Source organism: Gastrolobium bilobum, unplaced genomic scaffold, assembly GCF_033153095.1.
Source record: "Gastrolobium bilobum isolate Gb01-03AN ecotype WA unplaced genomic scaffold, APGP_CSIRO_Gbil_v1 utg73972, whole genome shotgun sequence".
Lineage (NCBI taxonomy): Eukaryota > Viridiplantae > Streptophyta > Magnoliopsida > Fabales > Fabaceae > Gastrolobium > Gastrolobium bilobum.
In genome coordinates, this window is record NW_026895437.1 from 85,643 (window position 1) to 157,731 (window position 72,089).

General features: G+C 39.0%; 2 protein-coding genes and 1 non-coding gene across 4 annotated transcripts; 1 reads left to right on the forward strand and 2 right to left on the reverse strand.

The window, feature by feature from the left end:
* Positions 1-7,956: 7,956 nt before the first annotated feature.
* On the forward strand, positions 7,957-10,757 carry LOC133311225 (pentatricopeptide repeat-containing protein At1g74600, chloroplastic). Its single transcript, XM_061512240.1, has one exon. The coding sequence runs from the start codon at positions 8,032-8,034 to the stop codon at positions 10,744-10,746; it is 2,715 nt and encodes a 904-aa protein (XP_061368224.1). The 5' UTR covers positions 7,957-8,031; the 3' UTR covers positions 10,747-10,757.
* A 14,006-nt stretch (positions 10,758-24,763) lies between these two features.
* Positions 24,764-40,769, reverse strand: LOC133311172 (adenylylsulfatase HINT3). 2 transcript variants are annotated; one of them, XM_061512188.1, is made up of 7 exons: positions 40,445-40,769; positions 34,384-34,439; positions 33,819-33,876; positions 25,959-26,025; positions 25,502-25,557; positions 25,335-25,388; positions 24,764-25,239 (listed from the first exon to the last, which is right to left on the reverse strand). In XM_061512188.1, the coding sequence occupies exons 1-7, from the start codon at positions 40,655-40,657 to the stop codon at positions 25,105-25,107; spliced, it is 639 nt and encodes a 212-aa protein (XP_061368172.1). In that variant the 5' UTR covers positions 40,658-40,769; the 3' UTR covers positions 24,764-25,104. The 2 variants fall into 2 exon arrangements, with proteins under 2 accessions (XP_061368172.1, XP_061368175.1); XM_061512191.1 differs by lacking the exons at positions 24,764-25,239; positions 25,335-25,388; positions 25,502-25,557 and adding an exon at positions 25,566-25,576.
* A 15,901-nt stretch (positions 40,770-56,670) lies between these two features.
* LOC133311233 (small nucleolar RNA R71) lies at positions 56,671-56,776 on the reverse strand. Its single transcript, XR_009751532.1, has one exon. It is a non-coding gene; the product is annotated as a small nucleolar RNA R71 (small nucleolar RNA).
* Between the last annotated feature and the right edge of the window lie 15,313 nt (positions 56,777-72,089).

Consider the following 72,089-nt stretch of genomic DNA (forward strand, 5'->3'; position numbering starts at 1 on the left):
GACACACTTTTTAATACATTTTCTGATATATGTCCCAATCGAAGGTGCCAGAGTAAGGGACTATTTTTATTACATTGAAAAGAAGTCCTAGACTTATTCAGCTGGAACTCTTCAGTAGAGGCAGCATTTATGATGAACAAACCACCGCTCCTCTCAGCTGTACCAATCGTCTTCGATGTAATTCTCTGCTTGATTAAACAACAGGAAGCATTAAACATCAAATAGCAATCCAAGTTATCTAATAGCTTTGTCACAAAGATCAAGTTAACCTTGAATTCTGGTACAAACAACACATTCCTTAGTGTGAGAGAAGGATTGATATTGACAGTACCAGAATGAGAAGCAATCACAGTAGAACCATTTGGCAACACAATTGATATGGGCTTTATCTTGTGAATTGAAGAAAAGGTAGAACGTATATGTGTGATATGGTCTGTAGCTCCAGTGTCTAAAAACCACTGAATAAAATTGTTACCTGCAGGAAGTGCAGTCTTGTCCTCTGTCACGATTGCTTGTGCCATGTTAGTGGCATGTGCTGGTTGTGATTGCTCCATGTAGTTCAAGAATTCTGCATACTTCTCTTTCGGAACTGACATGTGCGAATCAGAAACTTCCCTGCAGTCAAGAAATGAATCTTCTTGCTCCTGAACTGCATTATTTGCATTGTGTTCTTGATATTGATTTCTGGTACGGTAACCTTGAGGAAATCCATGCTTGAAATAGCTTGTCTCAATAGTATGATTTGTCTTCTTACAGTGTGTACAATATTTAGATCCTGATCCTGATCCTTGTTCTCTCCTAAAGTTAGAACGTCCACGGCCTCTGTATGGAACTCCACGTCCTCGATAACCTTCAGAGGAACTAGCAAAATTTTTGCTCTCAAGCATATTGTTATGATTTTCATTCAGAAACTGCCTTTCTTGCTGGACAATTAAAGAAAAGGCCTTGTTGATATTTGGAAAAGGACTCATCAACATAATTTGTGAACGAACATGGCTATATTGTTCATTGAGGCCTCTCAGGAATCGTATCACTCGATCGTTTTCTCTGTATTCACGCATCTGAACCAACATACCACATGTACAAGCTGGTAATGGCCTCAGGTTGTTCAGTTCATCCCAAACTGACTTCAGATTTGTAAAGTAATCAGTTACTGACCTGTTTCTTGATTCAATTGATACGCATCTTCTTGCAAATCAGAGATGCGAAACATGTCAGATTGGGAGAATCGATCACGAAGATCATTCCAGATTTCATATGCTTTATCAATCCAAAGAATGGATTGCACAATCGAATCTTCTATGGATCTGTGAAGCCAAGCAGAAACCATCATATTACACCTTTCCCAAGCAGGATATGTTGGATTATTTTGCGCCGGAGCCATAATGTTGCCATTTACAAATGACATTTTGTTCTTGGAAGTCAGTGCAACAGTCATCGCACGAGACCATGCATGATAATTCTTTCCGTTCATCAATGGCGAAACAAGAATTAGAGAAGGAGACTGACTCGGATGAAGAAAAAATGGATCTGAAAGCTGATTTTGGTTATGTTCAGCCATAGTTTCAAAAAAAAACTCAATGAGAATCTTGAATGGCGGAAGGTGAATGGACCAGAGCTCTCAATAAAGCTCTGATACCATCTTGTAATTCTTGGAAGAGAAAAATTTCATTATTGAAAAACTATCAATTACAGGGTATCAACCAATATATATATATACATCAGAAGAAAAAAGGGAAGATAACTAAATAACTACTGCAACTGAATAACTAACTAATTCAGTTTTGGAGTCTCTGCAACTGAATAACGAATTCAGTTTTGGAGTCTCTGCTGACGTGGCTTTATCTCCATGATTAGCAGAATCATTGGGGTATATTAACATAGTGTTGTAATTTACGTGCTCACATGTCATTGGAAATGCAGTTCCACTCATCGTGAAAAATAAAAACATTGATAATTTTGTATTAATTTTGTTAAAAAAAAAGTAGAAATGTAATTCATGACAAGATAGAGGAGTGTTATTAATCCAACTTGAGCAAAATTGGATTAAAATCAGAGCATGTGTTCGATTCTCCCTATTATCATCTCTGAGAGGAATTAAAAGCCTTACTACCGGTATCCATCCCGAATCGGATTAGTCACGAAACGATGAACCGATTGAAATATCTCGAAAAAAAAAGAGAAATGTGTTATTAACAAGAGATTAATTTCCAATGGCATTGAAGTGTTGAACATTTCTGGTCAGATCACTTTTACGAACTATTACTGAACTATGACCTTATATGTTAACCCCCTTAGGCTCTAACGCAACATACTTACTTATCAAGTTAAACTCTTCCCCTTTTCCCAAACAAAAGCAAAAATAATGCTATTTTAGTACGGTCATTGTTGGCTCATCCTATAATTTTAATCTTTAGAAACTTTGTCTTACAATCCATAAATACAAATAAACTTGTGTATTTTTTTATTTCTTTTCCTTTTTGTATGTATAAGGGATGTGTTCCATATATACAAAATACATGGACACGCAGATGATAAAAGAAAGAACAGCAGTTGAGACTTCAAGAAAACTTCATATTACTTGATTGGTGTTGATATAGTACATAATGATATTCTTTATAAGCGTGTCTAGAACTCTGATTTTATAAGATATCATCTAAACTATTAATAATCTAACCAATCACTTTTTAACAGAATCAAACAAATTTTGTTTGAAGCTAATTTCTCCAACTAATTTTGGAACTTCTACAATTATGTTTGTAGTTGTAACCTCACCCGCCCCTACAAAAAGGACATTGTCCTCAAGATCCAAAGGAGCGAAAATTTTGTTAACCGTATCAAATGAGCTTCTAGACTCGTCTGAAATCTCTATAGGATGGGACACATCGCTTAGACCCTTTGCATTGGGCTCTTGAGAAGAGGAACCCAGCACTAACAACACCCTCCTCACATATGGACACCCTTATGTAACTAATAGGGATTAAGTCTCATAACCACATACAGAAAGTTAAACAATAATGTTGAGATATATAGTCCCACATTGATTGGATGGGCAACTAATATGGCCTTTATAAGGCCTTGGGCACTCCCACCCCTTGAGCTAGCTTTTGGGGTGGTGTATCCTAAGGTTCTTTACATGGTATCAGAGCCTCACCGTCCCCCACTTTAAAGTGGAATTAAAAATAAAATAAAAAAGCACAAAAAGGTAAACCGAAAATGGGCCTGTGCAATTTCCACGCTTCTAGCCTAAAGGGCTCTTGCGTGAGGGGGCGTGTTGAGATATATAGTCCCACATTGATTGGATGGGCAACTAATATGACCTTTATAAGGCCTTGGGCACTCCCACCCCTTGAGCTAGCTTTTGGGGTGGTGTATCCTAAGGTTCTTTACAAATAAGGCGAGCACAATTGTGTCGTACCCCAGACCCAAGTTCCTCTTCAAGTTTGACAAGGACAAGGCAAGTTGTTGAGGTCGCCAATCCCTTAGCAGGAGTCTGTCATGTAGCAGGAGCCCTTCCAGCACTGCCAACCTGACTTGCCTCTGCAGCATGCCCACTAGCAGAAGCTCCTCCTTCAGAGATAGCTCGCTTGCTAGCTGAGGCGTCTTCTTGACGGTAGCCCATCCACGCTAGAACACATCCATCACCCTTTGTTGCTTCGAAGAAAGAGTCTCTCCACATTCGCACCGTCGTTGAGAAGGCCTCTTCTTGCCACCCCAGTTGCAGTACTGCTTGGTTGGCCGAGATCTACTCGGGTTAAATGGGGAGAAAAATATGAAGAGCGAAATTAATATTTGATGAGCAATTAGTTATCTTATTGCAAATCTGCCAACAATGTACAAGCTTACACATCTAGCAATATAGGGTTTTGTGAGCCCCAGACTATCTATCGTCCTCAAGAAAAATTGTAATGTTATGTTTTAAAAAAGTGTACAAAAAGAAAGAATTGAACCTAGATCAAACTTGAAAATAGAGAGCAAATTCAAACCAAGGAGCCAAATTGTGCTAAGTTCAGTTTAGCCTTTAAGCACTTGCCATCAGCTCAATCAAACAGGGTTGACGATTCTGATATTGTCAATAACTGAGTTTATAACTGAGACTTAGTTATGTGTTGCCTTGGAAGAATTCAGAAAACGAACAAGTAAGGAACAGATCTTGAGAGCCAGTAAATTAAGAACAGAGTAATGAACATGGAGCGAAAAGAAAATAATGTTTTTGAGAAAACCTTTATTGTTCCAAATTAACAAAATGTAAGAATAGCAATGAAACAGAGGTAAGATGATATCAATATTAAAACATGTAGGCGTACGTTAGTATTTTCGCCTCTCTAGGTTGCTCCCAAGACTCAGCACCACTCCCACCAAGGGATTTAACTTCGAGTGCTCTTCATTGCACTGAATGTAGATTTCTCTAGCATCAAGTTTTGCTACCTAATATGGTCTGTGCATATTTCTATTCCCCAAACAACATCAGGAGTCCTATTGAATTAGGACCCTAGGAAGATTGTGCTTGCTTCTTATTTCTAAGACAGCATGCAAAGATTGCTAAAGAGCAACTCTAAACACAACAAATGCTTCTTGTTCTGAAGATCTCTCTCGCTAGAGAGCTGATCTCCTAAGACTTCCCTTAACATTAGTTAACCGGAACAATAAAATAGAAACATCTCAAAATCCATTAATGGCAACAAGCTTACATCAAAAGTCCAACCTAGAGAGATATTTCTATGTCCCCTTTGCTTACGAGAAAGAACTTGGCTCATAATAAGGAGCATTTTATAGAATCCTAATTATATACTAAGAACAACAAAAGAAAACTAAGAGAAAAAGAGAAAATAGAAGAAAACCAGAGTAGGACGTAAGGTCCTTTCTCAAAAGCTTCCAATTGTGGTATTCTCTTCTGTATTTGTAGGTGCCTTATCCAGTTTGAGATAATCTTAGGCGTTGATTGTATCTAACGACCTATTATTCAATTGGCTCCTATATAGGATTTTCCAGCTCAGCCCTATCAGAATATTCTGAGCTGCTTTTTCCTCTACTATTGGTGGAATTCAAGTGTTGTAGTGCTGAAAATTACAATTCTCTCTCTATCTCTCTCTCTCCTTCCTGCTTGTCTCCTCGTTTGGTGTCGCTGCTTCTTTTTCAGACAAGGACAGATGTTGCAGGTTGCTTTTCTATCTCCTGCTAGCTTTTTCAACCTTTGCTATTTTTTGTCTTTTCTGTCCTTTCCTTCTCTTTCTTCCTTCCATTCATCGTTGACGGTTTATTGAGCCTTTGAAAGATGTGCTAGGGTTACTTGAAATAGACCAACGTAAATTAAGTCTAAAAGTAAGCAAAATATGTTGTTTTGCTCCCAATTATAAATGAATTTCCACTATAGTGAATGACTCCTGCCCAAAGTATACAAAAAAGTACTCCTTGTCATAAAAGTGAACATAAATGATAAAAATAACTGTCAAAATAGCGACTTTTCACTATTAAACACACCAAATAGCTCTCTATTTTTGGTAGCTATCAAGTACCCCTTCAGGAGCACCTAGTTGGTCTCTTCCTCATTTTATCAATCCCAAAAATCCAGTATTTGACTCCGGAAAGGAGCTTTATGACCATGTCGTCCTCGTTCAGACCTTCACCATCGCTTGGCACGTGGACGCCACCCTCTTTCCCGTTCACAACCCCAGAAACGTTTAAAGGGATTGGGGAAAAAGCCACCAAAAAGCTCAAACAATACAACTCCATGAGGAAACTACCAAGAAAGTATAAATGATGCAAAACTCCCCAGAAAATGACCCAAAGATACTAAGAACAGTACGAAGAGTAAATGGGAAAGTGTTTAATGGAATACCTATGTATGCTTTTATGAAGGAAGAAAAAGATTTCTTTGAAGCCAAGCGTTCCTAGAAGCACACCCAAGTCTCGAAAAAGAAGCTTTGCCATATCCAAAAATCTAAGAGGTAACCTTTGGACACTCAACCTACAACGAGAGAAAATGCAATTTGGGAGGAAACTTTCTAGAGGCTCAAAGACGCAAAATGACAAATGGGAAATTGCTCTGAATGGGTAAGTATATAGGTGCGAAAGTGAAAAGTTGGAGAGGGAAAATGTGTAACTTTGAGGGAGACGACCACATTTAGTAGTGTACAAACGCGACTCACGTTCTCCAATGCACGATGCACCAATAAAAACAAGACACGTGTAAAAGCAGGCAAAGAAAAGTCAAGAGTCACCACCCACAGGAGGACCTATGAAAAATCGGCACGAAGAGATAAACTCCTTAAATTCCTCAAGAGCTCGTCAAATCAATTATTACCCTATCAGCCGCTTCGAAGCATGCAACTTGGCGTTGAAGCCGACCCGCAAAAACTAATCGAAGTTGGAACTCATCTAGAAAATCACAGCTCAATTAAGGCATAACACTAGCAAGGTCCAAGTTAACTTCGCTAGTTACAATAGGAACCAATAACCTAGTGCTCTAGCTGAGATACATCATATGCACGGCTCAAGGTGGCTCAAAGCCACAACGCCTATACTATCAGATAAAACCTCAACCACAAGCACCTCGGTCATAGTCGATGCCTATCAAAGCAGTATTACAGCCCAGCAGTCCAAGCTCCCAGACTGGACCCATCTTATGGCCTCATAGCTTCTAGAAGCTACTACTAAAGAAAAGTGAGTAAGCTGAAGAGAAAAGAGATATGATGCTCTATCCTATGCCAAAGGGATAAGCGGTATAAGACTACTTATCATATTCTCCAACAATCTCACTACTCCACTTACAGGTAACCCCTTATATAAATAAAGGGTTAAGCCTCTCAGTTATACAATCTGAACTCCATACTCTCTTAGCTAACATTATGCACATACCCCTCGCATTCAACTATATGCCATTGTTATTGTGCATAGTGAACTATTTTTTCTTGTGACGTCTCTTCCATAGACTCTTGCGAGCATACCGATCCAAGATGTAAATACTATCTTTCGGTTATACATTTTTGATCCATCTGTATTGATCTGATGGAATGATGCATACAAAGAAATAATATAGAGAACCAAAAAAAAAAAAAAAAGAACAAAAAGGATATCATTATCATGGATGCTTTTCTAAGAAGTGAGAAAGATACGTGCCGGAAAAACTTAACGCTGAGTAGCTAAAAGACAAAATTTCCCTGCACAATCCAAAGATATTTTGCCAACAATCCAAAAGTTTAGGGATTTACTTGTGTAATCCCTACAAAAAAGAAAGTATTTTATTTTCTTTTTAAAATTATAAAGTGGGTAAAAAATTTATAAGTTAAATAATAGGAGTGGCATGTATCAAAAAAATAATAGGAGTGGCTATGTAATTCAAGGAAGTTATGAACACTTTTGGCACCTTTTTTTATTTAAACTAAAAACTATTTTTAAGCTAAAACTAAAAAAAAAAAAAAAAAGCTTTAGAAATATAGTAAAAAATTGTTTGATGATTATATAAAAATTTTAGTTTAAAAATTATTTGAAAGCTGTTTGTTTCAAAAAGAAATTATTCATTTCAAAAAAAGTTGATGGAACTTAGAAAAAGCTCATCCAAAGATCTTTTGGTTTTTGGTTTTTTTGTTCATTATGAAAAAAAGATTTCTTTTTATTATAATTTATTTTGTAAAAATCTATTTGACATTTCTACTTATAATAAGAAGAAAAACAAAAAAAATAAAAATAAATTTGTGGAATAAGATAATGGTAGCTGAAATTTGAGCGGGAAATGCTCTGTTGGGAATTTAGACAGTTTTGATGAATTATATAGATTTTAAATTTGTGGAATTACTCGAGTTTTCTCTTTTGTTAGACTTTTATTCATAGTGGGACATTAATCCTAAGCTTTGATGATTTGGAAAGTGAAGATCTAATTTTGACATGGTTTTCGGATTAGGGTTTGGATATTTTATTTGCTGGTTGCTTGATACCTGTGGAGAATGTTGAATTGAAGGAGCAATGTAAATTATCATATAATGCATTCAGTAAGTTTCAGTTTCTAGATGAGATTCTTCTGTTATAGTAGACATGGCTGTGACATTCTGTTCCCTTCGTGTGATCCTTATGAATTCGCTAATCAATAAAAAATTACATAGGAAAAGTTCACAACTTGCTTGCAGATTCACCTCTTCCCTCGCTTTTGTTCAAAACCCATTCGTTTCATGTGTTCAACTTGATGAAAAGTCCACTTTGTCCAACCCTTTTGAGTTCTTACGTGATTTCAAGTTTCCAGGGAAGCAGAGTACCAGGAACACTAAAATCTTGCATGCCCATTTGCTTAAAACTCATGATTTACAGTCTGACATCTTCTTCATGAACTCTTTGCTCGATTGGTATTGTAAATCTGCTGACATGGTTGTAGCCCACAAGCTGTTTGACACAATTGCTCTTCCAAATCTTGTTTCTTGGAACATCATGATATCTGGTTACGACCATAGTTCAATGTTTGAGAAGTCATTGGAGATGTTTTGTAGGATGCATTTGCTTGGTATTGAGCCTGATGAGTTTAGTTATGGTAGTGTTCTTTCGGCCTGTATTGCTTGGCAAGCCCCAATATTTGGCATGCAAGTTTATTCACTTGTAATGAAAAATGGTTTCCTTTCCAACGGTTACGTTCAGACTCGAATGATGGATATGTTTTCCAAAAATTGCAACTTTAAAGAGGCTCTAAGGTCATTTTATGATGCTTCATGTGATAATGTGGCATGTTGGAATGCTATTATTTCTGCAGCAGTTAAAAATGGAGAAACCTGGGTTGCTTTGAATCTGTTTCGGCAAATGTGTTGTGCATCTCTTACGCCAAATAGTTTTACATTTCCAAGCATCTTAACAGCATGTTGTGTGCTCAAAGAGAAGCAGATTGGGGAAGGAGTTCATGGGATGGCGATCAAATGCGGTGCAACAGATGTCTTTGTGGAGACTGCTATCGTTGATTTATATGCAAAATTTGGATGTATGAGTGAAGCTTTTAGACAGTTCTCCCAGATGCAAGTCCACAATGTGGTCTCCTGGACTGCTATAATATCTGGGTTTGTGCAAGAGGATGATATTGTTTCTGCGCTAAAGCTTTTCAAAGATATGAGAAAAATAGGGCAGGAAATAAATAGCTATACTTTTACTAGTGTTCTTTCTGCATGTGCTAAACCCGGGATGATTGAGGAGGCGGGTCAAATTCATTCTTTGTTATTAAAATTAGGGTTCAGTTTGGATGATAAGGTTGGGGCTGCTTTAATCAACATGTATGCAAAAATAGGAGAAGTTGGACTATCTGAGTTAGCCTTCAGCGAGATGGAAAATATGAAGGATCGGGGCATATGGGCAGCTATGCTGTCTTCTTTTGCTCAAAGCCAAAATTCTGGAAGGGCAGTTGAGTTATTCCTTGTAATGTTAGGAGAAGGAGTGAAACCTGATGAGTATTGTATTAGTAGTGTGTTGAGTATTATGAGCTGCTTAAATCTAGGGTCACAGATTCATGGTTACACTTTGAAGTCTGGGTTAGTCACTGATGTTACCCTAGGCTGTTCACTTTTTACAATGTACTCAAAGTGTGGTTGTTTAGAGGAATCTTATAAAGTTTTTCAGCAAGTTCTTGTCAAAGACAATGTCTCATGGGCCTCCATGATTTCTGGTTTTGCTGAGCATGGATATGCAGATCGAGCTCTTCAGCTATTTAAAGAAATGCTATATCAAGAAATTGTACCTGATCACCTGACCTTAATCCCAACTTTAACTGCATGTTCTGCTCTTCGTTTCTTGCAGACAGGTAAAGAAATTCATGGTTATGCTTTTTGTTTAGGAATGGGAACAAACACAGTTGTAGGTGGTGCGCTTGTAAACATGTATTCTAAGTGTGGAAGTTTGAATTTGGCAAGGACAGTGTTTGATATGCTGCCCCAAAAGGATGCATTTGCTTGCTCTTCCTTGGTCTCAGGATATGCCCAAAAGGGTTTAATTGAAGAGTCATTATTATTATTCCATGATATGCTCCTGACTGATGCAGCGGTTGATGGCTTCACAATTTCATCCATTCTCGGGGCTGCTGCACTTTTGTATCGGTCAGAAATTGGAACTCAACTGCATGCCTACATTGAAAAATCAGGCTTACAAGCAGATATATCTGTTGGTAGTTCACTAGTGACAATGTACTCAAAATGTGGAAGCATTGAGGATTGCCATAAAGCCTTTGATGATGCTGAGAAGCATGACCTGATAGGTTGGACATCCATCATTGTAAGCTATGCTCAACATGGTAAAGGTGCAGAGGCCTTAGCTGCTTATGAACTGATGAGAAAAGAAGGCGTCCAACCTGATGCAGTAACTTTTGTTGGGATTCTATTGGCTTGTAGCCATAGTGGGCTGGTTGAAGAAGCCTTCTTCTATCTTAATTCAATGTTTGAAGACCAAGGCATTAAGCCAGGTCATCGTCATTATGCTTGTATTGTTGATCTTCTTGGTCGATCAGGTAGACTGAGAGAGGCTGAAATTTTCATTAACAAGATGCCTGTTGAGCCTGATGCTTTAATATGGGGAACTTTGCTTGCTGCTTGCAAGGTCAATGGTGATGTTGAGCTTGGAAAGTTGGCAGCCAAAAAGGTAATGGAATTGGGGCCAAGTGATGCTGGAACTTATGTGTCCCTCTCAAACATCTGTGCAGATGTAGGACAGTGGGAAGAAGTCACAAAGATTAGAAGCTCGTTGAATGGAACTGGGATGAAGAAAGAGCTTGCGTGGAGCCTTTTATGAAGAGCAACGATGTCATGATTGGTGACTCCTAATAGCTACTAATTTGATCTCTTGGGTTCCTTGCATAAAGTTATGGTAACAGAATAATGAGTTGATATCTGAAGACCAGATTCTTGTGCATGCAGTCAACCACCATTCTGGATGATAGGTATTTAGATTCACAGTTGTAATCTTTAGAAATGTCAAGATATACTGATATAGCATAACTCTTGCACTTGTACCTCATTTCCTGGCCAATTTCAATGTTTAGCTGCTATCTTTTAGCCTGGAGGCTTAAAAGAGTGACTTCCATGAGAATTTCATGAGAAACAAGTTAAAATCATATAAAAACGGATGAAATTGTTGTGCAAAACTGTTATGGTGTTATGGTGCATAATGCAGGTGAAATGCTATCGAACATAGTATTAGAATATTAGAATTCTTACTCTCTTAGGAGTCTTATTCCCATCTTGCTCTTTATTTGCAGCACTAAAGTTTCCACAAATATTACTAAAAAGAAAAAGTTTCCACAAACATATGCTTCAAGTTTTCTATTATTATCATCATTATAATCATCATCCATTTACATGGTATATACTGATTATGTTGCTTGTGTAACACACAGGTAGAATTGATCGGTCAGATAGCTTCACTAATTGGTTGTTGGCAAAAAATTATTGCCGGATACTGGTGGTTGTCAGTGCCAAAGTCATCAAGTAATTGATGGTTGTTGAGCCTAATGCTAATTTTCTAAGGAACATGATTGAAACAATTAAGGTACCAAAATTTCCCACTGCCATAATTTGTTTGTGAATATGACTCCCACATGGATATAAACTTGGGAACTAAGCCAAATTTGGTGAGTTTATCAATTATTTCTCTGGAGAGCCACCAACCTTAACAACTGTAGGAAAATTTTATCTAATTGTTTGTTGTTATCAAACTTACGAAATTTAACAACTGTGGGAAAGATTTGTATGTACAACATCAACATGGACATCACTTTTATCCCAAACTAGTTGGGGACTTCTTTTTCTCATATCTGACTAGTCCATGAAAATTTTGCAGGCCTCCTTGCAACTATATGTTACCCTCGGAGAGCCTAAAAGCCTTAGTTCCTACATGATATGCTTGTGGCTGTCCTATTGTGCAAAGCAGGAGTCTCCTGCTAAATGATGCCTAAAATATTGCAGCCTCTGCAGAAGCGACTGTGGTTGTAGTGTAGTGTGTGTTCAAGTCTAGCTATAAGAGGAAGACAGAGTCTTGAGCTAGTTCTAAAAAAAAGAGCCTTGAAAGTTAAGTTTACACTCTACTTCTAGGATGACAGCAAATTTTTAGTGATTGACATGGACCCAAATGCATGTGGTTTTTGCCATTATGTATGGAGGAGGTATGGTTGTCCTTTGCTTAAACCTATGATAAAATACCACCTCCATATTACTTGAGAAAAATCCCATCATCAATTCAATACTATGACAAGAATTATCTATATACTGTTTGTTTACAAAATGAACTTAAAAATATAATACTTGGTCAAGCACGGTATTAAATTGATACAATCCCAATAAAAGTATATCAGAGGAGCAAGGACAGGAAGATTTGGGCTCCCAGACCCAACATTCCGCAAGGCCCAAACATTCAACAAGGTCCAAATGGGACCAACCAGGATGACACAGCAATTAGGAAGGGAAATCACACTGATGATGATGACCTCACTACCCCTCAACAGATTATCAACGTGGCAGGAATTGTAGAAGCAAGTTAGTTACGAAGGCACGAATAAATAGGGAAGGAAAGGCAGTAATGGGACACGCTTGGAGAATATGGCTTGTGGGTCCCTTCGGGGAATTGGGAGAGAGTGGAGCCTCTCTATGTGCTCCACACTATCTGTTCTTTACTTTGTTAATTGTTGAGACTATTTTCAATTACTTGTAATCGTTGCTTGTGTGGTGGTGTACTGAAGCTTTTACCATTTAAATAGTATATCGATTCCCTTTACAGAAAAGTTGTTAATCGGTTTGCTTGATTTCTGTTATTTGATCTGAGAACCTTATCAATTGGTATCAGAGCTCCGATCTTGGAGCTCTGTGGGATGGTCTTGACAAGACAAATGGAACATCGATTGGATTTTCTGGAAGAAGGACTAAGGAGAGGATGTGCTAGACAGGAAGAGGTTTGCTTACGGTTGGACGCTAACGAAGCTAGACATGAAGAATTGTTACGAAGAATGGAGACCAGTGAGCAAGGCGTTGCTAAGATTATTCGGCGATTAGAGGAAATGGCTAGAAATAGGAGGAGTCGTTCACGAGGAGGTGAAAATGATTCAGAGGAAACCGAAACCGAACCTCAGGTAGGAGGAAATCGTAGAAGGGGCCACCTGAATTGTCTGCTGACCAGACGTTTAGAGATTCCGCTGTTTTCTGGAGAGGACGCGTTTGGATGGGTGAGTAAAGTGGAGAGGTATTTCACCATTAACGGTGTAACGGAGGCTGAGAAGGTGAGTGCCGTGTTGGTGGTGTTAGAGGGTGAGGCCCTCACTTGGTTCCACTGGTGGGAGGGTAACAATCCAAATGCCCCATGGTTGCGATTCAAGCGCGAGTTGCTGAGCCGTTTCCAACCAGAGGCTTTAGATAACCCTTACCGTGCTTTGTATACACTCAAGCAATGGGGGAGTGTCGCTGATTTTCGTATGGAGTTTGAGAAAGTGGTGGGTGTCTTACGGTTTGAAGACGAAGAGCTGCTCAAGGGCGCTTGGCTCAATGGGGTAAAGAACAACATTAGAGAAGAACTTATGATGTTGCCGGCGCTGAACTTGGCAGATATGGTGAAATATTCGATGAAGATAGAAAGGAGAAACGCAGCCTGGGCTGAGGAAGGGATAGGCTTAGTGGGACGGAGTTGGGCTTCGAACGCTGGACGGACAGAAGTGGGCCAACGTAATGCTTTGGGCCCAATTGATCATAAAAAAAGTAATAACCCCACACATGCTGGCCCAACCGGTTCTTTAACCCAAAGCCAAACAAATCCAAATCCGTATACGCAATTGAACAACCCTAATCCCCAATATTCACCGACGGAGAACACGAAAGGAGGTTCTTCGTCTACGGCCTCGACGTCCGTCGCTGGAAATCGTACACCGGACATGTATCTCAGTCAGGGTCGCCGTCTTTCACAGTCTGAGTGGCGAGATCGTCACCAAAAAAGGCTTTGCTTTAAGTGCGAAGAACGTTGGAGATCGGGTCATAGATGTCGGGTACCACAACTGCATCTGTTGTTGGTAGACGATGATGACGAGGGGGAAGAGAAGGAGGATGATGGGAAAGTAGAGAGGCCGAACCAAATAAGCGAAGATGATGAAGGGAAGGCTCTGCAATTGTCGCTGAACAGTCTATTAGGGCTCACTTCAAACCAAAGCTTAAAGGCATGGGGTGAGATCTCTGGGCAAAGGGTTGTGGTCATGGTGGATTGCGGCGCGACAAGCAATTTCGTACGGCGGGCAGCGGTGGACAAGCTAGGGCTACTAGTGACAGACACATCGGAGTACAACGTTGAGGTAGGGGATGGTCACAAAGTGAAGTGCCAAGGTGTCTGTAAGGGAGTTGAACTCCAGGTCCAAGCTGCACGAATCACACAAGATTTCTACCTTTTCGAGCTAGGAGGGGCTGATGTGGTACTTGGGCTGGAATGGCTTAATCAGTTAGGGGACATAAGGGCTAACTACAAAGAAATGACCCTTCGTTTTGGACAAGGGGAAGCAGAGGTGTTGATTAAAGGGGATAGTGCCTTGTCAAGGTCAGTGGTGTCTTTCAAATCCATTGTCAAAGCTCTTCATGATCAAGGGGAAGGCTACTTCCTGAGTTCAGAAAAAGAAGGAGTTGCTACCGAAGGGAAGCCGTGGGATGGATTACAAAGGTTAATACAGGAATTCCATGATTTGTTTCAGGCAGCCAGTTCCCTACCACCTAAGCGTACGTGTGATCGTGCCATCAACCTCCAACCGGGAAGTCAGATACCCAACCTCCGGCCTTTCAGGTATCCTCATTACCAAAAAACTGAGATAGAAAAGTTGGTGTCTGAGCTGATGTCCTATGGTTGGATCCGTCACAGTACTAGTCCATATTCTAGTCCGGTGATTTTGGTAAGAAAAAAAGACGGTAGTTGGCGTGTGTGTGTCGATTACAGGGCTCTAAATAAATTCACCGTGCCAGATAAATTCCCTATTCCCGTTGTAGAGGAGCTGTTGGACGAATTAGGGGGATCAAAGGTCTTTTCTAAATTAGACCTCAAGTCTGGGTATCACCAGATACGCATGAGGGAGGAAGATATACCAAAAACTGGTTTTAGGACACACGAGGGGCACTACGAATACTTAGTAATGCCCTTCGGATTAACAAACGCACCTTCAACCTTTCAAGCCTTGATGAACGAAATTCTGAGGGAATTTTTACGCAAGTTTACTCTGGTTTTTCTGGATGATATACTGATATACAGTAAGTGCAGGGAGGACCATGAGGAACACTTACGCAGGGTGTTTGAAGTTCTTAGGCAGCACAAGTTAGTAGTTAATCAAAAGAAGTGTTGCTTTGGCAGTGACCATGTGGAGTATCTTGGGCATATTATTTCAGCAGAGGGCATTAGTGCTGACCCAAGCAAGCTGCAAGCAATGACAGAGTGGCCAATCCCTAAAACCATCAAGGGATTAAGGGGATTCCTGGGTCTAACGGGCTATTATAGACGTTTCGTTAAGGATTACGGAAAAATAGCCAAGCCCCTGACTAATTTACTCAAGAAGGATAGTTTCAAGTGGAGTTCGGAAGCAGAAGCAGCTTTCATGACATTAAAGAGCTGTATGTGCTCGTTACCAGTGTTGGCATTGCCAAACTTCCAGCAGCCCTTCACGGTTTGTACAGATGCCTCAGGGAAGGGTATTGGGGCTGTTTTGATGCAGTCAAATCGTCCATTGGCTTACATCAGTCAGGGATTCTCCCCAAGAGCCATGACTAAATCGGTTTACGAAAAAGAATTAATGGCAATTGTTTTCGCCATACAGAAGTGGAAGCACTATCTTTTGGGAAACCACTTTATTGTCAAGACAGATCAGAAAAGTCTTAAACACTTGCTAGATCAAAGAGCATTAGGGGAGGAGCAGCAGAAATGGTTGTGCAAGCTGATTGGGTTTGATTTTGAAATACAATATCAACCAGGCAGGGAAATTCTGGTGGCTGATGCTTTGTCTCGTCAGGAGCAATACGCAAGCTTGTCCCGCTTACAACTGCCAGATTTGGATCTGTTGGAACAAGAGATTCTGCAGGATAACAGGTTGCGGGTATTGGTACAAGACTTAGTAATCAATTCTGAGGCACATGAAGGTTTCAAGCTAGAAGGAGGACGTCTATTTTACAAGGACAGGTTGGTCTTCCCTTCCAACTCGAACTTTATTGTTCCATTTCTACAAGAATTCCACAATTCTGGAATTGGAGGTCATTCGGGCTTCCTTCGTACCTACAAACGTATAGCTGGACTAGTCTATTGGGAAGGCATGAAGAAGCGCATCAAGGAATTTGTGGCCGTATGTACCATCTGTCAACAAAGTAAGACTCAAAGTCTGTCCCCAGCAGGGTTATTGCAGCCCCTACCTATCCCTAACAAGGTGTGGGCTGATATAGCTATGGATTTCATAGGGGGATTGCCCAAGGCCGCAGGTGTGGATACTATCTTTGTGGTGGTAGATCGATTCTCTAAGTATGCGCATTTTTTAACTCTCAAGCATCCTTACTCAGCCAAAGATGTAGCTGATCTGTTTATAAAAGAAGTGGTAAGGTTACACGGGTTTCCTATCACTATAGTTTCTGACAGAGACCGCCTCTTTATGAGCTCTTTTTGGGCTGAGCTGTTTAAATGCGCGGGTACCAAACTGCATTATACTACAGCTTACCATCCTCAGGCCAATGGGCAAACTGAGGTGGTTAACAGATGCCTGGAAGTTTACCTACGGTGTATGTGTGGTCCACTTCCGAAGCAGTGGCCAAAATGGATCCCTTGGGCTGAGTATTGGTTCAATACCACGTACAAGGATTCAACTGGTTTAACGCCTTTCAAAGTTCTTTACGGTATGGACCCCCCTACATTTCTTAAAGCTCTTGATGAGGTTTCCAGGACTTTACATGAGTGGGATCTTATGCTTCAAGAGCTGCAACAGAATTTGTGTAAGGCCCAAAACCGCATGGTGCAACAAGCCAATAAGAAGAGACGTGATGTGCAATTTGAGGAGGGTGAGTTCGTTTATCTGAAGCTACAACCTTACAGACTCAAGTCCATTGCCAAGCGGGTGAATGAAAAGTTGAGCCCAAGATTCTATGGACCATTCAAAATTCTCCAACGTATCGGGGTTGTGGCTTACAAACTTCAATTGCCTGATGGTTGTAAAGTTCACCCGGTCTTTCACGTCTCATTGTTGAAATCAGCAGGTGCTGCCGTAACCAATGTACAGCCTTTACCGGCTTGTTTATCTACAGAGTGGGAATTACAACTTGAACCAGAGGACGTGCTCCAATGGAGACGTTCCCAGAAGCATATATTAGAAATCTTGGTTAAATGGCGAAATCTGCCCGCTTTTGAAAATACTTGGGAGGAATACCATGTGCTCAATCGGCTATTTCCTCACTCCCACCTTGAGGACAAGGTGCTTAAATTGGGGGGGAGTATTGATACAATCCCAATAAAAGTATATCAGAGGAGCAAGGACAGGAAGATTTGGGCTCCCAGACCCAACATTCCGCAAGGCCCAAACATTCAACAAGGTCCAAATGGGACCAACCAGGATGACACAGCAATTAGGAAGGGAAATCACACTGATGATGATGACCTCACTACCCCTCAACAGATTATCAACGTGGCAGGAATTGTAGAAGCAAGTTAGTTACGAAGGCACGAATAAATAGGGAAGGAAAGGCAGTAATGGGACACGCTTGGAGAATATGGCTTGTGGGTCCCTTCGGGGAATTGGGAGAGAGTGGAGCCTCTCTATGTGCTCCACACTATCTGTTCTTTACTTTGTTAATTGTTGAGACTATTTTCAATTACTTGTAATCGTTGCTTGTGTGGTGGTGTACTGAAGCTTTTACCATTTAAATAGTATATCGATTCCCTTTACAGAAAAGTTGTTAATCAGTTTGCTTGATTTCTGTTATTTGATCTGAGAACCTTATCATAAATAAAGTAGAACCTCGGTACACTAGTTTTAAATTGCTATGATGCAGTCATTAAAGAGGTACACTAGTTTTAAATTGCTATGATGCAGTCATTAAAAACTTATGAATTAACTTTAACCATAGTAGATGATCTACAAAAATGAGTTTTGTCTTGTTCCTGCCTGCCTGACACTCAAAGGGGTGGGTCCACAATGACCTAGGTCTTATTCGAATGCTCCTGGCCCATTTTGACATAGTTATAGGCTTATAGCCTTATAGCGGTAATTGCAAAGGTATTACCGCAATTCAGTGAGAATGAAAGAGTTGAGTATAGTGTTTAGATATAAAATGTTATTTATTTTTAGAGTAAATATCATTTTTGGTCCTCAGCAATTTTAGGATGTCTGCTTTAGTCTCTAGCAAATAAAAAGGTTATTCGTGGTCCTTAAAAAAATTCAAAATGGATCCATTTAGTCGAAATCGTAGTACCTTCACAAATTCAAAAAAGACCCATATTAGTCTCAAAAAGACTAAAATGAGTCCACTTTGAATTTCTTAGGGACCACGAATAGCCTTTTTATTTTCTAGGGACTAAAGCAGGCATCGTGAAATTTGCTGAGGACGGAAAATGATATTTACTCTTATTTTTATTTTATTTTATTTTTTTGGTGATCTTTGAGATAGGCCTTTTTATTGGGGAGAAATATTTGAATAAACTTAGTGCATGAGTTGGGCATAGTGCACTAATACATAATTAATTAATAATTAAAAATCATGACCTAACATGATTAATGATGTAATTAGCGAGAATTGTTTTGTTACGTTACCAGACAAAAAACTATCTTCATATAGACTCGTAATATATGTGGGATTCGTTGAACAATGGAGAGAGAGAAAAAATTAAGGTGGAGCCCAGCTTGAATTGTAATTGCAGGGAGATGGGTTTTTTGTCCTGTAACATGACAAGACAATTCCCCTTAGTCTAATATATCCAACGTAAATGCAATACGTTTATATAAAATTTTCTCATTATAAAGGGAGCTTCAGGGTAGTGAATGTTGTTGAGACTAATATTTTGCCTTGGCAAGGTTTGGTGTGGATATCAAACCATGGCATTTGGATTGGTTGGGATAAGTAGAAAGAATTGTGTTTTGACTAACAACTATAACATCTGTGGTTGACTTCCTTGAGTCACCATCTCCACCCAAGTCAGCATCCGAGTAGGCTTTTAACTCGGGTTTTCTTGTCCCAAAGCATAAATATTTATTTACTGTACCTTTGAGATATATGAATATCCACTTGACGACATTTCAATGCTCCCTGCCTAGATCCGATAAAAACTGGCTTACAATTCTGACTGCATAAGCAAGATCGGGCCTTGTGCATATCATGGCATATATAAGGCTGCCTATGGCTGACTGATGTGGGACCTTTGATATCTCGTCTCTTTCTTCATCACTGGTTGGACTTTGCTTCTGAATCAACTTGAAGTGTCCAGCCAGAAGAGTACTAGCCGTTTTGGATTGGTTCATGTTGAACCTATTCAGGATTTTCTCTATGTACTTCTCCTGAGATAACCACAACAACTTCTTTGAGCGATCTCGGACAATCTTCATCTCGAGTATCTGTCTTGCTGAGCTTAGATCTTTCATAGCAAATGACTTGCTAAAGGCTTTCTTGATGGCATTAATCTTCCCCATTCTTTTCCCACTATTAACATATCATCTACATAAAGCAAGGGGATGATGAAGTCGTCATTGTCATACCTCTTGATGAACACACAATGGTCTGCTTGAGTCTTCTTGAATTCGTGCAGAATCATGAAAGATTCGAACTTTTTGTACCATTGTCGGGATGCTTGCTTTAGGCCGTAAAAACTCTTCTTAAGTCGGCATGCCAGATGTTCTTTACCTGGAACTTCAAAACCTTCTGGCTACTCTATGAATATTTCTTCTTCCAAGTCTCCATGAAGAAAATTTGTCTTCACATCAAGTTGTTCGACCTCCAAGTCTTGAGTGGCTGTTATTGCTAGAACAGTTCGGATCGACGTCATCTTCACCACTGGTGAGAATATCTCTTCAATGTCTATGTCTTTCTTCTGATTGTACCCTTTCACCATAATTCAAGCTTTATATCTCAGTTTTGGGTTATTCTCCTCCACCTTGAGTTTGTATACCTATTTGTTCTTCAAAGCTCGTCTGCCATTTGGTAACTCAACCAGATCAGAGGTGTGATTCTTTCATCTCGTCTTGCGTGGATTTCTCTTACTCTTCCTTTTCAGCAGTGGTCAGTGCCTCTTCATAACTCTGAGGCTTTCCTTCTTCTACAACAACTGTGTAATCGTCTACAGGGTATCTGGTGGAAGGGCGTCTAACTCGGACATATTGTTGAGTTTGTGGTTGCACCTCGAAACCCGGTTCTTCTATTTCATCTCAGACTTCCGGTTGTTCTGATTCTGTTTCACCTTTAACTGGTGGCTCTTCTTGTTGTCTGCCTTCCTTAGTGTTATGAGGATTGGGTTATCCCCATGCTTCAGTTCAAATAGGGGAGACGAGATCTTCTTGATGAACTACAGCTCGAACGTTGGGCCTTTGTATGTCCTCAATTGTCTGATCCTCTAAGAAGACTACATCTCGGCTTCTCACAACCTTCTTGTTGATGGGGTCCCAAAGACGATAACTGAACTCGTCTTTTGGTGAGTCGAGATAAACACACTCTTGGTCTTTGCATCCAGCTTTTCTCGTTCATCCTTCAGAATGTGCACAAATGACCGACATCTAAATACCTTAAGATGCTCGTACCTTGCCTTTCTATCCATCCAAACTTCTTATGGGATTTCTCCTTCCAAAGGACTTGAAGGTGACAAATTTATCAAGTCGAGTGCAGTTTTGACAGCTTTTCCCCAGAATACCTTAGGAAGCTTAGCATGTGACAGCATACTTCGCACTCGCTCTTCAATGGTCCGGTTTATCCTTTTGGCTACACCATTCAACTGAGGTGTCTTTGGAGGTGTCTTTTCCAGCTTTATACCTGCCGCCCTACAGTACATCTCGAATGGACCTCGGTATTCTCCACCGTTGTCAACTCAAACGACCTTTAGCTTCATGTCGGTCTCCCTTTCAACCCTTGCATGGAACTCCTTGAATCCTTGGAGTACTTGGTCTTTTGTATTTAGCAAGGACACCCACACTCTTCTGAAGTGGTCATCAATGAATGTGACGAAATAATATGCATCACCTAGAGATTTCTCTGACGTAGTACATACGTTAGTATGGACAAGATCAAGAACATATCTTCTTCTTCTAGGCTGGTCCGGTCTTCTGAATGAAACTCAACATTGCTCTCTAGCTAAGCAGTGTCTGCATGTTTTCAGAAGTTGACCTTTCAAGTTCAGCAACAGTTCCTTCTTGGTGAGAATTTGTAGAACCTTCTCACTCATGTGTCCGAGTCTCTTGTGCCAGAGCTCCAAACTCGATTCATCCTGAATAGTATTGATCTCTTTATTGCCGATCTTCCCTTGCATGACATAGAGAAATCCTTCTTTCTTACCTCGAGCTACCACCAAGCTACCTTTGGTGACTTTTCATCTTCCTCCACCAAAGTAGTTTATTGGCCCAGCTTCACTAAGCTTACATGCCGAGATGAGGTTGAGCCGCATATCAGGAACATGTCTGACCTCTTCAGAACCAGTCTACATCCCATGCCAGTCATCATCGTGACTTCCCTAACTCCCACTATCTTGCTGGTAATCCGGTACCTATCTTCATGATACCAAAGTCGCTGCCTTGATATGATGAGAAAAGCTCCTTGTGGAGTGTGACATGGAAAGATGCTCCTAAATCTACAATCCATGAACAGTCATCATATGCTACATTAAGATAACTATCCTCACTGATTAGGAAGACATCAGCCTCGGGTTTGACTGTTAAGGCTGTGGTACTCTATTCTTCTTTTTTCTTTGGATCTATCTGGTCCGACTTCACAGTGCCATTCTTCTGATCTCTTTTGAGCGTTCGACATTCGAACTTCCTGTGACATGTCTTCCCACAATAGTAGCATGTCAAGTCGGATCTCGGCTTTGACCGTCCTCGAGACTTATTTCGACCTCGGCTTTTACTCTTTCCTTGATGTTCCATCCTCCCACGATTCTCGAAGACATTGGCCTCGTGCTGTCTAGTCGTCCCTCGTTCTTTCCTTCTGGCCTCTTCATTCAACAGGATGTCTGCATCTGAGTCCTTGGTCAGCTTTCCTTCTGAGACTGAGTTGCTGAGCGTCACCACCAAAGTATCCCAGCTCTCTGGCACGAGCTGAGTAGCAAAAGCGCTTGCAACTCGTCATCAATCTTCATGTCAATCTTTATTAATTGATTTATGAGCCCTTTGTATTTTTTCAAGTGCTCGATCATGCTTTGTCTATCCCTGTAGACCAACTTCACACGTCAACGCACCAGGGCTGCTTTGTTGCGCGTCTTATTCTTCTGAATCAGAGATTCCAACTATGTCCACAGCTCATGAGCGTTTGTGTAGGTTGACACGTGCTTGAACAAGCTCTTGTCCCTATACTTGCGGATCATAGCGACCGCCTTCCAGTTGAGGAGATCTCACTATTTATCATTCTTCCCTTCTGGCTTGTCTGCACGCAGAAAGGGTTCATATAAATCTTTGCAATAAAGATGGTCTTCCATCATAGGTTTGCAGTATGAGTAGTTCTCTGTAGTGAGTTTGAACATATCACCATCATGTGTTAAGGCATCTTCCATCTCTGACTTCACAGAGCCCTTGATCTAAGAGCTCTGATACCACTGTTGGATTAGTAACAACTTCTATTTGTGGAAGCGAAGTAAATCTGTAAGATGGAAATTGAAAGAAGTAGAAAGAAAATAACACAGAGAACACAAAGCAATTTTAACGTGGAAAACCTCTTCAATGTGAGGAGTAAAAATCACGGGACCACTAAGTCCAAGAAAACTTCCACTATGAAAGTAGGATTACAATGATGATCTCTCTAGTACAAGACTAGAGTTTTACACACAAACATCTCACCACTAAGGATGGTTTACAACAACACTATGTCTCACTTGGAGAATTTTTCTCACCTATATGATGGAACTCTCTCTCATAAGAGGAACACTCTCTAATTGCTATCCGATGAAATTAGGATACTGATGAACCACTGAGAGATGCTTGGTATTTATAGGCAAGCAATGTTGTTGCCCTTTTTCCTTCCGCGTGTGCTTTCCGCAATTGCTTAGTATCATTGCCTCCAAATGAATAGTATTGGCATGTGAGCATTAAAAAAAAAAAAAAAGCTTTTGCGCCTAATATGTTGAAACATGAAGATGCTGCTGACATATAATTTAGGAAGAAAAATTCAACAATTTGGTATAGCAAAAAATACCTCATGGTTTTGTTGAAAGACTCTCAAGTATAGTCACTAGTTTTTCCTTTTTCATATCAAACGTTTTCAAGAGTTAAATTCTCATTAGTTAGTTAACGAAGATACATCATTAAAGTTGAATCATATCCCCCAAAACGGCATTGTGAACTATTGATTTCAAGGAATAAGAAAAATGTGCTTTATTTGGCCCTGAATTTAAGTGTGAATGATAAAGTTCCACATTGAAAATGAATGGGGTTAAACATGAAACATATAATTAAAAAGGACCCATAAACTTAATGTTTTAAGATTTTGGATTAAGATATACTCTTGAATATTGTGAACTGCTACTTAAACCATTAATCATAGTTCTCCCCCTACCATGGGCTGCCCTCATTGAAATCTCTAGCTTTAGTTTTCTCATTTTAACTGCATACTTTTGTCAAATGTAATAACAAGGTCTTCAAATCTATTGAGCTGAAACTATAGATCGTGGAAGTGCAACAAAAAAGCAAGGCTTTGACACATTAAAAAACCCCATTTTGAACAAGATCAAGACACTCAAGTTCAGGGGGGGAAATTATTGTAACTAAATCTTTCGTTTTTGACTAAATGATGATAGTTTAGTTGGCGCAAGAGAGTTGAGCAGATGGGGGTAAGAGCATGTGTTTGATCAGTCGCAATATCATCTTTAAGAAGAGTTTAAAGCTTTAATCATGAACTCACCTCGAACTTCGAATTAATCCGTAGAAAACCTATGGGATTACCAGGGAGATAAATCCAAAGAAAAAAAAATCTTTCATTTTTATACTCTGTTAGTTTTATTGTTGAAAGTTTTAAGAGAGTTGTGGTATTTCTAAAACTTGTTTCTTCTTTATTTCCTTCCTAGCCTCTAGAAGTGATATGGGATAGTCACCCCTTACTTTGCACTCATAGATCTTTGTTTCCTCTCTTTACTCAATTAATGAATATTTATTTTTTTTATAAAAAAAAAAAAATAGAACAGATTTATGTAACTATTACCTCATGGTTCCTCATAAGTAGTGGGAGAATGTGTAGATGTGTTGATTATGAGTCACGTACGAGGGAGAATAAATTGCTAGAAATCGTTAAATCTGCCCCCTATTACCAATTTCAGGGATGTTAAAAATATGTAAAATTGAGCAACGATGTCTTTACACTTTACTTTTAAATGCTTCCATGTAATGAGTGAAGTGGTTCAGTTGCATATTAGCAATTGAATGAATCACTTAACTTTTCTTCTAACAAATCTTACATGTCACATTCATTCCTTACAAAGTAAATTTGAGTAGAGGAAACACATTAAAAAGGTGGTTCATTAACTGGGCGAAATTGATTAATAATTGTCAGTGTAAAGGAAAGCACAAATTTGGGGATTCTGATATCACAATTTTGAACTCAAGAATATTAACATATAATAAATAACATAGAGATCTCTTACTTTTCCTGGTAAATCCCTTTTCAAAAATTTAACCAATAAATAAAAAAAATTGACTGTACACATGGGCACATACATGAGAGAGAAATGATACATGCCTATAAAAATACTTGACATAACCCTTGCATTCAATAAATTAGTGATATCGGAAAAAGAAAAAAGAAAAAAATAGTAGCTGAGATATTTTGGGTTGGGTTTAAAGCAATGGCTTTAGAAAGAAAAGGAAAAAAAAAAAAAAAAAAAACAATCACTCAATTATTGAATATGAGGGTTATATTAAACTATTTTTCTGCGCATGTTCCATTCCTCTAAATGAAAATATGAAATATAAGTTACAATACATCAACAACACAACTAACTTTTACTCGAACAAAAATCTTCATTCTTGCTATCCTGACAAATATCTGATAGCAACAACTGTTCCTGAATACGAGCTGCAAGCTGAGATACTTTCTCATCATCTAAATTAAGGGGGCGCCTTAGCAAACTCTATAAACAAGGAACTTTATTACTGATTAGTACTCCCAGTACATAATTATATGATGGATATCACATCAAACTTTGAAAAGGAAATGAAATATTACCTCAGAAGCCCATAAACAATCATATGCTTTACGGGGAATTATGTGGATATGAGTCTGAAATGCACACATTTTATAGCACAATAAGCCATTTGTAGAATATAGAGAGCAAAGTAAATGTGTGATTCCATAAAAGTACAAGTTACAATATAGAAGATCTAAAATCTTACATGAAATATTACTTGGCCAGCAGCTGCTCCGTTGTTAACCAACAGATTGAAAGAATCTGCAGAATTACAAACATCCTATGAGACTCCATGGTGTGAGATATAATGTCATACAGAAGTATCAAGATCGACAGGGCTGATATGAAAATAACAATATGTAGGGTAATTATAATTTTCTCCAAACCAGCAACAATTCAGAAGTTTCATATCCTGCATTAGAAATGGTTAAACTAGAAAGATCCATAGAAACAACATTATCAAACAAGAATCTAGTTATGCACAGAAGTTAAAGACTTTTCCTCATTGTTGCCAGAAAAGGCATAGCGAGGTATCGATCAGATATCTACCAGCAGAGTTTGCCTCAAATGAGTGTTTTCTATTGAAATATTAAAGTCTAAGCCATATAAAAGAAGAAAACCTAGCAAAGAGCAGATAAAAGTTCGAGTATTTAAGTACATACTGCAGCCAGTAGCCTTCATGATTGCAGTGCTAATAAAGGGCACTTTTGAACACATTGCGGCTACCACCTGTACCATAAGCCAATTAGGCTAGGAAAATAAACAAGACCATTGTTTGACATTAACAAAAAATATTTAAATCGATTAAACACACAGGTACACCATTTTACTCTTGCACTTGAGCAACAAATTTAGCAGTGTTTTCAAGCTTGATGAATTGCAAGAATGAAATAAAAGAGAAATATGATGGAGGACCCATAGTTACAAGGGTGTACACAGGAAGAAAAGGTGCAAAGCAGGGAATCATTCTCAACCAGCACATGGTTGATGTGGATAAAAATGGGGTGGGAATGAGAGAATGGAGTCTGTTAGAGAGAGTTAGTTATTTAGGGAGTGGGAAGGATCAGAATAGGCAGTTTTGAGTGAGGTAAATTTGGGCATAGCTTAGCGCTGTGAGAGGGAGAACACTAACCTCTCGAATGTCAGTATTGTACTTTTGTTTTTCTTCATATCAATACAACCACATTTTCCTGCTTTGCTGTTATTCTGTTACTGGTGTCTATCAATTTGGCATTGGAGCTTTCAATCCAAAGGGCAGTGGGTATGGTATCAACAAGAATGGAGGACAGATTAGATGCGGTGGAAAAAGGAGTGAAAGAGATAAATGAAAAATTTGGGAGAATGGAGCAACGTCTCGATGGGAAAGATAAAGATGATCAGAAAAAATTTGAAGCTATCAGAGGATACATGGTGGAAATTTGGCAGTTCATGAAAGGGAAGGCACCTGAGAAGGTCACGTTGGAGTCGCCAATAGTGATTAACATAGAAACTCTAGAGAAAACAGTGAATCAAGGAGGAGAAGTGAGAGCAGGATCGAAGAACAGAAACAAAGGAGAATCTAGCTGCAAGGATGGAGATGGTCCACCAGAGAAATTCAAGCTGATAAAATGGAATTACCAGTGTTTTCCGGTGAAGATCCGGGAGGGTGAATAACCTACCGGAAAGATATTTCCAGTTGAACCAGATTGATGGTTAAAAATTGTTGTTTGAAGTTGTTCATGGCTGATTAGGGTTTGATTAAATCATGAACCTATGATGTTGTTTTAAGTGGTTTAATATTCTTTGGTGGTGGTTTATTGATTTTAAGCTAAACTATGCATGTTTAAAATTAAAATAAACAAAAAGGTGATGTCTATACAAAGAGGCCGATTAGGCCGAAAGAGTAAAGTATGCAGATCATGTGTATGATAAAAGTCAAAAGTGAAACTAGGGTTTTTAAGCCAATTAATGATGGTTGGTTCAATAGAAAATGAGTGAAAGTTAAAAGGTAAATTTATGAACCTTAATTAAAGGCCATTTGGCCATACACTCCATAAATCATGAAGATTAATGTTTGGATCATAAGAATATGTTTAAAGGGTGATTGAGGTATGTTTAATTAATAAACAAAAGGGTTTGAATGGATGGAAATTGGTTTATCTATAAAAGTGTTTAGAAATAAAAGCCTTAAGTTGCTATAAAAATTCTGCTTACTTTTGAGCCGAAATTGGAAAAGGCATATCTAACTCATTTTTTAACGAAATGGAGCGTGTGAGGTATCAAATTAAAGCTTAAGGTGTCTAGTTTCTTATTCCAAAAGATGAGATTTTTATGAGTGTTAGATCATCCCCAGAATTAAAAAGAGTAAACAGTGCCCGAAACTGTCATGTTTGACAGCTTAATGTAAGGAGTTTGTAAAATTCATAACTCCTTCGTTACTTAACGAAACGAGACGAATCTTATGTCAAATTAAAGCCCCCGATGTCTAGTATTTGATATAAAAATTTGAGAATAAACTGGGTAGGGAAACATTCCCAGAAAATTAAAGTGTCCGTTGTCCTGCCTTTCCGATGACGGGTTTAAGCAATTTGCTTACGGCGGAAATATCTTGACTTGTACTTGTCAGAATGAGGCGTATAATATGCCGTTGGAAATCTTAAGACGTCTAGATTAAGACGGTAATATTTTTGGTGAAATATTTCATGACCTGGTAATGAAGGTTAACTATACGTAGTTAGTTCATGAACCTTATTTGTATATGTATTTGGCCATAAGTAGGTCATATGACCTAGGCAATTTATTAAAGTATGAAATGTTCATTTGAGTTAGTGGTTTAAACTAACTTGTGTTGGGACCTAATTATTAAATGGTGAATTAAGTGTAAAAACTGGTGATATGGTATGAATTGTCAAGATAAATAGAATTATCAAGTTAATTATAAAATTAACTTATGATGTTAGTTACTTGGATTACAAGTAATATGTATTAACTGGTATTTTTATATATGAAACCAGAGTATAAACCAGACGGTGTAAATGGAAAGTACAACCTATAGATAATCAAATAGACTGGTGTCTTGAGCTACAAGTAATAACAAGGAAAGCTTGACAGGTAAGCTTTTGGTTTAGGAGTTTTCTTCTACCATGTTGTTCCACCATGATCAGTTAGAACTTAGCATAGTTGCATTCGTATAGGACAATTATGTATATATTTTAGAGTAAATACCATTTTTGGTCCTGAGCAAATTTTACGATGCCTGCTTTAGTCCCTAGCAAATAAAAAAGCTATTCGTGATCCCTAAAAAATTCAAAATGGACCCATTTAGTTGAAATCGTGGTCCCTCACAAATTCAAAAAAGACCCACATTAGTCCCTCAAAAGGACTAAAATGGGTCCATTTTGAATTTCTTAGGGACCACGAATAGCCTTTTTATTTGCAAGGGACTAAAGCGGGTATCGTAAAATTTTTTGAGGACCAAAAAATGTATTTACTCTATATTTTATATGCCATGATTTATCTGTTGAGTGTAAATTTACTGATTGTCGTAATGTAACTATTTAAATTCTAATGTATTGATTGTTATATAATTGATGTGTTGTGATTAAATGTATTGTGAATGGCGGTGCTATGATTAAATGTGTTGTGATTTGATGTGCTGTGAATCATTTGTTGAATTTAAATACATGTACATTTTGTTGTTGTTTGATTGGTTGGAATATTTGATGTGTTGTGCTGGAAAGCTGTGATGTACGTATTTTAATATACTATATTAAAATTGGTGTCAGCATATGAAATGTTGTGATGTGATTAATCTGATATAAGATTAATAAATGGTGTGTATATTTAGTACATTGATTATAAAAGATGATGTCTGAGTAAAGGTGACAGATGTGTATATCTAATATACGTGTAATTCTAGTATGAGGCCAATAAATAATGGTCGTACAAGTTGAGTGCATCCGAATAATGGGTGACTCTGGTGGAATTATCTTGATTAGTTGTTACCGTGGACACATCCGGTCATCAGGTGGTTTCGGCTACTCTGTAAAGCAGAGATGTTTGTATATTGGTGTTAATTCTGGCGATCAAGATTATTGTGAATTTCTAATTATTATGATTATTATGGATATTTGGTATTGCTAATAATTTTGATAGGAGTTTCTGAAATACAATGAAATGATCTGGTGAATAATTAAAGAGACTCTAAACTATCAGATAAAAAGTAAAAGGTTATAAATGAGCAAGACTGTGTAACTGTGTAAAATAATGAAATGCGTGACTGCATGTAATTCTGGATTTGATAACTGCATGTGGATATGAATTCTATTACTGTATATAAATAAAAAATAAGTGATTGCATGTGAATATAGAATTTGTATCTGTATGATATTATCTAAGTTCTGTGTTTAATATGTCATGTGGGAAGTGAGCTCATGGGTGGAAACTGCTCCATAAACCCAGAGCTCATTGGGATTCAATTCTCACCCCGTTGTGGGGCTGTAATTTAAATTACAAGTACAACAGTAGCAAGAGAGCTTTAAAAGGGCAAGAAGCCAACACATGGAGATTAGAGCAAAGTACTGTAGCAGAAAGACTGATAGATGTTTGTTTTGGAACTATCTGTAAATATGTTTTAGTGTAAACATCTTTTGAAAGGCCTATGTATGTATTTGTATAGTTGAGGTCGTGATGCATATATGTCTGTTCAATTTAGTGTGTAGCATAATGGAATGGAACAGAGCCATCAGTTGATTTCAGTTTATAAATTACGATGTATTGAGTTGTTGTCTATCAGGTGTAAAAATATTATGGGAGTCTGATCCCTAGAAATGTCCAATATATAGCCATTATGTTATCCGTGGTTTTTGTCAGAAATAATAATTGTTATTATATTCGGGTAGACACTTGACAATTATTATGGTTGTATGAGTCAAATAAAGATTCTATAGTTATGGGACTGTATGTAATAGAAATAAGAAGAAAAATAAGAAGAAAAGTTAAGTCACGTAGTCGATGGTAAGCTATAGTGATGCTTTTATTAAGTCTTTTGTTTATTTAATTAAATATGTAGCGCTTTTATTACCATAATGTAAGTTAACATACCGGCTCGAGACGGGGTGTTACAAGGAGCAGCTCTGAGTTGGTATGAATATCATGAGCATCGGAAAGCTTTCATCAATTGGGCAGAGGTGAAGACAGAGCTATTGAAACGATTTGGTCTAGCACAATTCAAATCACCCAAGGAAGAATTGATGATGTTGAAGCAAACGGGAAGCGTGACTGAGTTTCGGCAACAATTTGAGTCACTGGTGGCAGTCGCAGAGGGGTTAACGAACGCATGGTTGAAAGGGGCAATCATGGTTGGGCTGAAGCAAGAGATACGAGTTAGATCTGTCTATTTGACCCAATGAGCTAGAAGCTACAATGAGGCTGGCCTAATGCATTGAGGCTATAAATTAGGCCTTACAAGGTCGACCACAAGCCCAAGAAAACTCACGTGTGACTGCTACGGGTACAGTTGTTAGGCGAAAATCAGACCCGATAATTACTAACCTACCCACAATACAAAACAATGGCATCATTCATTCTGGAAATACAAATGAAAAAAGGACAGGGAAAGTGTTCAATGACGATCCTGGAAGGGAAATGGTCGTGCCAACAGCTTTAGGCGATTGACGCTGGCGGAGTTGTATGAGAAGAAGGAACAGGGTTGTGTTTCCAGTGCAATGAAAAGTTTACGTCACAACATCGTTGCGAATTATGACAACTCAAGGTGCCCTTAGCAATGGAAGGAGACAATTCTGACGGAGACTCTGGTGGGGAGCACGAGACAGAAGCCATGGAGCATAAGTCAATTGAGTTGTTGTATAATGTCATAGCTGGTCTTAGCTCAGACCATGAGGTGGTCGTCTTGATCGATTGCGTAGCAGCACACAATTTCGTTGATCAGAAGATAGTCCCAGAGCTGAGTTTACTTGTCAGCCCAAAACAATTCAATATGACATTAGGCGATGGACAAAAGGTCGTAGGTGAAGGCATATGTTATATTAAGAAAAGAATGGCTCTCCACTCTGGGGAAGTTTGCAACAATTGGAAAACCCGAACCATGAAATTTGGGTGGGATGGGACAATAGCAACCATGTGGGGTGACCCACCTCTGATAAGGTTGGGAAGACTTTCAAGGGGCTGTGGCAATCGGTTCAATCTGGTGGGACAAGTGTTGGTTGGAGTTCGTACAAATGGAGCAAGAGGAGGAACAACCAGCCATGGTGAGTTTGAATTCGCATAATTGATTCATCAATTTGACACCCTCTTCACAAAATCAAAGGGGTAACAGTGGACCCTACCAAGGTCAAACACGTGGTGGATTGGCCACTACCCGAAGACCTCAAGGAATTACATGGGAATCACAAGTTATTACTGAAGATTTGTCAAAGGCTATGGGAAGCTTGCAACCCAATTAACTCAATTGCTAAAGAAAGACGTTTTTCATTGGAATGATGATGCCACCAAAGCTTTCCACAATCTCAAGGAAACTATGGTAAGTGCCTCCGCATTGACTGTGCCTAATATTTCTATAGAGTTTGTTTTAGAGACATATGCTTTAGGGAAAGGATTGGGAGTTGTTCTCCTGCAAAAAGGGAGGCCAATCTCTTATTGGATTCAAACATTATCCCCAAGATCTCAAGATTGATGGCAATAGTAATGGCAGTTCAAAAGTGGAGGCATTATTTGCTTGGAATGCATTTTGAAGACAAAACCGATCAGAAAAGTTCGAAGCATTTGTTGGAACAACGCAACGTTAATGCAAAACAGCAGAAGTGGGTTATGAAACTACTTGGATATGACTTTGAAATCATCTATAAACCAGGGGGAGCCAATAGAGTTGCAGATGCATTATCTAAAAAACCAGCAAGCATAAGCTTATGTTCAGGCAGAGGTGGCAATCTGGGTTGAACCTGACAGGTCAACCTGCCAAAACGGGGCGGGTTGGTTTACACATCTCAACCCACCAACCCACTTCAACCCGCACCGCCTAATTGTGAGTCAAAATTGGTTGGTGGCAAGTCGGCCCGCCGGGTCTTTTTAAAGAAGAAAAACTTTATTTATAACAATAGTTATCCATATACGGAGGCAAAAATAAGTTCTTAAAGAATGTCTGACTGCATATTAGCATACATTTAGGCTTGAGATTGGAAAAAAACTAAGGGGAGTGTGAAATGAAAATAAGTAATATTATAAAATTTATAAAATATAATCTATTTTTAATTTTTAATTATTTTTTATATTTTATATTTTAGGCGGGTTGACCCGCCAATCAACCATAAAACGGGATGGGTTGGACTTTTAAACCCACATTCAAGGGGCGGGGCGGGGTGGGCCGACCCGTTTTGCCACCTCTATGTTCGGCAAATTCTGCAGTTCTTTCGAATAATGGAGAGGACCTGGACAATGAGCTATTAGCTGAACCAAAATACAAGGCCATTATACAGGACTTTTTAAAGGATTCAGCCTCCCATGAACGCTATCAACTGAGGCAGAGGAATTTGTTTTACAAGGGGAGGACGGTAATTGCACCCACTCCCTATCTATTCCAATTATCATCTTATAGTTTCATGCTACTCCATTTGGGGGCACTCCGGTTTTTTCAAAACCTATAAAAGAATTGCAGCGGTCTTATTTTTGGGATGGAATGAAGAACAGTATTAAGGAGTTTGTAGCTGGATGTATTGACTGCCAAAGGAGCAAATACCAAGCAATGAGACCAGCTGGTCTTATCCTACCCCTGCCTATTCCAAAGCAAGTTTGAGAAGACATTTCTACGGACTTCATAGGAGGTCTCCCAAAGACTGCAAAAGGGGATACTATTATGGTAATAGTTGACAAGTTGACCAAGTACAATCATTTTATGGCCTTGACTCATCCATATACAGCAGCTGATGTAGCCCATATCTTTAGCAAAGAGGTGGGGAACTTGCATGGCTACCCACCAAGTATGGTATCAGACCGAGACCGGATCTTCTCAAGTAATTTTTGGAAGGAGCTTTTCAAACATATTAAAACTGCATTAAAATGCAGTAGAGCTTATCATCCTCAAACGGAAGGGCATATTTGTGTGTCTCATAATTTAAAGAATGACGCACATAGTGAGACTAGGATCTTATGGTTAAAAGTAGAAATCAGAGACAAATGAAGAAGCTCCCATTGATGCAGATTACATAGTACCACAAGGTTCTCAATTATTTAAAAAGAAAAACCACCTCACTTCTCGCACTCACTATATTTGGGGTAACGATTAAATAATTAAAGTTCTTTTAATGATTAAGTACAGAGAACAGCGTGTATGGATGTTATTTCTTTGCATTAAGCAACAACAAATAAACCTATTTTCATTTAAATTTTTTTATTTATGACAACAACAGAATCATCTACACAGGAATCTTCATAAAAGGAATTTTTCCTTATGAAGAAAGGATTTACTATCAACTTAAAATTATAGTGTAAAGTCAGTAAAACAAGCATCATAATTGAAAATTACTTACTGACGGAGGAGTAGCATCCAGTGAAGGAAAATGACATTTCGGGATAACGAGAGAGTGCCTAGTAAACAAAGTGTAGATGGGAAAAGTGGATAAACAAACTATGCCATGCAGAATTGTTGAAAAAGTAAATGAAATTGGATTGTAAACGTGTAGGCATAAATGATTACCAAATCAAAGAATATGTATGCCATTGACAAACTATGAAACTATCCGACATTCCTAACATGTAACCATGTCATTCAAAATAGATATTTCAGAATCCCTCCTAAAACCAAAATTTTGCATTACTTTCCTTTCTCTTCTGCTCCAAATTAACTTGAACTGTTAAGAATATCATGTTTTGAAGGGAACAGATGGAAAAAATAAAAAACATAGGCATCAATAAATCGATATTATACTATTGATATTCAATGTCCCAAGTCCCAACTCATAATATGCGAAACAGCAAATGCATGCTCTAATTTACTCCATGCATGGTCATATGTATTCGTGCATAAAGTGTGAAATAACGCAGAACACAACTATGCCTCACAAATAACTGCACCTTGGACATATGATACCTTACCCATGACACAGCGGATTTGTATCCAATATGCATAGGCAAAAATCATCTTCGTACAGCTGTTAGTTTGAGAAAAAGAATATGAAGAAAATCAGGGTCAAGGTAATGAGAAAACCTGGTAGGATTGTATATAAATTAAAAGTAATGAGTAATGGCAACAAAAGTTATGATAAGTCCGATGATTGAAGATATTAACAAGTTCGAAAGATCTTCAAATAACATGATTTACAATTTCAAACAGTTTTTTATGTCTAAGCATTAAAGCTAAGGGCAACTTGTGCTACCACTATACATGGGATGTGTCAGGTGGGTCCAATGAGAAGCCCATGGCGTGGGACACAACTAATGGGCTAAGCTACACCAACCGTAGCAAGTGAGTCCAACACCACGTCTTAACCCAAAACCTTAAGGCATTGGATTCATGGGTCCTTCCACTTATATATCTTCACTTAGCCCATTACCAACTGATGAGCCCCTGGAACCTTTTAATAGATATTACAAACGCAGGAAGGCCCAACAGAAGGGAGAAATCAACGTAGCCCAAGCTAATAAGACAAGCCCAAATGAAGGAGGAAGCAGTAAGACGAATGAAGGAAAAAACAAACAACAATCAGTTACAAAGGAGGCCACGTGGAACGCTGTGAATGGAGAAAGTGAAATGGGCAAGGGAGCTGTGGTGAGTGACGAATAAAAAGACAGTTAGAGGTGAAAGGAAGCATTATGGAGAGTTGTTAGTAAAGGGCTGCACCTGAACTTGGGGTTCAGTGTGGAAAGGACTGGTATCTTCCCAAGCGGATGAGCATGGGTAGTGAATCCATGGAGTCTGTAAGGGATTTTTAGGAGTTTAGTATTTCTGGGTAATTGGTAGTAAGTGTGTCTCTTTAAATGTAAAGGACAGTGTCCTAATGGTCCGATTGCAAGGGAATTGTCCTTGTTATTTTCTATCAGAATTGTAAGGGAATTATTCCCACTTAAAACTCAATATAAGTGATTGTTTCGTGTTGTTCATTTCAATTGCTGTTTTGATATTCTGAACATTGGGAATTCTTGTTATTATATTTTATTATATTTTTTAAAGGGATAATTGGTGCCATTAATTTAGTATCAAAGCACTTTACCTGGGAAAATTGTGAATGGTGTTGACAAGGAACATGGTTCATCGAATGGAGGCATTGGAGGCGAGAGTTGCGGGAACAGAGGAGGGAATCCATCGAATTGAAGCCAATCTGTCAGTGATGATGCGAAAGCTTCAGGAGCTTGCAGCAGCTGGAAACCAAGGAGGAACAAATGACGGAGGCGGGGGTCACCATGAGGGGCCAAACAGCAGGGATGATACGACCTAGTAGCAGCCCCTATTCTTGCCCCTTAATAATGGTCAAAAAGAAGGATGGAAGTTGGCGGTTTTGTGTGGATTACCACGCCTTAAACAATGTAATCGTAGCTGATAAGTTCCCAATTTCGATCATTGACGAGCTTCTGGATGAGTTGAATGAGGCTGGCATTTTTTCGAAATTGGATCTAAAATCGGGGTATAATCAAATACTGATGAAGGTGGAAGATATAGAGAAGACAGTCTTTCGCACGCATGAAGGGCACTACGAGTATCTCGTAATGCCGTTTGGGCTTAAAAATGCTCCCTCAACCTTCCAGTCCTTAATGAATGCTATTTTTAAACCCCACTTGCGTAAATTCATTTTGGTCTTCTTTGATGATATCTTGGTATATAGCCAAGATGAGAAGCGGCATGAAGAACATCTCCGAGTAGTACTGGACGTCTTGAGGCAGCAACAGCTCTTCGCTAATTATAAAAAATGTAGCTTCGCTAAGGAAGAGTTGGAGTACTTGGCTCATTTAGTATCTAAAGAGGGTGTCAAAACAGACCCTCAAAAGCTGCAAACTGTACAACTTTGGCCAGTTCCTCGAAATTTAAAGGAGTTATGGGGGTTTTTGGGTCTCACAGGGTATTATAGGAGGTTTGTCAGGTAGTACGGTCATATGGCCAAACCTTTGACATATTTGTTGAGGAAAGATTGTTTTCTATGGGGAGAAGAGGCACAAAAAGCCTTTGAAACGTTGAAGGCTGAGATGGTTAAACTACCCACGCTGGCTCTACCTAATTTTGAGGAGACGTTTGGGGTTGAAACTGATGCATCTGGTGTTGGTATGGGGGCTGTCTTTATGCAGAATGGGCGACCTATATCCTTCTTGAGTCAAGCATTTTCTGATCAAGCAAGGAAGTTGTTAGTGTACGAAAGGGAGTTGAAAGCAATAGTGTTTGCTGTCCACAAATGGCGTCACTATTTGTTGGGAAGCCATTTCATCATCCGGACAGACCAACGCAGCCTCAAATATTTGACTGAACAACGCTTGATAGCTGAAGGGCAACAGAAATGGATAGCTAAATTGATGGGGTTTGATTTTGAGATACAATTTAAACCAGGGGTGGAAAATAAAGTTGCAGACGCCTTGTCCCGAGTAATGGAGTGTAAAGAATTAACTTTGGTCAACAGCCCAGACTTGCAAGCAATAGCAGAAGAAGCCTTGCATGACCAGTCCATAAGAAAAATAATTACAGAAGTGCTGCAGGATGCTCAATCACATCCAGGGTACCATGTGATTAAAGGTTGTCTATGGTTCAAAAATAGGTTGGTTATTCCTAAAAACCCAGCACAAATTCTGGCAATTTTATTTGAGTTTCACTCTTCTCCTTTGGGGGGACATTCAGGGGAACTACGAACTTTTAAAAGGATAGCTACAGTGTTCTATTGGAAGGGAATGGGCAAACGGGTAGCTGATTTTGTGAGGCAGTGTGGGGTTTGCCAATAGCAAAAATATGAAGGGTTGTTGCCTGCTGGGCTATTACAACCACTACCAGTACCTGAAAAAGCATGGGAGGATGTATCGATGGATTTTATTGGGGGTTTGCCCAAATCTCAAGGGGTTGATACTATTATGGTGGTGGTTGATAGGCTGACCAAATACACGCATTTCTTGACGCTGCACCATCCTTATCATGCTCAAGAGGTAGCGGAGTTGTTTGCAAAGGAGATTGTCCGTCTCCATGGTTTCCCCAAATCCATTATTTCTGATAAAGACTAGGTGTTCATGAGCACATTTTGGAAAGAGTTGTTCAAACTTTCAAGTACTAAACTACGTTTCAGCTCCGCTCATCATCCACAAACGGACAGGCAATCGGAAGTGGTTAATAGAACAGTTGAGACACATCTGCGATGTTTTATTAATGGGCATCCTAGGGGCTGGGCTAAGTCGTGTGGGCTGAATTTGGTTCAACACATCTTATAATAGATCAATTGGCATAACACCATTCAAGGCTGTGTATGGCCAATAACCTCCCTCATTGTTTCGTTTTGAAAAGGGGAGCACTCAAGTGGATGCTTTAGATCAATGGTTGGCTGCCCGTGATGCAGTGATGGATGATCTCAGGCAGAATTTGAATCGAGCACAGCAACGAATGAAGTTTCAAGCTGACCAGAAACGTAGGAAGTTCAGTTTGAAGTAGGAGAGAGTGTGTTCTTGAAGATACAGCCCTATAAGATGCGCTCTTTAGCTAAAAGGGTCAACCAGAAATTAAGTCCCCGTTTTTATGGGACTTTCAAGGTCATAGAACGCATGGGAACAGTGGCTTACCGCTTAGAGCTCCCTTCATACTCAAAGGTGCATCTCGTATTCCACGTCTCTCAACTTAAACGTGTTGTGCAGCCAGTCGTACCAATATTGGCATTACCAAGGTGCTTAGATGAGGGTCCAACCTATGGCTATTCTTGATTCTAGGAAGTTGATAAGTGGAAAAATCGAGTTGTTGGTGCAATGGGAGGCACTTCCGAACTGTGATTGCACATGGGAGGATTTGGAGGAGTTCCAGCAACAATTTCCTCTTTTCCACCTTGAGGACAAGGTGATTCTTCCAGGGGGGGAGTGTTGATGGCCCCTGGAACCTTTTAATAAATATTACAAACGCAGGAAGGCCCAACAAGAGGGAGAAATCAACATAGTCCAAGCTGATAAGATGAGCCCAAATGAAGGAGGAAGGAGTGAGACGAATGAAGGAAAAAACAAACAACAACCAGTTACAAAGGAGGCCACGTGAAACGTTGTGAATGGAGAAAGTGAACTGGGCAAGGGAGCTGTGGTGAGTGACGAATAAAGAGACGCTTAGAGGTGAAAGGAAGCATCATGGAGAGTTGTTAGTAGAGGGTTGCACCTGAACTTGGGGTTCAATGTGGAAGGGACTGGTATCTTCCCAAGCGTATGAGCATGGGTAGTGAATCCATGGAGTCTGTAAGGGAATTTTAGGAGTTTAGTATTTCTGGGTAATTGGTAGTAAGTGTGTCTCTTTAAATGTAAAGGACAGTGTCCTAATGGTCCGATTGTAAGGGAATTATCCTTGTTATTTTCTATCAGTATTGTAAGGGAATTATTCCCACTTAAAACTCAATATAAGTGTGATTGTTTCGTGTTGTTCATTTCAATTGCTGTTCTGATATTCTCAACATTGGGAATTCTTGTTATTATATTTTTTAAAGCGATAATTGGTGTCATTACCAACCAATGTGGGACTCATCACACTGGAATATCTCAACAATCTCCCCCTCAAATGTGAAACCCAACATTGATATGTTCCCGCTCAACCGAATACCCCAGGGCCCAAGTACTCAACCCGTCTCCTAGCCAATCACCAGGCTAGCTCGAGCCCAACTCGACTTTGATACCACTGTCAAACGGGTCCAGTAGGAGCCGTGGCAGGGAAACACCACAAATGGGCTAAGCTACACCAACCATAGCAAGTAGGTCTTACATCATGTCTCAACCCAAAATCTTAAGGCATTGGGTTTTATGAGTTCTCCCATTTATATGCACTTCACTTAGCCTATTACCAACCAATGTGAGACTTATCACACTTGAATATTCCAACAATTTCCCTTACTCAACTGTGAAACCCAACAGAATGCAAGGAAGGGTTTGGCTCACTATCCAGTGTCCAAATCTATAGTAGGTGCCCTTACATTTGCAAGAGGCTAATTCCACAACACAAACCTATGATCTCAAGGTCACATGGAAACCAGGCTCCCTTTTGTCGGTCCATCAAAGCTAACAATAGAAAAACCTCGTCGAAGGTTTAGTGTTCATGAATCATAACTCTTTTACTTGAATATCAGTATTTCACTTGTTCATAACATAGTTATCAGTATCTTACGATTCATACGATGCGATTCACAAGTCCAGCAATATGTATCGTGGGGTGTATCAGAAAGGGGTTTGTATCGAATGATACGATACGAAAATTAAATCAAAATTTGTAATTTTTAATATAAAAAAAGAAATAAAGATTAAATTTGCAATTTAAATTAAAAAAATCTAAAAGGATCCTTTTTGGAAGAGGATGATGGATTAATTATGTCACTGATAAATGCTGATAGTGATAATATTAGTCTTAATGATTAATGAGTAGGAGAATAACTGGTTTACACTTTAATTAATTATGTATTTTGCTTATTGGATCCTTTTTGTAATTTGATATTAATTATTATTTATTTTTAAATTATTTTTTATTATATTTATGTATCTTACGATTCGATACAATTCACGATACATGATACAACAAATTGAACAAATTGGCCAAATGATGCACGATAGATATTGCCATTCAAAAACCTTGGTTCATACTAGGAAATTCCATCTCTAAGTCCTTTTCGTACGCATAAACATGGATTAAAGAAAAATCTATAAGCCTCCAAAGTCCAAAACAATAGCTGTAAAATTTTCAAGTTCTTGAGGCAAGGTGTCAATTATCCTCTCTATCTGTCTCAGATTGATTTATCGAACAAAATGCATCATCAACATGAAACTCCAATCAACCAAATTTGAAACATTACCCATAACCCCTCCTAGATAAACATCAAATTGGTCCTTAAATTACAGTTTTATCGTTGATTGCAATTAATTTAGTCCAAGGAAAAAGGTAACTTTTTGAACCATTTTAATCTCAAAACATTAAATAAATAACAGAAAATTCAAAAAAGAAAAAAAAAAAAAGAAGGCATACCTTCAAAGCAGGTAATTCACCACGGATAATCTTGCAGAAAATGCAATCCTCTTCCAAATTGTGCCTTTTGGTATTAGCTAATCGCGTTTCAGCATCAGAAGCAGAAGCACAGACCGAACCCGAAACCGGGGAATAGAGGGGACCCGGAGGCAACCGGGTCGGGTTGAGATGGGAGCACAAAACGGCAAGCCTCCTTGCCTCCACGGTGGACATAGTAGGTTCTCTCAATAAAAAAAGGTAAGGTTTTGAAGGAGCGTAGAGACAGAGAGCGAAGGAGCATTCATTGCACGGTGTTTGAAATTTAGAAAACGACACACGACAATCCAACGACCACGCAAGCTTGTTTGTTTTTAATTTTTTTTGAGTTGCTGTTTTGATTTGTGTACACATGAGGTCTTAACTTATCCACTCGCGTTCTAAGGAATGTGTGGTGTGGTGTGGGGATTCGTCAATTGTGGGTTGATTTGATTGATATAATATAGTTTTAAAATAAATTATTGAAATAATACAATTTGAAAATTACTTATTAGAGTAATATAATTTAATCTGATCCTTCATTATCCTGCGGGCTCCACAAACATTAATTGTTTATTTATGTTCCTGATGATAAAGAGTTATACTTGTGAGACATGTGTGACAAAAAATATTTAAATTATACTACTTTATAAATAATTTTTTAATTATATTATTTCAATAATTTTTTTTCGGTAAACACTTCAATAATTTTTTTAAAAATATATCATATTGATAAAGTAATCTCAATTGTATTAAAAATTTGATAGAAAAATCTGACTCTATAATATTAATTAATTAATCGATAAATGAGTAAATAAATTTAAAAATAAATAAATAAATCTTATTATACAATTAAATATTAACTATCCAATTTTATAATGGAAAATTCTAAATGACAACATTAGTATTTTATTTTATTTCTAACCAAATGTGTTTACAATCAGTGTTGTAAAACTCAGCCAGACTCGGCCGGATTGACCCGGGACCCGATAAAACGGTCATCAGACCGGTTTGGGTAAAGTATTGGACCAGTCATGCATTGACCCGGTCAAACTCGGTCAAAACCCGGACAGAACCGGCCAAACCCGATCAAAATTAGTGACCCAGTCGGGTCATGCATTTTAAAAAAAAATCAAAAATCAAAAATTGTTTCATTTTGTGAGAAAAATGTAGAACTCATTTTAAAAACTTTTTGTAATTTTATTTGCTAGTATACTCTTCTACAATGACCTCAAATTTCAGCTTCCAATACTGAAGTAATTTGTTGAATAATAAATTAAGAGAATGTGACATATGTCATTTTAATGTAATTGAATTGAAAAAAATAAGTTCAATGTTTATTGAGAAGTATGTTTATGGAGATTCTGAGTTGCAATTAAATTGACATAGTAATATGCTTCATTTTTTTAGCATATTTAGTGAACCTTGTTTAATTCACTTTAGATATGGAGAATATAATTGAATTTATAGGTTCATATAATATATATATATATATATATATATATATATATAATATATATATATATATATATCCAGGTCAACCGGTCCGACCAGTGACCCACCGATCCAACCAGTAATTCAGTGACCCAGTACCTCGCCCGGATCGGGTTTAATAACACTGTTTACAATTTGCAATGATAGAATCGGATTCCTTGCAATTTACTTTTGAAGTAGTTAAGGATGTGTTTACCCAACAAAAAAAAAAGTAGTTAAGGATGTGGTTTTGAATTTAATGTCTAATATTTAAATAACTTTTTCATTTAATTTAGTATAAAAATATTTTAAAGGGATGAGATCTTATAGTTAAAAATTAATTGGTATCTATAACAATACAAAGATTAGAGCTATAAAAAGGTTATGGCCCACGGGTCAATCTTAGAGCTCTATATTTGATCCTAACTCACAAAAGCCTATATTGTAATATAGTTTTTTCCTAACCTTAACCCCAAAGCTCTATGTTTTAACGGGCTAGGTTGGAGTTCATCCACAAACTAAAATTTTTCATTTATTAAAAGAGATTAACATTTCTCTTTCACACGTGATAATGTTATATCCTGTAAAGGAAAATGAGACGGACGGGTTATTACATATCTTTTAGTCCTATGGATTTTTGGTCTTAACCCATATAGGCTAGGGCCTAATGAGATAGACAAGTCCATTTTTACAACTTTAACGAAGAATATAGGAGAGAAAAATTATAAAAAGTTGAGTTAAGGTGGTAAAAATCTAATATGTGAGTAAATATTTCTTTCAACTATATCAATTTTTAAAAAATAAGTCATAAGGAATATTTTTTAGAATATCTTAATTCGATAGGGATAGCAAATTTTTTTACTAGACTAAAGAGATATATTATTAAAATACGTATAAATTGATTGAAAAATCACTCGACTAAAGTACAAGAGAGAAATTTTAACTCTTATACATTTGATAAAAAAATTGAAGTAATTATTGTAGTTCTTATAGGATAAGTCTTTTTTATACAATAAGAGAAAGAAAATAATAAGAAAAATTCTTAAATATTTTTGGAAAGGAAAATTTTCGTCTTCTACCAAAATATTTGCCATTAGATTTACATGGATCACTCTAGAATACTTAATCAGACAACCAGGTTGAAATAGAAAAAAAAAATTCTTCTAATAAAAACAATCAATGTACATATTTATAATTTGAATTTTTTTTTAAAAGATGATTATGCTATCATGAATAAACTTTGCAAAAAAGTTGAGTTTACCCTTTAAATAAGGCTATTTATTTTGTTATTTACTTAAATTCATTAGAGAAATATTTTTATATTAAATATTATTATTAAATTATGTATTAACATAATTAGTTAATATTGTCATTGTTGCAACTACACAGTTGATTAACAAGTTAAATAGAATAATAAGAGAGAGAGATTACATACGCGTGTGTATATGAAGCAAAAATAGGATCTCAAGTTAATAGTCGTAATCACGCAATACCACACTAAGAAATACAAGATACATTGCATTGAAGCCTCCAAGACTCAAGTCTTGAACCCAACCTTTGAAACCTCACACGAACAGATTTTTTCAAACTCAAACTTCTCTACAAAACATCCAGATATAACGGAGGAGAAAAACTAAGAGATTCACAAGAAGAAAAAAGGAAGGAAACCCTATGTCGCAAATAATGGGAAGTTTAGAGATGATTTTCAAGAGATATACAAATCATGAATGTAACAAGCGAATGGCAAACACATCATAGATATGTATATAAAAGAAGTCAAAACTCACCATTTTGAGCAAAACGACCAAAAGGTGAGTAAAATGCACACTTTACTTAACACACACACATAGATCCAAAAATGGCAGTATAACACCTCGCATTTCTAAAACATATATTTATATATTAAATGTGGATTAAAGGGTAGGATTAGTGAAAATCCTGAAATAGGGTTAAAATACAAAGGAAGGGTAAAACGGTAATTAGCCAAACACGTAACCCTAAGAAAGTAAAATTGAGTAGGAGGTCTCAAATGGGAAAACTAATCCTGAAAATGGATTCAGAACGAAAAATTAAGTGGTTAGGCAAGTTTCTGAAAATTTGGTGAATAGTGTTTTTACCGGGTAAAAATATTGCGGTACAGTTGCACCGTAAAACGTGCCGAATTGAATTTTGAGCTCTAGGTTTGAATATAAGTTATAAATGGTACATAGGACTAGGAAATATGATTTCTGATGAAAATTGATGGAAATTAGTGTGTTTGGGGAAACGTGCCACAACGCGCATAACAGCTTAAAACTGCGATTTCTCCGAACGACTGGAAAACTCTGGATTCATCTGATCAAGGGAAATTAAAGGACAATGGTTAATGTTAAAAATTAGAGTTTCTAAATAGTTTATGAAATTATGGATGTTTAGCGGAATAGGCGGAAGATTTGAATTAGTTTGAAATCGCGTGAGGTGGCGGTGGGGCCCACCTCACTTAAGTGGACTTACCACCTTGGACCACACAAGAAATCAGCCTTCTCTCTCTCCTTCCCACCCAAGAACCTGCGCCCTCTTCCATGGAAGACCAAGTTTTCTTCCAAAACTTCATCCTCTCAATACTCACTCAAATCTAACAAAGTTTGTCACCAAAGTTGAAGGAAATCAGCATCCAAACACAACCATGGTAGCCTTGAGCCTTGAAACTCGCTAGGTTGGGAGAAAATCTCCATATACAACCGCGACTTTGGTGGAGGATTTGGAGTTCTTGAGCTTTGTGTTCAAGCTTTTGATTTGGTATCACTTGGAGGAGTCTTAGGCCAAACTTGTGGGTAAGTTTTAACACTTTTGATTGGTTGAATCATAAATTTTAATTTTGGTGACCTAGGGTTGGGTTGTATGAATTGATGTAGTTAGAGAGCTCAAATTGAAATTGTGTATTAGATAAAAATGGCTTAGAATGATGTTTTAGAGGGACTGAAGTCATAAAAATTATTGAGGAAATTGGTTCATAACTTAGGAAATTTTGAGTTAGGATTTCATGACTTTATGAAATTGATATGTTGTATGATTGTGTAATTGAGTTGTGGAGTGTTTGTATGGTTAATTATAAGATTGTATGGTGTGTGGAAGTGTGAAATTGAATTGAATACTCTTTGGTTAGTGAGCATGAACAATTCGGCCTAAAGAGGGCATAGAGGGTTTGATGATGCAAAAATTGTGTTATTGATGTTGTGTAGTTGTGTATGGTATTTATATGAGTTGGATGTTGGTTGGATGCATGAGATTTGGGGGTGGAACCATTAGATGGGTATAAGAGTAGGAATTGGCCTAAAAGAGCATAATTGGAAAAATGGTGTTGTGATGGGGTTGGATGGAAATGAGACTTGAAATGGAATTGTGGTAACCTTAAAATATTTATGGTAAATTAAAATAAAATTAAGAAAATTATTTGGTAAATTTGGCCTAAAGAGGCCGAACCTATGCATGTGGGGAAGTGGGAATTTGGTGCTTTGTAATGTTGGTAAATTGCACCGTGTATTGATGATCCTCGTGTGATCACTGTAGGTTTCCTCCCACGGAATTGAACTTCGAGCCTTGAGCTTGGTGGGTTGCCTTTGGTCCTTGACCAAAGGGATTTTGGTAAGTGATTATGAATACGTGCATGAATTCCTTTATAATCATGTATTTGCGTTGGTGAATGAAAATTGAAATGGAAATGTCCTATGTGTAGGCATTTCTAGTAGTACCAAGCTCGGTGACATACTAAATTGGAGCTGCTAAGAAGGAGATTAATTAGGTAATCCCTTAGTGCTAGGGTTTGATCCCCGTGTGTGCTCCATCATGCCCGTTGAGGGTAGTGGTTGGAGGTGTATGTTGGTAATGTAGTATAACATGTTCATGCATTGTTGTATGTTTAGTGGTACATAGGATGTACTGTGTCTCTGGCCAGTAGATAGTTTGCCTTCGGGCATTACGGACTTCCACTGGATAGGTCTCCATGAGGGAGTTCCAGTTGACCTGGAGTCGTGGTGTGTCATCCGTAGAGGAGCACACTAGGAAGTCTCGGGTGGACATGGATGGAAGGTGCCTTGGTTGATGTTCTGAGAACACTTCCTTGGATTGGAACCCATAGACTATATGTCGAGGCCAATAGGATGGATGTTGTGTGGCTTTGGCATTGACCATTCCAGCTTCATCGTATTTTATTCCCTATGCTTCTCTATTTCACTAAATCCCTTGCTTTATTCCGTTTTGAATGTTTTTTAATATTATTGATATGCATCGAAGTGAGCCATTGGGTGGAGTAATCTCCAGAACCTCTGGGTTACTGAGATATATTCGTATATCTCATCCCGTTTTGGGGACTTTATTTCAGGTAGTGGTAGTGGCGTTGGAGCGGCGGGCAAGAGGCCCGTAGGATGAGCCTATGGACGTATGTGTATTTTGCATTTTGTGGTCATATGGCCTAGCTAGACTTAGGGCATGAACATTTTATGTGGAGTTAGGATTATGCATTTTATCATCGATGTTCATGCCATATTTTGTCTAAGTTTAGCTTATGTTTTGCCATATTTTCATTTGGAAATGAATTTGTATTATGCCTCATTGGAGGAATGTAAATTGCAATTTGTAACATGGAGACCTTGTGTAATATTGAAGCATGTATATGATGAAAGGGCAATAGGCCTATTCTAGGAGTTGATTTATGTTTTATGTCAAAGGAATGCATGCAATGGAATTAATGTGATTGAAATGATTTAAGATTTGATAATGTAATCAATGAGTTGTAAAGTAAGCTTTTGATATAAATTGTGAAGGTTTGTAAGAGCACCAAGGCATAGCTGGTCCTTGAGTGCCACCCATGTTTATTAGGTACCACTTGAGGTTAGATAACACACCTTTAAAGGTGGGATATGATGGAAAAACTAAGGAGACTCTGGCGATATTTCTAGAAATTGGCAGATTTTGGGTGAACTTTGGGAGAGCATATCTCCCTCCACAAAGGTCCAATAGGGACATTCCATACACCATTTTAAATTTTGAGATGTCAACTACCTTGTGTCAAAATGTGAGATCGATAGGAGTAGCACGCCGCCCTGTAGAGGTCGTTGAACACATACTACCCAAAACACCCCTGCACATGGGGCTGTCATTGTGCGATTTTGGGAAATTTATTCCCGCTTCATTTCTTGGTCAAATTAGGTGTATGATATGTCAAATTAAAGCTTGAGGTGTTAGTTTATTGTATAAATATTTGAGAGCAATTGGTGGAATGTATTTTCCAGAATCGTTGAGAGAGTGGGGGCTTTTTGGAGCCTAGTTTGAGGTTGGCTGACATATTTGCTTGTCCAACTTCTAACGATGATATCCAGAGAAAATGAGAACTTTTTGGAGCGTGTGATAGCTCATTAGAAAGATAATTAAATATAGATTAATATACTAAAAGATGAGTAGCGCGCGGCATGCGGATTTTCCGCATTATTCAGAATATCGAACCATGTTCAGATAGGTAGAAAACGTAAAAGTGAGATTTAGGCTTAGTGGATTTTCCTTTTTATAGTGTCTTGAGAGGAGTGTTATATGATATCTAGGCATTTTATATTATTATTCTGCAATGAATTTTCAGTTACGGTCACAACTTTTATTTATTACGCTTTATTATTGTTTTAAATGCTCGCATAATAAAAAGGAAAAAGTTTACTCGCATTTTTATAAATGAATTGCTGTGATTGTAACTGCACTTAATATCATAATTAATGTTAACAATACCGGTGTACAACGGATAATTACCGGCAGTATTTTAGTTATGCAAATATAACAAAATCTTCACCTCATTATAGAAACACAAACACAGAGACCATGCAAGACTAGTTGGGAGGGGAATCCAACCCCAAGCCTGAATAAAAAAAAAGGAAAAAAGAAAAGAAAAGAAATAAAAACTTAAATTCAACCACCTAAACAAATTACTTTAGCAACCTGCCCTACCCACTAGAGATTATCTCTCTAATGAAGTGTAACAGATTATCAATATATTTGATTCTTTCGTGGAAAAAAGGATTTGTAAAGTGATGAATAACACTTTGGGAGCCACATATTACCTGTGCCAGCCCCAATTCAAGTTCAGATACTATACTTTTTAGTCATAAGGCTTCCTTCACAACTGCAAACATGGCTATGTACTCAGCCTCTGTGGTGGACAAAGCCATTATATGTTGGAGATTAGAGTTCTAGCTAATTATATTACCACCAACCGTAAAAACAAAGCCTCTTAGAGACCTCATCTTATCCAAGTTTGCAACAAAATATGCATCATTGAAGCCTTTGACAGCAAAGAAGTCAATATTGCTTGTAGTATAATCCAAACAGAAGTTACAAGTGCAATTCAAATATCTAACAATATATTTCACAACGTTTCAATGTTCCTTATTAGGTCTAGACATAAATCTACTTACAACACTCACACTAAAGCAAGGTTAAGCCTAATGCTAATCATAGCATACATTAAACTCCTTATTGCAATAGAATATGGAACATTTTTCCATGCATTCAGCCTCCTCATCATCAAGTTCATTTACAACCGATTTTAGCCTAAAATGTCCAACAAAGGGGCACTAACAAGTCTAGACATACGTAAAAAATGAAACTCTATAGCCTTTTCTATATAACAATATTGGGAAACAAATAATTATCTTATTTTCTTATATCCTGAGATGTCCATCTTAAGATCCTTTTGATATATCCAAGTAATTTACTATCTAATTCATTTTTAGTATATCTTCTAATCAATTTATACCGTCAATATCATGAGAGGCAGTCATCTTATCATTTACATAGATCAACACGTAGACATAACAACTTTCACTTACATTTTTAAAATAAGCATAATGATGATAGCTTCATTTAATGAAACCATAGGAAAGCGCAAAGTCATTGAACTTCTTATACCATTGTCCAGGAGATTGTTTCAATCTATACAAAGATTTATTTATTAAACAAACTTTGTTTTTAGAGCCTTTCTATACGAAGCCTTGGGCGTCTCCATAAATATTTTCTCTTCAAGGTTTCCATCCAAAAAGACAATTTTGACATCCAACTATTTCAACTCTAAATCAAAAGAAGCAACAACAGATAGTACAATTCTTATAGAGGAATTTTTAATAACAAGGGATCGAGGGTTTCTTCTTGAATATACACTTATAATTAGTTATCCTTTTATTTTTGGGATGATCCACTAGAATCCATGTGTGGTTATTTTTCAATGAGTCCATTTCATCTTCCATTGCCTCAGTTATTTGTCATGAGTACTCAACTTCATTGCATCCTTGTAGGTGGTTAGTTCCTTTAATTTAATTTAATCTCCTACCTACATGGAAAATACAATTACGATGGCCGGTCATGACTTTTATCATGATCTGAAGTTTCATCATGATCCTAGACAGGATCAAATACATCCACAATCTACCTTGGCATGAAAATTGATCCACCTCCAATCGAACATTATTAGGAACATGCATCTGTCTAGTTTTCTATGAGACATCTTTTTAAAAATTTAGTTCATTAAAGATCACATCTCTACTAACAATATATCTCCTTTCAACAATAATCCTCGACATATAACATTTTGTTCCTGTAGGATAACCTATGAAAACAATCTTCATTGCTCTTGGTCCCAATTTTATCTTGTTTAATGTGAGTATATGCCAAGCAACCAACGGTTTTAAGTAGTTCAAGTTTGGAGGTTTATTATTTCATAATTTTATGGGGATCACAAAACCAATAAGAGATGAAGGGCATTTGTTGGTTATATGGAAAGCTATAGAAACAATCTCTGCTCACAACATTTTCTATAGGCCTAATTCGACTAGTATACATCTAACTTTATTTAAAAAATTTCTATTTATTCTTTCATCTATGTCATTCTATTGAGGCATTTCTAAACATGTCTTATGCCTTTTAATGTCATTTTCTATGTAGTGATCAGTGATCTAACCACTATAAAATCCTAAACCATTATTTTACGTAAGGACTTGGACTCTTTTCACATTCTCAACCTCAACTAAGATTTTCCATTCCTTGGAACATGTTAAATAAATATAAAATCATTAATGTAGCCTTACCTAACAGCTTAAACTTTTGGGTTAAAATGGTTCTTATTTAGAGCCTACATAACTAAGTGGTCATAAATTTGATCCCCACTTCCCTCATTCTATTAATAAAATGAATTAAATGTTAATTTTCTTAGCATAGGTAGGTTAAGCCTGATGCATCATTCATCCTTCAAGCCCAATAGGCTCTTGTGTGAGGGTGCGTATTAGAGAAAAGCTGTTGGCTGAGGCTGTTTTATATTTCTCTATCAAAACAATCAAAAGATTGATCCTTTTATTTCATGAAGAAATCTCAAAAGTGAAATAGGGACATCAGAGAAACCGCAAAAGTCAGAATGTATGTATTCAAGGACTTCTTCGGGACTATCCTTGGTTTATGTGAAACGTAATCTATGGGATTTTCCCAAAATTTAGTTCTCACATAAGTTAAGAGGAGAAAATATTTTAAACTTAAAATACCTTGTTTACATAGTTTCTACAACCTATAGTTGCTAATGTGTCTAAGGCTGCACAAGTCTCTAAACCTATTGCCTCACCCTCCAACAAGTACATCACATTAACTAACCTACCCTTCATGGCTAATAAAGACCCTCTTGAAAGTGTAACCATCAACATCTAGCATTTTTAGAGATGTCATATTTCTTCTCAAGGATAGGCTCATCAATCTTTTTTGAGGCTAGATAGGTATCCAAACCAATTGGCTTATCCTCCAACAAGTACAATCCATTAGTGAAGCTACCATTTATGTCAACTAGGGACCCTCATTCACTTTTGAAAGTGTAACCATCAACATCTTGCATTCTAAGAGATATCAAATTTCTCCTTGAGGTAGGGACCAATCTAACATCTTTCAATATTTTGAAGGTCACATCCTCCATCTTAAACAAGACTGAACCAATACCTATCACTTGATAGGTTTGATCATTCCCCATTAAAACTTTTCCACCCTCTTTTGGCTTTAAGCCAATAAGCACTTTCTTGTGGGTGTCATATGAAGTGTACACCCCGAATCCATCACACACTCCCTCTTATGGAGGCATTCGAAACAACTAAGACTTTGACACTATCAAAATCACTTAATACACTTTGTATATTCAGATTTATTGTTGTTAAAATTTGTGGTTTGAGATTTTCCTCTCTTGGGACAATGCTTATTAACATGTCCCTCCTTGTGATATAACCAACATGTCGCCTTACCCTAATTTTGGTTTTTATTCTTGAAATTATTTTTTTTTTCTTTTTTGGTCCTTTTTATGAAATTTTAATTTTAATTCAACCACTCAGATAGGGTCTTGTTCATGGAGTTCATTACCAATTCCTTATACTTAAGGGTTGCTAGAACATCCTCAAAAGATAAAGACTCTCTACCATGTTGAACCTTAAAGATTACAAAGTGAAAGATATTGAGTTTTGATGATAACAAAGACAAGGAAGCTCAACATGCAAGCATATTATGGAAGACAGTGCATCAAGCCTCAAATGATGAAGGAAGACAATAATGTAACACCCCGTAGTACTCCGGTTGTTAACCTCATGATATTACAGCGTACACAGCGGAAGATTTGATTAAATAATTAAAGAAAAGTCTTGTGAAAATACGAATAAACTTTTTTCAAAAATATTTTATGAAAACATTTCTCAAAACGTTCACTTGATATATCGCGAAAGCGTAAATCTAACACATATAATTACTAATTAATCTCATTAGCCAGTATTAGTGGCCATTGACTAACCGGATATGACAACAAGTGTCATTCCTGCCAGAGTCTCACGGACAGCATAACGACTGTTTAACAGATAATTGGGAGATAAGAATCTCACACAATCACACCTGATAAACACAGTTAAATAACAGACAGCTTGCAAGTCCCACATGGATTGCAATCCCCTCAATGGGTCAATACATACATAATGGCTCTGTGCCCAAATTAATAAATTCATACATCATGTCTTTGTGTACTCATCACATCCATCTAACATAACTCATAATACATACATCAATAATCTGAAAGCTCAAACAATAATTAATCTTGAACATTATTACATACAGCACCATAGTCTCAAAATAAGCTGACTAGGCATGTCAAAACACTACACATGCCACATAACAACATAACAGCATAAAAATAAGCAGTAGCCACAATCCACTAATCTGTAACTAGGCCCTTGCCCTTAGAAATGCCATGAAAATTATTGATGAAAATTATGAAAATTTAACTTAGAAATTTTGAGGAATGTCATGACTTTGAGTTTTGAAATTTTGTTGGGCTTTGATTATTGAGTTGTGGTATGGTTGTATGTTGATATAATGTAGAGTGGTGAAAATTGAATGAAAGTCCCTTGGAGGGACATAGTTTGAATTTCGGCCATATAGGGAAAAGAAAGAAAATGATGTGTTGAAGTTACTTGGATGACATGTTGTGTAATTAAATGGTATTAAAATGGGTTGTGTGGTGGTTGAAAAGTGGTAGAATCTATGGAAAATAATAAGTGGTGTTTAGATACATAAAAGAACCTAGAGTGAATTGTTTAGCAAAACGATGCTTAAAAGACGTAAAACGGAAAAACGGCAATTGAGTTAGCCTCTTAGCAACCTAAGAACGCGTAATAAAATGAGAAAGAAAATTTAGAAAAATAAAGTTGAAAAATGGCCTTGCTTGGCCGAACCTTCCAATGGGAGGGGAGGTGATTTTGTGTTTTCGCATTCTAATGGAAATTGACGTATATTGATAACTGTATATGGTTGTATAGGTTGCCGTACGTCGACTTGAATCCCGAACCGTGAATTGGAAGAGTTCCCTTGGTCCTGGACCAAGTGAGTTGAGGTAAGTGGAGGAACCAGTGCAAGTATAATGTAAATTTCATGAGTTTATATGAATTTTGAGTAATTAAGGAATGTCCTCTGTGTAGGCATTCTGTTGAGAAACAAGTTTGGAAAATAAGCTGCTGTGGAGCTAGTGAAGAGGCATACTAAGGTAACCTTTTGGTACTGGGGCTTGTTCCCCTTTTCTGTTCCACCTTGCCAGCTGATGGCAACGGTAGGAAGTGTATATGAGTAGTGTAGAACAACATGAGCATGCGTGCATTATCACAGTGGGTACTTATGTACCGAGTCTCTGGCCAGTAGACAGTTTTTGCCTTCGGGCGTTTCGGACTTCCACTGGATAGGTCTCCGAGAGGGGGTTCCAGTTGACCTAGGGTCGTGGTGTGTGATCCGGATAGGAGCACACTAGGAATGTCTCGGGTGTTATGGATGGTTGGGGCATCATGGTTGTGGTTCTTGGAACACACCTTGGATGATATCCGTAGGCTTATATATACCGAGGACGTTGCGTGGTATTGGTAGCTACCATCCCGCTTCGTCGTATTTTGTATCCCGATATTCTCCAGTTTCTCTAAATCCCTTACTTTATCCCGTTTTGAAAGTGGTTGTTTTATATTAGTTTTATGCATCGAAGTGAACCATTGGGCGGAGTTTTCTCCAGAACCTCTGGGTTACTGAGATATATGCGTATATCTCACCTTGTCTCGGGGCATTTATTTCAGGAGGTAGCAGTGGCACAGGAGTGGCGGGCAGAAGGCCCGTAGGATGAGTCCTGGGAGCATTGTCATTATTTGTTCATGATATATATTTTGCCTAAGTCTAGTTAGTGGTTATGTCATTCGAAATTATGTTTAAAGTTGTAAATTCAAGTTCATATTTCAAGTTGAAAATTCAAGTTATGAATATGTACGTTGTTATATTTAAATGAGATGTTGTAAGTATGCATGAATATTGATGTAATATGATGTAAGGGCTTTAGGTCTATTGTAAGATGATAATTCTATACTTATGTTGACAAATGACATGTAAATGGATCCTTGTGATTGAAACAAGTGAAGGATTTTAAAGTGAGCATTATAGTATAAACTGTGCAATAAATATAAACTGGGTTGGGTTGTAAGTGCCCCAAGGCATTGCTGGTCCTTGTGTGTGCCACCCATTGGATTATTAGGTACATTTGAGGTACTTTTGAGTTTATGCAAATTTGGAGATTTTAGGAAAAACAAAGGAAACTCTGGCGAATTTTCTGTAGAAATGGCAGATTTTAGATGAATTTCGATAAAGCATATCTCCCTCCATAGAGGTCCGATAGGGACGTTCCATATGCCGTTTTGAAGCTTGAGATGTCCTCTACATTGTGTCAAAATATTAGAATTTTATGGGTTGTGCGCAGCCCTTTTGAAGACAGTGAACACAACTGCCCTGTTTTGCCCTGCACTTAGGGGCTATTCTGGTCCAGTTTTGGAAATTTTATTCCCGCTTCGTTTCTTGGTCAAATTAAGCGTATGATATATCAAATCAAATATTGAGGTGTCTTGTTTATGGTGTAAAATTTTGAGAGCAATTGGATGAGTGGATTCTGTACAGTAATTTAGAGAGTGAGGGATGTGTAGAGCTGTTTTGGGGATGGAGGGCAATTTTGCTTGTCCAACTTCAAACGGTGATATCCGGAGCAAACGTGCTCCGATCATAACGTGTGTTAGCTTTTTAGAAAGGGAATTAAGTAAAAAAACTATAACCTGAGTGGAAGGTCTGAATTTTTGTGGTACGTTCGAAGTAATTTAATTAGTGAACCATGTTTGGGTAAGTAAAAACGTAAAAGTTAGTAATTGGCTAAGTGGATTTATGGGAACCCCTTAGTAACTTATAATAAGTAAAGTAAGTTATAAAAAGAGTTTAAATAAGTCTTCCGCAAGAGTTTACGGTTACGGTCACAGCTTTTAATTATTACCCTTTTTATGTTTTAAAGGCTCGCGTAATAATCGGAAAAAGTTTATTCCCATTTTTATAAATGAATTGCTGTGATTGGAACTGCGCTTAATATCATAATTAATGTTAACAATACCGGTGTACAACGGGCTGTTACAATCTTTCTCCATTTACTGTTTCTTTTTGTAAACTGTCTTTTAAATTAATATAAGTGTTTTTCTCTTCGTTCCAATCGTTATCTATTGACTGAATCTCGGGTCTATGTGATCTCAGTTGAGAATAATTATGTTTAAACTATCAGCCATAAGCTGAACTATCTGCGGAACGGGTAAACTGTGAAACTCTTAAAGAATTGTTTTCAAAACTCTTGACCGAAGCTTTTTGTATTTCTTTGGCTAAGTAAGTTATATTCATTGTGCGCCAATGGAAATTGGGTACATACTGAGAAAGGAACTTCCATAAGGAAGGGATTTCAGACAGCTTAGCCATTGGGGAAGGTAGATGTCATGGCAAAAACGCTACTGGTCACCTTAGGAATAAGGGGCCAACTCGTCCATTTTAAGGTTCTGAACTAAGTACCTGTTGGAGTCAAGGGAGCTATAGGAATATGGAAACTTGTGAGCCATCTAGACCATGAGCTGAGGAATCAGAGTTGGCAGGCAAAGAAACTGGGACAAAGCCAAAAGGTGCTAAGTCTTGAGTAGAAAAAACAGCCCCTTTAAGAGTGAAGCAGTGAATCCGTTCCTTCTGTTAAACTGTTTTAACCACCACCCTGTTGTCTCTTGATTATAGTTATTTCTGTTTTAATAGTTTTTATTTCATTTAGTACTTATGAAAGCTCCAATGATTATTATCTCACCTTCTTCTAAACAGGAAGGATCACATACATAACGCAGCGAGCAACTGTTTGCCATCAGATTAAACCTATTGTTCCTGAGGAACATTGTCAAGACAGTAGGAAACGTTTGACCAGACAGTTCATTTACTAACTTTTCTTCTCATTTTCACTTTTTATAAACAGTGATAAAACAATAATTAACACTCTATCCTCGTGGGAACGATAATTTGGGCATTAATACTCCCTTTATTACTTGATGTGTGCACTTGCGCACTTGGGTTGGAACTAAGGGACAAATCTGTGTTCTGCAAGAATAGAGGAACGTCCCCTATCAGAACTTATATTTTCCAACCATCAGCAAACCACCCAACAAGTTTTTGGCGCCGTTGTCGGGGATAGAAACACTAACTGTTGTTCTTATCATTGTTTTCTAACACATATATTGTATATCTAACTTTACTTTTATATTTTCTTCTCTTTATCACTGAATCTGTTGTGCATATATATACCCTGTGCTATTGGTTTATGAGTGAAGAGTTTGAAACAGACTCTGACCACTCCATTGAAGTACCTGAGTTTCTCTTTGATCCTGAGACAGAACGTACACTCCATAGGAGAAGAAGGAACCTTAGGGAAGAATTTCCTGAAAACATGGTTGATCACAATAATAACAATGAAGAGGTTCCCCCTGAACAGAACTTCAGAACCTTGGCTGCTCCTTTCAGGAACAAACCAGATAGGGGAGTAATCCTTCCCCCTGTAGCACCAAATTTCGAACTAAAACCTATCATGTTCCACATGATTAGGGAAGCAGGGGTCTTCAATGGACTCCCTGCAGAAGATTCTTACACACACCTCACAACATTCCAAGATATTTGTGATAATTTTAAAGCTGGGGGTGTAACAGAGGAGAGCATGAGAATGAGGTTGTTCCTTCACTCTTTGGGCTCAAAAGCTAAAACATGGATAAAAACTCTCACCCCTGGATCAATCCACACATGGGAAGAACTCTCTAACAAGTTCATAGAGAGGTTTCTCCCAATGTCTCGACAAGCTTATGTTAGAGCTGAAATCTCTAACTTCAGAATGTTTTATGGAGAAAATCTCTATGAAGCATGGGAGAGATACAAGGACATCATAAGAAAATGTCCAAACCATGGGGTAGAGAGTTGGGGAGTGTTACAATCTTTCTATAAGGGACTTGACCATACTTCTCAATCTCACTTAGATTTTGCTGCAGGAGGATATTTCTTTACAGGAACACTTGAATCAAGGTACGAAATCATAGAAGGGACTGCTGAAAGATGTCTCCAATGGCCAATAGACAGAGTGAGCCCAGTGAGGAAGCCAGGCATGCTAGAACTGGATAAACAAACAGCCATGGAAGCCCAGCTGGCATCACTCATGAATGAAGTGAAGAACCTGAGAGCTGACCAAGCAGCACCAAGGATGGAAGTCTTACAACTCACAGCAACTGAAACAGAACCATGCTCAGCCTGTGGTGACCTTCATGACTCAACAGACTGCCCATCCACTGCATTGGTGTGTTATGCAGAAAATTTTGGCAATAGGAACTTCACCAGAGACAATCAACAAGCAGGACGAAATACACATTCAAGCCCTGGAGGAACTATCATTAAGGATCAGAACCACAACACCCAATGGAGGCCACCCATTAACCAGAGACCATTCAACAACAATCAGCAGCAGTATCAGCAAGGTAGCAGCAGTGGAACGTTTGAACAAAGAAGAAACAACTACGTTCCGTTCCACAGAGATGACCAACGCATCAACACCCTGGAAAATTATGTCAAGGAATATGTCACCAGGAATGATGCAGTGGTCAGGAACATTGAGTCCCATCTGGGGCAGATTGCTGCCAACCTTCAAACTAGAACACAAGGATCACTAGCAGGGAATACTGACGTTCCTTCAACAACCTCGCCAAAAGTAGCACCTATCTCCCCTTCAGAGCAAATCAAAGCTGTCACCTTAAGAAGTGGGAAAGCCACAACATAGCCCACAGTTCAACCAAAGGAAAAAGGAACAGACTGAAGCATCTGAAGCAGCCCCAAAAGCACAGCAACAATCACCAGTCACAGATTAACAGAACCCAGAACCTGAAAAGGAAGCCAACAGCCAACCAATCAGTCCAACTCAAAGCAGGCAAATATCAACAAAAATTCTGTTCCCTCAAAGAACAAAAAAGCAACAGGAGGATAAGCACTTTGGAAAGTTCCTGGACATTTTAAAACAACTTCACATCAACATTCCTCTGGTGGACGCACTAGAACAGATGCCCAGGTACGTAAAATTCATGAAAGATGTCCTCTAAAAAAAAAGAGGAATAACGGAATATGAGACTGTAAAAATGACACAAGAGAGTTGCCAGTACTTAGGCAGACTCCCACCTAAGCTTCAAGACCCAGGAAGCTTCACCATTCCTTGCATTATAGGAAACACGTACCAAGGGAAAGCCTTGTGTGATTTAGGGGCCAGCATCAATCTCATGCCCCTATCTGTCTTCAAACAATTATCCACTGGACCAGCTAAACCCACCACGGTGACTTTGCAAATGGCAGACAGATCCATCGTCAAGCCAGAAGGGAAGATTGAAGATCTGCTAGTCAAAGTAGACAAATTTATCTTACCTGCTGACTTCATCATTCTGGATTATGAAGCTGACGTTGACGTTCCCATCATTCTGGGTAGACCGTTCCTAGCAACTGGAGGAGCAGTTATCAATGTACAAAAAGGGGAACTAACCATGAGAGTTCATGACGATGAGATCAAGTTCAATATTGTCAAAGCAATAAAGTTCCAGGATGAAGGAGAAGACTTGGAAGAATGTTCTGCTCTCACTTTGTTAGACAATCAGCCTAGCAGAAAAACAGAGGAAGAAGAATACGAGGAAGAAGAAGAAGATCCACAACAGGAAGAGCAGAGTTGCTATCTGCAAGAAAGAAGGCCTGAACCTTTGATAAGAACTGAAAAGGAGAAGCAGCTCAAAAGACCTTCTTCAGAAAAACCTCCTGATTTAGAACTAAAACCCCTTCCCCAACATTTGAAGTATGCATATCTGGGGAACAACAACACCCTTCCTGTGATCATTTCTTCATTTCTTACCAAGGAACAAGAAGAACTGTTGCTTGACAAGCTCAAAAAGTATCAAGGAGCCATCGGTTGGACCATAGCTGATCTCAAAGGTATCAGTCCCTCATTCTGTATGCATAAAATATTATTGACTGATCCTAACAGTTTTTCAGTGGAACACCAAAGAAGATTGAACCCTATAATGAAAGAAGTGGTGAGAAAGGAAGTCATCAAATGGCTGGATGCAGGGATCATATACCCAATATCTGACAGCAGTTGGGTAAGTCCTGTCCAATGCGTCCCCAAAAAGGGAGGCATAACAGTGGAGAAGAATGAAAAGAATGAGCTGATACCTGTAAGAAAGGTTACAGGATGGAGAATCTGCCAAGATTACAGGAAGCTCAACAATGCCACCAGGAAGGACCATTTCCCACTCCCTTTTACAGATCAGATGCTGGACCACCTAGCAGGAAAAGAATACTTCTGCTTCCTTGATGGATATTCGGGGTATAATCAAATTGCCTTGGCACCAGAAGATCAACATAAAACCACCTTCACCTGCCCATATGGAACGTTCGCTTTCAGAAGGATGCCCTTCGGGTTATGTAATGCACCAGCAACGTTCCAGAGGTGTATGTTCTCAATCTTTTCTGATCTAATAGGTGAAGGAGTAGAAGTCTTTATGGATGATTTTTCAGTACTGGGAACGTCATATGATCACTGCTTGGACAACTTAGAAGAAGTCCTTCAAAGGTGTCTGTCCTCTAATCTAGTGCTTAATTGGGAAAAATGCCACTTCATGGTGAAAGAAGGAATAGTCCTGGGACACAAGATTTCCAGAGAAGGACTGGAAGTGGATCAAGCCAAAGTAGAAGCTATAGCAAAAATGCCGCCACCAGTAAGTGTAAAAACCTTGAGATCTTTTTTAGGGCATGCAGGCTTTTACAGAAGGTTTGTTAAAGATTTTTCCAAAATAGCTAGACCTTTGTGCCACTTATTAGAAAAAGATATAAAATTTGAGTTTAACTCTGATTGTGTGAAAGCTTTTGAATCTTTGAAAAATAAGCTCATCACCACGCCTGTCATCCAACCTCCAGACTGGAACTTACCCTTTGAACTAATGTGCGATGCAAGTGATCATGCTATTGGGGTAGTTCTGGGCCAGAGGAAGGACAAACTTTTTCGTAGCATATATTACGCCAGTAAAACTCTAAATGAAGCTCAGGTGAACTACACAGTCACTGAAAAGGAGCTATTGGCTGTAGTATATGCTTGTGAAAAATTCAGGCCTTACATTTTAGGATCAAAAGTTACTGTCCATACTGACCATGCAGCTCTCAAGTACCTCTTCTCGAAAAAGGAAGCAAAACCAAGATTGATAAGATGGGTCCTACTGCTGCAAGAGTTCAATCTGGAGATCAAAGAAAGAAAAGGATGTGAAAATCAAATTGCAGATCATCTGTCCAGATTGGAACACATTGAAGTGGGGCTACCAATCAAGGAAACGTTCCCTGACGAACAATTGTTTGTCATTAATCACATAGAGACAAATGCTCCTTGGTTTGCTGATATAGCCAACTTCCTTGCAGCAGGGCTGGAACCTTATGAGGCGAATAAAATGCAGAAGAAGAAATTTTTTCACGATTGCAGGAACTACCTCTGGGACGAACCACTACTGTTCAGAAGATGCGCAGACCAAATGATAAGAAGGTGCGTCCCAGAAGAAGAACAACCTCAAATCCTTCAACACTGCCATTCGTCCCCATATGGAGGACATCTAGGTGGAATCAGGACTGCCTCCAAGGTTCTTCAATCAGGTTTCTTCTGGCCTTCCCTTTTTAAAGATGCACTTCAATATGCAAAAAATTGTGATAAATGTCAAAGAGAAGGTAACTTGACTAAACAAAATGAAATGCCCCTCAATCCGATCCTAGAAGTTGAATTATTTGATGTTTGGGGCATTGATTTCATGGGACCTTTTCCTCCTTCGTGTGGGAACAAATTCATATTAATGGCTGTAGATTATGTAAGCAAGTGGGTAGAAGCAGTTGCTTTACCCACTAATGATGCTAAGGTGGTTATAAAATTTTTAAAGAGGAACATATTAACCAGATATGGAACCCCACGTTGTCTCATCAGCGACGGAGGGAAACATTTCATCAACCGCCAACTTGAGAGGTTGTTGGAGAAATATGGAGTCAAACACAAAGTTGCAACCCCATATCATCCACAAACCAGTGGTCTCATTGAAGTCTCTAACCGAGAGGTTAAGAGAATTTTAGAGAAGGTAGTTAATCCTCCGCGAAAAGACTGGTCTCTCAAGTTAGACGAGGCATTATGGGCTTACAGAACATCATATAGAACACCCTTAGGGTGTTCCCCATACAGATTGATATTTGGCAAAGCTTGCCACCTCCCCCTCGAACTGGAGCACAAGGCTTACTGGGCAGTCCAAACCCTCAACATGGATGAAAAAACAGCTGGAGAGAAGAGATTGCTGCAACTCGAAGAATTAGAGGAGTTCAGAGGGAACACATACGAAAATCATAAATTGTACAAGGAGAAGATGAAGAAGTGGCACGATAAAAGGATCAGGAACAGAGATCTCAAAATCGGTCAGAAGGTGCTACTCTTCAACTCCAGACTCAAACTGTTCCTAGGTAAACTCAAATCAAGATGGACCGGGCCATATCAAATTGTTAACGACGCAGGAAACGGAACTTTTGAAATCCAAGGTTCAGAACATGGCCGTTCCTTCAAGGTAAATGGGCACAGGTTAAAACTATACAATGATGAAACCTTTGATGAAAAAGAGAAAAGTATCCCTCTTTCTGAAACCCCTTGAGAGGTAAGTACCATGTCTAGCTAAAGACATTAAACTAAGCGCTGACTGGGAGGCAACCCAGTAGATACATTTGCTCTCTGACAAAGAGCAAAGTTTTGGGGTGGTTATCCATAACCACATAGCTCCCAAAAAGGAGGGAACGTCTGATGTTCCTCTCCAAAAAGTCCAAATAAAGTATGTTCCGTTCCAGGAACGTAGTTTTGGGGTGGTCCCTAAACAAGACCTCCACAATGAAAAAGAGAAACCCTCCTATTTATCTTGGCTTAGTTGTTTTCAATTCTGTTTTTAATTTAGTTTCTTTCTGTTCCCTTGTAATTAATCTTTTTAAATAGAAAAGACTTTTTGATCAAACTGTTTGGTATATGCATGCATTTCAGTTATAGTATTAAGACTGCCTAATTCTTTTGGATTAACTAACATACATGAAACACAAAGTCACTGACTAATCATGCTTGTTCTTTCTCTGAGTACTTGAAAATAGAAACAGTGCAGGGAATTTAATCCTCAGATTTTTGAAAGAAGCTGATCTGTGTGAACTCAAACTGGTAAGGAACGGAAAAATGCCAAACACCTACTTCTGAGAGCGTTCCTGAGGTGTAACCACAATGAAACTTCTCAGCTTTCCTTAATGCTGTAAGTACTGCTGAAGACAGATGAATTTTGCTGTCAAGGATCAAAACAGAATCACACACTCACCTCACCTTCGTCATACACCATCTGGTCAATCAGAAAGAACAAGGAACGTACTCAACAATGAACAAAAGGACAGAAGAAAAACAAAGAAAAAAGGGAACATCCATTCAAAAGAATTCAAGAAAAATCAGAAAACCTTCCTCCAAAGGGGGAAAAAGGTTCAAGAAAAGGTGTTCCCTCAAAACAGAAAAAGTCCAAGTTCAAAGGCACAAAAGCTAAACGTTCCTTGATCCCATAAATCAGACCACCACTTCTTCCACATTTTCATACACTTACTCATCAAAGAATCCTTGGAACGGAAGACAGTTGTACTTCACACGAACGCAGCAGAAAGGCAAGTTCTGAAGAATCACATCCAGGAATGGACAAAGCAAACACCAACCCATGAGTGACAGTGAGACAAAAGATCAGCAACCTTCTCTTATCTGGGGACAGAATCCTCTTACTGTTTACTATGGAGAGTAGTTCATTTTCTGAAAAGTTCATGGTTGCTCACTGGCTTAAGTTCTTTTCTGTTATGCTATTCTTTTAAATTGGGTAGACCAATACAATAGTTCTGAGTTATTTGAGGACAACAACAGTTTAGTTTTCGGGTGTTTGATGAGACGTAAATTCGTTCCCATCTAAGCCCATTTTGATGGCAAAATACCATACGTTCCCTCATCTGATGAGCAACTTCAGCATGAAAATCACTTGTTTTACACATTTGTGACAAAACACAGTGGGGGAACGGATGGTAACATATTCCTTTAAAATATATTAAAAGGGGAACGGACTGAGACACATTTAATGCACCTGCTCCATTCATTTAATGCTTCTGTACACTTTGCAGGTAACGTAGAGTTAAAGACTTTTAAAAAGCAAGGCGGTGCACCAACTGAGCAGCTGGAAACGTGAAGAGCAGAAAATCAAGAGTTCTCATTAGCTGAAAACAGAAGCAAAACATGGGAAGGTCTGCAAACAACGACTAATCATCACCAAAACCTGCTCCATTCAGCAATTCACACAAGCTTCACACTCTGCCGCTACAGTCCTGTCCCCTCATTCAAGCAACTAGCTCCAAAGGAATTACAATCTTGCCACTCCTCTTCCAGCTATAAATTAGACCACCCTCACATAAAAATATTATCGAATCCTGGAGGGTTTGCAGTCCAAAAGGAAGAGATCACTTAGTAGTAGTTAGTAACTTAGTTTAATTTTAAGTTGTAACTGTAGTTGAGTGACAACCTCTCTTCTCTTCTCTGTAAACAACCATCAAGACTCCTCACGAGCATCAACCCATCTTTCTCCATTTTTTGTTTCTTTTTGTAAACTGTCTTTTAAATTAATATAAGTGTTTTTCTCTTCGTTCCAATCATTATCTCTTGACTGAATCTCGGGTCTATGTGATCTCAGTTGAGAATAATTATGTTTAAACTATCAGCCATGAGCTGAACAATCTGTGGAACGGGTAAACTGTGAAACTCTTAAAGAACTATTTTCAAAACTCTTGACCGAAGCTTTTTGTATTTCTTTGGTTAAGTAAGATATATTCATTGTGCGCCAATGGAAATTGGGTACATACTGAGAAAGGAACTTCCATAAGGAAGAGATTTCAGACAGCTTAGCCATTGAGGGAAGGTAGATGTCATGGCAAAAACGCTACTGGTCACCTTAGGAATAAGGGGCCAACTCGTACATTTTAAGGTTTTGAACTGAGTACCTGTTGGAGTCAAGGGAGCCTTAGAAATATGGAAACTTGTGAGCCATCTAGACCATGAGCTGAGGAATCAGAGTTGGCAGGCAAAGAAACTGGGACAAAGCCAAAAGGTGCTAAGTCTTTAGCAGAGAAAACAGCCCCTTTAAGAGTGAAGCAGTGAATCTATTCCTTCTGTTAAACTGTTTTAACCACCACCCTGTTGTCTCTTGATTATAGTTATTTTTTTTTTAGTAGTTATATTTTATTTTATTTAAGGTAACCGAGACGAAAGGAAATACATACAGTAACCAAATATATGTAATAGGATGATCATGTCATCAACCTAACTAGCTCTGGGGAAACAAAACATTGCTAGTCATCTGTGTTGTCATTAAATGGGTTGTGGGCTTGTTGAGCCCAAGCCCATTTATGTCAGTGGCTATGTTGGGCCTAATGGGTCACACACTAACACCTTATTGTCTTGATGATATAGCATTAAAGGTATTGGGCCTAATAAAGGTTGTTAGCCCAAGAAGAAGTTTGGAAGCCCACCTAAGAGGGAAAGGGCGCATGGTAATTGTAACGGGCTTGGATGGTCCAAGACATTATTAATTAATTTAATTAGTTAAATTAATTATCAAATATTTAAATTTTGAATTTAAATTTTGAATTTGAATTTTGAATTTAAATGTTTGAACATTTGAAAATCTGACTTAACAACCATCATATGGCCAGCCATATGGTGTGCCCCATTCAGCCTCAAAACAGTCCAGATACGTTGAACAGTTGCATTCAAACTTGAACCGACTCACTCACTTATTCTCTCAACAAACCAAATCTGATTGGAGCTCATTTGGTTGATCCTATGACCATCACAAGACCCCAAAATCAGCGCCTCAAATCAGCCTTGGATGATGCTCAAAGATCTCCTCTTGATACTTGGGATTTGTTCCAACAAGATCTTACCTTATCCTTTTGTTATGAAACAACTTTTCATAGCCAATTCAAATTCAAAATTCAAATTCAAAATTCAAATTCAAAATTTAAATTCTAAATTCAAAATTCAAAATTCAAAATTCAAATTCAAAATTCAAATTTCAAAATTCAAAATTCAAATTTCAAATTCAAAATTCAAAATTCAAAATTCAAAATTCAAAATTCAAAATTCAAATTCAAAATTTAAATATTTGATAATTAATTTAACTAATTAAATTAATTAGTAATGCTTGGACCATCCAAGCCCATTACATGATCCATGCGCCCTTTTCCCTTTTGGTGGGCTTCCAAACTTCTTCTTGGGCTAACAACCATTATTAGGTCCAATACCTTTAATGCTATATTATCATGACAATAAGGTGTTAGTGTGTGACCCATTAGGCCCAACATAGTCACTGACATAAATGGGCTTGGGCCCAACAAGCCCACAACCCATCTAATGACAACACAGAGCACTAGCAATGCTTTGTTGCCCCAGAGCTAGTTAGGTTAATGACATAATCATCCTATTACACATATTTGGTTGCCGTATGTATTTTCTTTCGTCTCGGTTACCTTCCTCATTAAACCTAGGGTAAGGAAATCAACCCTTGCGGTTTAGGGTAAGCTTTATTCGAAATAGGGAATCTTCAATTTACTGATTCTAATGGCAGATCATCTCATGACCTCTTTTACTATGCATAGATTCCCGAGTCCTTGTAAATGTCATCCCGATTTATCTGGTTTACAGATAACCTAATCTCTCATAGAGATTTGACGAATTCCTTCAGCTTATCTCCCTAGCCTTGTGCTCTTTCAGGACAAGCCCAACAGTGTACCTATGAGTCTCCATGTTTCAGGCAGACGAGGTATACAGTCAAAGCGTGCCTTCTAGAACACAGTCTAGGTAATAACTTCTGGTCTAAGAAAAGACATACCCAAATATAAAGAGACTACTCTAATGATACTCTCTGTGAGATTTTCTCATAGAGTCTCTTTGTGGGTCTGTTCAATGCGAGCTATACCCTTATAGGTCCACCCACGACTTTAGCTAAGACATCTCCATATCTGTAGCATATGAGGTATTTACCTTGTATCCAAATACAAGTAGATAAGTCGTGCTAGTTTTACCCGAGATCTCTGATCCCCATTCTCAGTGACTCTAGACTAGGAACATAAAATTAGGAATAAACGTGCGGTATCCTTGAATCCTCATGATCATGATCTCATATTCAAGAGATACATGTTCTATTCCAATGGGTTTATCCAGTTACTCATATAAAATATTAACAATAATATTGAGACAAAATATGAAACAGGATAAATAGTGCTTTTATTCGCGACAATATAAAAGGTCCACATATGTCTTAATCTAATCAAAAGATTGTCTGTAGGACATCCATATACTAACAATTCTCGTTCTTTTTTGTTTGTTGTTATTCCTTTAAAATTCCTTTTGTCTGAAAAAAGAAAAAAGAAAAATACAGAGATGTAGAGAGAGAAAGAGCGAGAAGACAAGGTCAATCTGTGGCATTCCGATGCGACGTTTAGGTACTGATGCGATGTTCAGATGGGCAAGCTTAGATGATGCGGCATCCGATGGGCGGGCTAATCGGTGATGGAGTTGGTCGGTCGGTGGTGGCAGGTTCTTCCTGATGATAAGGTCGGCCACTAGGCTTGGCTGATAACATTGGGAAGAAGAATATTGAGGGACTGTATTGGAATAATAGGATTAATATTTTCACTATCCTATCCGGTAGAATTCTAACCCAGGGTCCCCCACAAGTTAAGTTATCAGGTCTCTAATAGGAAAATTGAGTGAACTAGCTAATAAGTTTTTCATATCTCTTGGGCTCAGCAAACATGAGATAAGAATAGGATATGATAAACTATTCTATCATATCCTCCTTATCCGGTACAACAAACATGCCCTTAGACTACAAGTTCAATTTTTTCCCATTTACATTTTTCCCATTTACAGGGAACACACCTACTACCACAATAATATTTTCATCATGGGAAAAATGATTGTCCTTTCAAAGGACATATAGTTGTGTCATTTTAAGTGAGAGAAAGACACAACATAGTATTTTTTTTATTTAAAATTTAAATTTAAAAAAAATTACCAACTTTCTCTATCATAATTTTTATTGTTTGTGTCTTTCTCTCACTTAAAATAACATAATTATATGTACTTTAAGAGTACAAACACTAAACCCTTTCATTATTTTGTTAAATCTCTTTCCCGATTTTAATGGCACCACATAAATATTTGATATTTTAAGAAAGGATTTTTTTTCTTTGTATAACCTGAGTGTACCGTTAGGTTCTGTGAGCCCACTATGTACCCTATAGGGTAACGTTACTATATGGATTATACCACTAGGCGAGGTAATGACCAGACTAGTAGGTATAGTTCCAAGAGGCAAGCAAGCTAATAGCAATGGCAGATTAATAACAAGGGAATGACTTTGAAGTAAATGGGCATAACAGCAGTACATAAAAGATACCTCTAAGGTGTGCCCAGGGGGGCTATTTATAAGGGAAATGGAGCGGGTTGGTGAGGGAGAGGTCAACTCTCCTTGGGATTTACTCCCATGGTGCAGTGTTAGGCGTGCTGGCGCTGTCATTGTGGCAGTGCTGCGCCCTCTGCACTCTGGCGGTGTCAGCGCCGGGCAAAGGGGGAGTTTCTCTTTGTGGTTTATGTCGTAGTCGCCTTCAACGGTTAGCGTTCCAAGATGGGACATTTTGGTGTATGCCTTGGGCCTGCTGCTACGTTGGGGGTTGAGGGGGTCCATGTCAGCCCTAAGGGCTGACGTGGGGCGAGGCTGAGGCTGGGCTTGAGTGATTGGGCCAACTGAGGGTTGGGCCTGTGTAGTTGGGCCGCCCCAGTATTCGGGCCATCTAGAACAGGAGCCCCCCAGCTTGGTAGCAGCCGTGGGTTGGTGCCAAGTTAAAGACTCCAGACGTTCTTGTCAGGGCGGTGTGCGTCCTTAAAGGGGGAGTTACTGGCGCTTTATGGGTATAAGTTGGCGCCTTGGTAGATAGGATTTGGCGACCCATCATTTGGCGATGTGAAATGCTTGGCGACCCATCGCTTGGCGATGTGAAATGCTTGAGCACGGGCGATTGCTCTTGGTGATAACTGTCCTGCGGTCATTGATGACGGGGATTGGTAGGTGATGGAAACGGAAAGCTGCCTCTTAAAGGTACTTTAAGAGGCTTTTCGGTTTCCGAGGAGCCGTAATGATGACTTATCCCATCATTACTATTTACTGCAGGCATCCAAGCGTCATAGGGTTCGACGCATTAATGCGACGCGACTGGTTATTTGTCCTTTTAAAGTGACCGTTTTGCCCCCTCTCCTTAACCGCTCATCACACAATGAGCATGCCATCGTACGGTTAAGTGAGGGTTACTTACACGTGTCTGTGTGAGACTAGTGTGATTTGCGTAACCGCTCATCCCACGATGAGCATGCCATCGAACGGTTAAGTGTGGGTTACTTACACGTGTCTGTGTGAGACTAGTGTGATTTGCATAACCGCTCATCCCACGATGAGCATGCCATCGAACGGTTAAGTGAGGTCTCTCTCTTCCCCCCCTTTTTATAAAAAGGGGGGAGCCCCCTTGTTAGGGCTCTTCCTTACGCGAAACCTACACTCTTGTGCATTGCTCAGAGCCTTTGTTCCCTATCCTCAGTTTGGTGTGATAGTTTCGGTCTTCTTTCTCTTCTTTCCTGCGATTCTCAGGTATAGTCCTTCTTCTCTTTTCGTTTCTATTCTCCTTTCTGGTTGTCTTCTACTCTTTTTTCTGTTGTACCGATGGTTAGGTTTTCAGAGCCTATCCCAGGCCTCATACTCCCTAAATTGGAAGTAGAAATTAAGGAAGAGGAGTTTGATGAGGCCTTTGAGGCACTGGGGGATAGTGCGGTGGGGCCAGCTATGCGAGACTGTCTTGCTAGTTGCGCCCCAAATCGTCCCTTAGTTCCTGGGGTTGAGAGGTTTCCCCACGGGAAGGTGCCCGAACTTCTGGGTTTTAGCGAAAAGGAGATTCAAAATCTTCTTCCCGAGAGAGTTTTAGTCTTATCCTACCGTATGCTGGTGAGGCGTCGTGTTCAATTCCCCGTAGTGGGCGCCACAGAGGGCGCCACGATTTGGTTGGTGAGAAGAGCTCCAGATCTGGTGGGCGTTCGCGTGCCGCCTCTAGGAGGCAGATGCTCGCTTCACGCCGTCGCGTTTCTCGGCCTTCTGATCTTGGAGTTGGGCGATTAATTCGACCCGTATCCAACATCAACCGCCTGTGTCAAAACCGTCCCTTAGAATATTATTTCCACCCTCGCCATTCTCCAGTCGCCCGTCGTTCCTCTCATGGTCTAATTCCCCCCATTCCCTAATCTTTCTATCGTCGCATGTATGATGAGTCCACAGAAAATCGTTTGGGTAGATATCACCCGGAGGATGGTCGCCTTACAAGGTATGGCGTGTGGGACGCCATTTTTGAGGATATAGGGCTTTATAAGATACCGCCTGCTTGGTGGTCTTCTAACCTGAGCTATTCAGATTTTTATTCAAGTTCATCAGATACCTCAGATTCTGATGGTGAGTTAACTGTATAACTTTTCTTTTTTCCTTTTCGTTGTTCTTGGCGCGGGGGGTGTTGGAGGTGACAAGGATGTTGATAGGGTGGGTTGGAGTATCTCGTTTCCTTTTGCAATGGTCTTCCTGGCGTCAGTGAAGTTTAGAAGATTGACTGTGTGTTTGTCGCTCCTAGGTAGGACTCTCAAGGATTTTCCAGAATTATGGCGACTGTTCCGTCGGACGATGGTCTCGGGGCGCGGGATTGGGTTGACTCAGTGGTGGCCTCAACCTATTCAAGCTACTCTGACAAGCGCATCTTACGTAGTCACTATAAAGGTGAGCCTAGCTTTAGTATAACTGAAAATGGCGCCATGGAGGCGAAGTGGCAACCGATCGCGGTCGGCGCTGATCGTCGAGTTTGTGACGCGCCTCTTGTGGAGCAGCGATTATGATGGCGATTTATGGTGTACAAAACGCACTTTACTGATCAGAAGGTGAGGTTTCCGTTATCCGAGTTCGAGATGGGGGTGTTATCTCACTTACAGGTTGCGCCTTCACAACTGCATCCCAACGCTTGGGCGTTTGTCCGAGTTTTTGAGAGTATATGCAAGTATTTTGACATGGTCTATTCTGTACGATCATTTTTCTACTGCTTTCAAGTGTCACCATCCAAGAAGACGAAGCTTGGTTGGGTTTCTTTGAAGGCGGGCAACTCGATTGGATCAATATTTGCCCAGTACGCCAACTCTTACAAAAATTGGACGCGTACCTTCTTTTGGATTGAACCAGTGCTAAGCGAGGGCGAGCTCCCTTTCTTTGTTGATCCGTCGAGTGGGGAGTGCTGGTTTCCCCTGTACTGGACTAAGGCTCATTATGAAACGCCGGCCGGTCAGTACTCGTTTGCTCTAAGGGTCTTGTCTCCTGGGGAGGTAAGGGCGATCGGTTGGTTTTTGGAGGTAAAGGGGGGTCTTGACAGGTGGCCCACGAAGCAAGTGTTGTGTCATGGAGGTGTGGTGGCGTTCAAAGTTTTCCTTTTTCTTTAACTTTGTGGCGATTTATTCTGAGACTTCTTGTGTTTACCCTTTCTTGTGTTTATACTGACTCATATCTTATTGTTTGTAGTTGGAAACATGGCAACCGATGCGTTGAAACTTGCGCGTGATGCCGCCGCTAAAGTGAGGGCCAAGCAGGGCGTAGCGCCTCAGACTCAGACCATCCTTCCCTCAAAAAGGAAAAGCTTGGACAAGGGTAAAGCCGTAGAGGTCCGCCACAAAAAGAAGAAAGTTCGGTCTGCTGCTGACATCCCTGCTGGTGAACTTGAGAAGCGGGCTAACCGCCCTATTATTAGAGAGCCCACTGGCGTGACTGGCCACCCTTCTGCAAGTGAATCAACACTTGGTTCTGGGTTACAAGGTGCGACAGCGAGCTTAACACCACCAAGATCATCCCAGGCAGGGCGCTCTGAGCGTTCTGGGGGCGGTCTGACCCGGGATGGTGCCTCTGAAGGCGATCCGGCTGGGGGAGGTGACCACCCTGTTGAGCCATCTGAGGCTGTAGGTTCACCCCCTCTTCCAGAAATCCTTGTGAGCAGGGCGCTCAGGTTGTCAGAGAGGGACCTCGCCGACGGCTTCCCCAACATCAGGCGTCCCAAGATGGTAATGCCCCCGCGTTTCGACCGCCAGCAATACATGGATTACACCCAAGTAATAATTGGCTGCCTCCTGGGCCAACAGGAGATTACCCTGGATTTTGAGGAACGATGCACCCGACAAGAGGATCTTATTGTTGACTTGGGAGGGCAGGTGAATAGCTTGACTGCTGACGTAGGGCGCTTTGGCAAAGAAGTTGCTGACGGGAAAGCTTCTTCAAAATCGTTGATGGCACAATTAAAAAAGGCAGAGGATGCGGTGAAACAATTGACCGCCGATAAAAACAACCTGAGTCTGTCAGTGGAGAATTTGAAGAAGGAAAAGGAGACTCTTTCAGCAGAGCGAGATCAACTCTCTTCAGATTTATTTTCCGCGCACGGGAGCCTTCACGCCAGGGATGACGACTATAAGAAGGCTATTGCGCAAGTGGGGAAGCTGGAAGAGGCTCTGGCAGATCTGATGTATGATTCTTTCAACAACGCCCTCAAGCAGGTTGCCGTGAGGTATCCTGGTGTCAATTTGATTGGCCTGGATCCGTCTTATGATGTAGAGGATGGCCAGATTGTAGAGCGCCTTGAAGGTGGTGGAGTGAAGGTGATTGAAACGTCGCCAGAGACTGATGACGATGAAGGAGCTCGCGGCGTGCTTCCCATGACTGACACAGACAGTGATCATACGCGAGATGGTGCTGGGCGTGTAACGTCAGGTGATCCTGTTGGTATTGCTGGGCAGGATGAAACGGTTCAGGCGTCGGTGGCGGTTGCCCCAGTAGTTGAAGGGGACCCGTCCGTTCAGGATCGGGATGTTTAAGATGCTCTGGCGACCGGTCAGGCGTTTTTTTTTTTTTTTTTTTGGCGCGGTTGGTATGTCAACAGCGGCCTTATGTTGTAGAGACTATTAATATCAACGAGTGGATTTCCTTTACCTTTGTCATTTTTCACGCTTTGTCTAAAGAACCGCTTT

Excerpts from the sequence above, each read along its gene's own strand:
- LOC133311225 (XM_061512240.1), top strand. The coding sequence starts at position 8,032 with ATGGCTGTGACATTCTGTTCCCTTCGTGTGATCCTTATGAATTCGCTA.
- LOC133311172 (XM_061512188.1), bottom strand. The coding sequence starts at position 40,657 with ATGTCCACCGTGGAGGCAAGGAGGCTTGCCGTTTTGTGCTCCCATCTC. Across the intron at positions 25,558-25,958 it reads CATGAAGGCTACTGGCTGCA|ATTCTTTCAATCTGTTGGTT; the intron begins GTATGTACTTAA and ends GTAATTCTGCAG. Across the intron at positions 25,240-25,334 it reads ATTGTTTATGGGCTTCTGAG|AGTTTGCTAAGGCGCCCCCT; the intron begins GTAATATTTCAT and ends CCTTGTTTATAG.